A 72089-nucleotide genomic window follows, 5' to 3' on the forward strand; every position below is an offset into this window, starting at 1 on the left:
ATCAAAGTTCAATTTGTGGCATAGGCTTTACCAGCAGATCTATAGTATCAGGAGCAAAAAAGTGAAGCAGAAAGATTTTGAAACACTTGCAGTGTGGCCAGAGAGTGCTGTTTCAAGTTACAATCAAGGAGGTTACACCTGCAGCAAGCAGAACCAGTTTACAGGTGGCCACGTTGGCTCAGCAAGGCTGTAGGCATGGGGCCTAATGCTGGACATGAGCTGAAGGAATTCATGGTTTGCCTGCTGGGTTTTGGTCTTGCATTGGTCTGATTCCTCATGATTGCCCTATTTCTCCCCTTTGGAATGGGAGTTCACCTAATGCCATTGTGCATAACTTGTTCTTTTGATTTCTACAAGAGCTTACAGCTGAGTTTGCTTTGAGTTTCAGAGAATTTGGGCTTGGACAATGCCAGAATTCTTTGACTATGGTTACTGTTAAGAGATGGACTGAATGTATTTTGCATTGTGATATGGACATGAGCCTTTAGAGTCCAGGTCCTTGTTATGGTTTGAGTTTCAAATGTCTTCCTAAAGCTCAGGTCTCCGAGTCTTGGTCCACAGCTAGGGTGCTGTTGGGTGGTGGAACCTTTAGGAGGTGGGACCTAATAGAAGGAAGTAAGGTCCCTAGGGACATGCCCTAGAAGGGGCTATTGGGGCCCTGCCCTTCCTCTTTTTGCTTCCTGATTGCCAAGAGGTAAGCAGCGGGGCTCCCCACCACAATGTTCTGCTTTGCCATAGGCCCCCAGACAATGAAGCCAAACAACCATGGACTGAAATAGTGAGCCAAAATAAACCTTTTCCTTCTTTTAAGTTGTTTTTGCCCTATTTGTCACAGGAATGGAAAGCAAGCACATCTCTGAAGGGAGAAATAGGAGTTTTCACTTGGAATTTGATTTATAAGATAATAGGAGGAATGAGACCCAAGGCCACTCCAGGCTTGAGTACTTTAAAGGGAGTTGGGAGTCAACTCAACAGCAAGTTGCTCCAGCTGCTCCACAGGCCCCTCCAGGTGGAAACCACACGCCGGTGATGTTCTCCCCAGGAGCGGGCAAGACTGGGATGGGAGATGGCTGGCTTTCAAGACAGACCTCGAAATGGGGTTGCTCTGGAAACGACTGGAGCTGGTCCCTGGTCACAATTAACCTGCGATAATAACATTTAAGTGCTGAATGCCAAGTAGCCAGAGATGATTTTATTGTTAAACAGAGAAGACAAAACATTTATTCTCTTGCACATGCATCCTTTAATTTCATGCACTGGGCTTCACAGTTTACAAAGCATTGTTTGTGCCATCCCAGTCTTATAGCAACTTCTGAAGCACCCCATGAGGTACTTTCCTTTCTGTTCTCATAAGCAAGGCAGTGGCCTTCTGACTTGCCAAGGTTATAGTCAGGGTATTGCTGTAATGGGATCCCATCTTATAGTTCCCTGTTTCAGGCTCCCTGAGTTACAGCTCCAGCTGCACAGCTGTCCACCTGACCTCTCAAACAATGGGCAGGACTAGGAAGAGACAGATTCCATGAGGGGAATTTGATTACCATAAGGTATTCCAGAGGGAATCTGAAAACTGTCTAGGGAAAGGTTTGGGACCAGGTCGCCAATTTCTCTTAAGCCCATGGGGACCTGGATGACTTCACTTTCACCTGTTGAACTTTTTTGGTCCCATCAATCCCTAGTCATTCCTGTTCTGGGCACACTGCTGGAATACCTTGATGTTGAGTTTGGAATTGCTACGCCCAGAGAAACCACTCTCAGAGCAATTCTGTCCAGGACATGCAGAGGGTCTGGTCAGGCTTAGCAGCATTTGTAGTTGTAAGTCCTTCAACAGGGGCCCGTCCTAACTAGCTAATGAGCTTCTTCCGTGTGTAAGTTCTGCTGAAGGGGCGCCTCCTGGAGAAGGCTTGTCTGAATGGAGATTCTTCGGAAGTAGAGGGAAACACATCCACATCCTCATCTAGAAAAAGGTAGAGAAGTGACTGTGGACTGAACAAAAGAAAATGGGCTTGAACAGCAAAGGGTCACACACACAAATAAATTTAAGAAAATCAGTACTGTGTTACCCTCACTTGTGATAATGCTCTTCACCTTTCATGCTTGGGCACCAGGTTGACAACAATAACCCACTGTGGAAATGCAAAGTACTTGCACTTGCGTTTCCTCAATTTTCTGTATTGTACATTCTTTTAGGTTTTGGATCTGTGGGGGTTATACTACTTTGCATGACTTATAGAGACCCCCACATCGTGTGTTCCTCCTCCCATGTTACAGAAGAAAACAATTCTAGCCAGTGCAATGAACAACAAATCCTGTGCTTTTACAGAGGGCTTGAGAAAGGGCACAAGGAAGGGGCATCCTAGAGTTTGATGAATGATTATGACAATACTTTATCATACTGAATGTTCAGAAAACATGGCATAACCTACTGGCAGGAATGGCTGTCTCTGAACATACCACTTCTGTGGCCCAAGTGCTTTTCTGTTCAGATTCTAAGAATACAGACAAGCAGTGTCATGGTGTCCCAATGCTGTCACCATCTTCAAAACTACGTAGGATCTTGAGAAGGTTTTTGTTTAGATGCACCGAAGCTTTACTGAAGCTTTTCTGGGGAGGGTACACAACATCTGAGGCACAAAGCCATCTATCCCTTACTTGGCATCCCCAAGATTCCTCCAAAATTGATTTGCTTGGCAACCCTGAGTAAATTCTCCAAGTCACCCACAGGGGAGCACCGTGGCCCTGATAAAAGTTACCAGGACCTTTAACAAGGAGATTACCTCTGATGTCCTTGCTCTGAGAGGAAGGCATCTTCCCCTGAAACAGCAGCGGAGATTGGGTCAGAGCCTGCAGACCACTGGCCGAGATGCAGCTTCGCACAGCACAGCCAGGAGGTGGGGTGGAGCCTGAGGAGATGCCACATGTTAAGTGCAGCCCCACAGGGTCCCAAACAGAGACGCTTGGCCCTTCCCAAGTTCCAAATGCCTCCTCCCAAATACTCTGCCCAACAGAAACCACATGGCAGATGGGTTTCAAAAATAAACTCACCAGAAACAAACACTTCGTCGTCCCCTGTGGAGGGACACAGTGGCATGGTCCAACTTGGAGACCCCTCTTCGTGCTTGCTGGCTTCTGAATCTTCACTCAGGGCACTGCACACTCTTTTGGGTCCACACTCAGCTTCTTCCTTGGCAGACAAGAGTCTCTTCCTGGAGCCCAGCCCAAACTGTCCCCATGAGAAGACCTCCTCAACCTTAGGCATACTGTCCCTAGGAGGTGACTGGTCTGGCAACTGACACACCCCCTCGAGCTCAAAATCCTCCAACATGGGAGCCTTGTGATGGCTAAGCTCAAGACCTTGCTCCCTTCCCTCGGGCTCAAGCAATGACAAGCCTCCAGGAAGGTCTGTGCTGGCCTCACCCCGCCCAGCAAAGGTTCCAGTGCTGTGGTCTACGGCCCTCTTCCTCCGAGGCCAGTCTTTAATTGTGTCAGGTGTGGTCTTCCCACTGTGCTTGGGGGATGGTGTCCAAGGAACCCCAACATCTGTTTGAAATGGAGAGGGAGTACTGGAGGGGCAGCGGGTGGGGGTATAGGACTGGCAGATGTAGGTTTGTCCCTTGCTTTTGCCAGGTGTGCTGTGTGAGGGGCGGAGACAGGGGGGTGACATGTAGGTGGGTTCAGGTTTGTTGGAGGACCTGCTGCCTCTGGAAACACTGAGATCAGGGAAGGAGCTCTCCTCCCCCAAGGGGCTCTCTTCCTTTCCTATGGCATCAATTTCAAACACAGAGCTGGGATCTACCTTTTTGATCCTAAGTTTGGGAAGGCCAGAGGCTTGCATCTCCAGCTCGACCTCATAGGTCTGAGGGCTGGCAGGGTCCTTGGAATGCCACACAGAAGATTCCAGGTTCTCCAGTTGTGCTGTGGCCTGGCACCATCTTCTGTCTGAGGTGCAGCACAGAGAGGAGGACAGTACCACAGGAGAGCTGGGCTCAGACGAAGGGAGAGGCAGAAGCACCCCAGGATCAGACACAGAGGGCTTCTCACTGGTAACCTCTGTCCTGAGCCCCTCACCATCTTCCCCTGGTGAGACACTATTTTTCACATGGTGGTTCTCCTGGCCACGGTGTTTGGCGTTATCAAGCAGAGTGAGGTATTCTGTGTCACTTACAACAAGCAAAGGAGAAGATCCATGCCAGTCAGTTCCAAGACCAGGACCCAGGTAACTCTGTCCTTCAGGAGAAGACTGAGGAGAGAGGCTCCCTTCCTTCTGGCACTTTCTAGATCCTGTGATGGCAGCTGGGCTGTGGGTTGTGTTGACCACAGGAACCCCAGAGGGGCCAGGCTGGCATTTTGGGGAGCCTCGTTCAGGATGAGAGGTCTTTCTACACCGTCTCTCAAGTTTAGAAGGCGGTGGAGGTGGGATGGTGCCAGATGTAGCTCTCTGTGGGATTTTGTGGGGAGTTGAAGGAATAGGACAGGAGAGAGAAGTGGCTGTGCTGGGTGACATCTGGGGCTCTTTCCAATCCAGTTCTCCAAGGGGAGGCGATGCTGTCAAAGATTTTCTAAGTGGACTCCTAGAAACATCATCTGTCGGAGAGGGAAACTGTTTCTTTGGGGAAACGGGTGGGGAAGAAGTATCCCCTGGTCTCTTTGGGGTTTTGACAGCTATGTCCTTTAGTGTCTGTGCTGGCTCGTCTGCTTGAGAAACTCTGAGGAGATAGGGCTGTTGGTGTTTTTGATTCTGGGGTGTGCCCGTGAGGGGTGCTGCCCTTGAGGGTGTTCTGAGGGAATATCTGACAGGAGTCAGATACCCATTCCTGAGCTGGGCACTTGAGGGAGCTGGGGATGCTGGATAGCAGGGGCTTTCTGGACTGGAATTCACTGAATGTGACCATATACAATTTGGCAAAAATCCAGGTGGCTGAGCACCTGGCCTGCTGGGAGTTTTTGGTATGTTTGTTTCAACAGGAGAGCCCCCTTCTCCTGCCAAGGAGGATCCTTTCTGAGGAGTGACTTTTGATTTCAATCGTGTCCCATAGCCATGGGAGGAAGGGTCTTTTAAGGACTCCTGCTTTGCAGGTGTTGTTTCTGCAGGGGAGTCTGCAGAGCATAAATCCTTAAGCATTCTTTTTGGAGTATCCTCTGGAGTCCGTGGTGTATGAGGGAGCCTTCTCGGTGTAGTATTAGAAACATTTGGAGATTTCCGGTAACTCTTCTTGGGAGTCTGAAAAGAAAAATGCTTATTTTAGCACCTGATTATTATTGTAACTTGTATTCTCTAAATAGTGTCTTTGTAATCTTTCAGACAATGAGAAAAGCAAACTGGAGATTTAAAGTCGACCAAATAGTAATCCATTTCCTTCTCTAAAACGTGATTCTGATTTTACTTTTCCACTATTTCCAGGACCAAGCACTATATCCAATCTTTGTTCCCTTAGAACATGCAATTTTAATATCAGCATACTACGATAAACCATGCTTTGCTTCTGTCTAATTTCACCACTCAGAACTATCATTAGACTCCCCTTCTCTTCAAACAAAACAATAATTTCCTTTGCCTCCTGTATCTTCCAGGAGGCACTTCATCTGCCCTTAGCTCCACTCAACTGTGTGTGCTGAATACCTACTATGTGCAGACACTGTGGTGGGGAGGGCTTTGGAGTATACAGACACATGAGGTATTGCAACAATGATCAGGGCTCAGAAAGGACATTCCCAACCAAAAAAGTAATTAAAAACTCTAACAAATTAAAAAAAAAAAAGTTAAAAACTCCTTCTTGCAAAAAAAGTAGTTAAAAACTCTAACAGATGAGGAGGTCAAGCACTTTTTTCCTCTACATCCTTACTAGATCATCTCAAGTGAATCCTGGTCTAGAGGACATTTCGTGTTCAGTGCTGTGTGGACAGGTGATAATAGTGTGGCTAACACAACTGTCAGGGACATGCAAAGATAACAAAGGAGGCTCGGGGACAGGAAGGACTTGTGAATTGGATGTTCAAGAATGGGTATCAAGGGGCTGGGTTGTAGCTCAGTGCTAGAATGCTTGCCTTACATGTGTGAGGCCCTGAATTTGATCCTTAGCACCATATATAAATAAAAATAAAGATCTTATGTCCATCTATAACTAAAAAAATAGTAAAAAGAATGGGTATCAACAGGAGCAAGCAAAGGCTGGAAAAAATAAAAGCAAAGACACAAATAGAAAGAACAACAGCTATGTGTGAACAGAGTATACCCTGATACTGCTGAGAACGAGTGTCAAGCAGGGAGGGCCCAAAGTCTTAGGCCGGCTTGGTGGACAGTGACCAGACCACAGACCTGTCTCGGGGAGGGGAACTGATCTAGGTCATGTAGATGTGTGGTTTTCAAAACTTTCCTCAGAGTTTTGTCCTTCCCTAGACTCTAAGCAGTTTACCTGGGTTTTTCAAACAAAGACTATTTTAATACAAGGGTTCCATTTTAATGGAACTATTTTAATACAAGGGTTCCATTTTAGAAAAACTTAGCTTTATCGGATAAGGAGTCTACAAAGCATAAAGCAAAGCAAACATTTTGAGTGAAGTCAAATGAATGTTTTCCTTGGAAAGATCACTCTGACCTCTGTGTGGAAGACGGATTTGAAAGGGAAAAGGCTGTTGAAATGTTCCAGGTAGAACTGAACTAGAACAGGAATTGCAGGGATACAGAAGAAGGAAGGGGTAAATAAAACGGGCAGAATTCATCTGGTTGGTTATGCCCTGGGAGAGGAAGAAGTCAGGGGTCACTTCCAGGTTTCTGTACAGAGTGGACAATCAAACAGAAATGGATGAATGACTGCTATACATTTCAGAAAAACACATATGTGGTAAATAATACAAAGAGTAGATGAAACCCATCTCTACCTCTCTACCACCATGCCCTCAGCAAACCTGCTGCTTTAAGTTCCATGTGCTCAGTGATGACTCATATGGTACAACCCAACCACACCACATCTCTTACTATTTACAGGTACCTGCTTTATTTCTTCCTGGACTCTATGTTCTATGTATACCTGGTAAGCTGTGGGTATCTCAGAACCCAAACTACTTCTTGGAGACTTTTTATTTCGGGCCGAACCCTTCTCCGAGGGACTGATCATTTCAGACACTGCCCCAAAGAAAAGCCTCTTTGGAGACCGAATACTTTGGGCTGGAGAATTTTCTCTTTGGCCTGAAAATCAAAAACAATAACTTTTACTTTTTTTTCAATACCTGCCCTCCCAATACTATTGAAACAGCCAGTCCACACAAGAAAAGACAATAATGTTTCAGAGCAACTGGTGCAGAAAATCCCACCTAATTATGTCTAGAACTGCAACGATCATTGCCTTCCTGAAATTTAATAGATTAATCCCAAGTCCTATGTTAGAAAACGCAGGCAACTGAAATAACTTAATTTGTAATTATAAATATATTTTAATTTTTTAGTATAAATACAAAAAATACATCTATTATGTTAATTGTGGACAAAAGAATGAAAACAGACACCACCCATCTCTACCTATGATACTTGTGTGCAGCATCTGGCCATATGGCATAAATTATGGCTGACCAAGTTGTGGGAATCCAAGAGATGAATGGTTAGAGTCAAAGGACTGTTGGTCATCTAGTCATCACTCTGAACCTTGACTATATCTACCTCTTCTATTTCTCCAACATCAAGAAAGAAAATGTCAGATTGTATGCTTCTTTTCCCAAAAACACTTCCCACCAAGTCAGCATGGATTTGTGAAGCTAGGTGGGCCCATGTTACCTGACTTGTCTTGATGGAAGGAGTGAACTCTTTGCACACTTCGAGACTTTGGCTGAGATACAGAGTAGAAGGAACCAGAATTTGTTCTGCTAAATGACAACTGCTTGATTCGAGGACTTCGTCTCAAACTTATTTCTGCAGAACCAGAAACAGAATTAGTATCTAGGGAGAACTACAAGTTTAGAATTTTCCCATACTGTCAGAAATGGGCAAAATTTATGTAATACCACAAACAGGATGGAAATTCAACAGTGGCTATATGAGATTTTGAAGTCTCTCTTAAATAGCTAAAGAGGTTTGATATATGGTCCCAATAAGGTATTAAAAAAAAAACACTGGCCCACTTTCAGAAGTCTTATAAACTGCCACCTGATATAGGATGAAAAAAAAGGTATGTATAATGTGCCATTTGTTAAAAAACAAAAAACACAAACAGGCTTCATATGTGCATGCTACTTATATTTGTATCAAAATTATACTGGTAAGAGTATATGCTATGTATTAACAAAGTATATCTGAGTTGTGGGACTATCAAGTAATTTTTCAAAATTTTGTCTTCTTTATACATTCAATTTTTCTACAACATAAATTACTTGAGCAATTAAAAAAATAAGTTTGTGAAAATCCCTTCTTTCATATATTTTCTAAATGAGCCACAGCATTGTGTGCAACACAGTAGTTTGGCGCCCCCAGTCCCACTTCTATTACATAAAAATATTTCTTCTCCAGAAATTCAATTAATTCCATGTAAAAGAACATTCACTTATAAATAGTGAGCTACACTGTGTACCTGTGGCCATCAATTTCTGTAAATTGAGGATATGCTGAGTACAGAAATGTTTATGTAGAAGCTGGCAGAATGTAGAAGTATAGTGGTAGTACTCACCATCTTTCCCTTTTATAGGAGACTCTTCTACAACATCAATATTAGGACCAGGATCAGAAGACCTTAAAGAATAATCAGCATAAGGATTCAATATTATTATAATTAATGCACATTAAAACTAGAGACAGGTTTTCTTCTAACAAGATAACAAAGAACAATGTTTGACAATATTAGTGTTCGTAGTGATTATTATTATTTTTTGGTATTGGGGATTAAACCTAGGGTCTTGAGCATTTAGGCACAAACTCTACCATTGAGCCATATCCTCATTCCAACATATCAATATTATTGTGAGATGGTTGGCATGCTTTTAAAAAAAAGCAATTTTATAACATCAAAATTATTCTAAAATATATTAATACTTTTTTTTTTTTGTACTAGGGATTTACCTGGGGCCCTTAATCACTGAGCCATATCCTATCCCTTTTTATTTTGAGACAGGATCTCACTAAATTGCTTAGGGCCCCAAATCTCCAAGTTACAGGGATTCCGGGTATGTACAACCACATCTAGCAGCTCAAGTTTCCATTTAAGAGCTTTAATTTCTGCCATTTTGTCAAGGACTTCTTACCCACCAATTTTACTGTAAACTTTCACCAGTATGTAACACCTGTCAACAAATAATGACAAGATGGAGTTTGAACAAGATGAAAAAGATGTGCTTCTTATTCCCTTTAAAGTATGGCTAAAAACCTTGGACATTATATATAAAAGAGGAGACAACTCTGAAAGGTAGAGAGACGGCAACTTAGCTGAGGACTTTAGGACCTGAGAAAAGATGGTGCAGTGAGCTCCCCTTCTTTCTGCTGCACACATCCTAGCTGGGTTCCGGAGAAGCTGAAAATGTACATATGCCAATAGATAGACAGATAGACAGACAGGTGGATAGAAACAAACAAACAAAAAAAAAACAACAAACAACCCAATGCCACACAGAGAGACAGCTTTCTCAAGCCAAAGAACCAGGAAAGAGGCAGCCTAGCAAGACAGAATACTTCAGATAACTACCCTTCTCAACTGATCATTGCAGAAAAAACTGCAGCCTCACCCATACCTCTGTCAGCAGAGGCTGAGCTGGGATCCTAGACTTCTTGCTTTGCCTGGCAGGAATAGGGACATACCATTTTGCATATCAACAGGTGAACTGATTTAAAAACTGCAGACTATTCATTTGATGGATACTACTCAGCAATGAAAAGGGATGAACTACTTATATAAGCAACAACAAATCTCAATGATACCAAGTAAAAGAGGCCAGACAAGAGTATACTCTGTATCGCTCTCCTGCCCACACAATATTATAGAGTCCTTTGTAGTTAATAAGCAACATGGTTAAGATTGAAGTCTGGATTGAAGGTCAAGAGAAGGCAAACAGTGGCCCCCAAGATCACGGTGAAGGTAGTTTGAGTGTATGCAGAAGCCTGGACAAGGATGCCACTCACCTGCCCTTGATTTGTCTATGAAGTAGTCTCTTGGAGACTTGCTTATGTACTGGAGTCTCAGCCACACTCTTAGTCAGCAGTTTGTGATAACCTAAAATGTAAAAAAAGCAACTGAATTTATATATGGTCCATTAGCTAGCTAGAGTAGATCTTTTTAAGTTTTGTCTTTATAAAACTCAATGGGATAGAAAGTTTATCAACATTATTAGAGATTAAATAATGACAGACCAATGTAAAATACTTCAAAATTATTTATCACATAAGCAACCCTAAAAAATGAAAAGTGCTCACTTCTTAAGACTAACATACCTATCCACCTCATTAGTGGTTCTTATGAGGAGATAATATGTAAAAATAAGAACATGCCACGCAAGTATTAATTATTAAGATAAATCTAGTTGGCATAAGATATCTCAGAATAGGTAGCCAAGCTACACAAGGGGAGGTCTGGTTTAGAGTAAGTTAAAAATGATAAACTTGCTCAGTGGTGGAGTGCCTTCAAAGACCTAGATTTGATTCCTAGCACACACACACACACACAAAAGGGTGACATCAGCCGAAATGATGGAGAAGGACCTCTGGAAAAAAATCCTCCTCTTAAGGAGAAAGAACTCTGGAAAAAATAATTATTTTTAAGACTCTGGAGATTAGCTAAAGGTTTGCAGGAAAAATGGCCAACTCTCAGGAAGTACAGGGAGGATTATGGTACTTTAACCTGCCCTAGTCCCAATACCCATTCCCTAGCCCTGTGGTCACCTTGAAAACCAACAGCCCTATAGTTTCTGGATGGGGCAGAATGGGATTAGAGCTCCTCCAAAGCACTTCTCCCATATACCTGTCATCATTTGACCCTACAGTTCCCTGGAGAATCCTACTCACAAGACTGGTCTCTACTTATCAGACTTAGGACTCACCTGGTATAAACTACCTTTTCCCTGGAAGCAAGTGTTTATTGAAAGTGTTAAATATCACAGCTGCCTGAGGTGGTGATAATATGTGGAGAAGAATTCTACACCCAACAAAACCACAGTTCAAAACCAAAGGAGAGGCCTGGGGTTGTGGCTCAGTGGTATAAAGCTTGCTGAGCATGCGTGAGGCAGTGGGTTTGATCTTGGCACCACATAAAAATAAACAAAAATAAAGGTATTGTGTCCATCTACAACTAAAATATATATGTAGGAAAAAAACCAAAGGAGAAACCAGATTAAAACAAAACCAAAAGCTGTGGTTGTAGCTCAGTGGTAGAGTGCCTGCCTAGCATGTGTGAGGCATTGGGTTCAATTCTCAGTACCACATATTAATAAACAAACAAACAAATAAAATAAAGGTTCACTGACGACTAAAATAATATTTTGGATGTGATGGCGCATGCCTGTGATACCAGTGACTTGGAAGGCTGAGGCAGAAGGATCACAAGTTTAAGGCCAGCATGGGCAACTTAGCAAGATCCTGTCTCAAAATGAAAACATAAAAAAGAGCTGGGAGTGGGCTGGGGTTGTGGCTCAGCGGTAGAACACTTGCCTAGCATGTGCAAGGCCCTGGGTTTGATCCTCAGCACCACATAAAAATAAATAAACAAAGTAAAGGTATGTGTCCAACTACAAGTAAAAAATAAATGTTAAAAAAAAAAGAGCTGTTTTACAAAAACTGGAGTGGTAAGGTACTTCTGGGTTTGATCCCAATCCAAGAAGAAACAACAACAGGGCTGGGGTTGTGACTCAAGTGGTAGCACGCTCACCTAGCATGCGTTAGGCACTGGGTTTGATTCTTGACACCACATAAAAATAAAATAAAGATATTGTTTGTCCACCTAAAACTAAAAAATAAAAAAAATTAAAAATTAAAAAAAGAAACAACAACAACAAAACCCAAACAAAATTTATCACCAGATGGCCTGTCCCGCACATAGTACTAAAAGGGAATCCTTCAGGCTGACAGGAAAGGGCAAAAGAGTAATTAAAATGCAGAAGAAGCATTAAAATAAACTGGGTCTGATAAAAAAACTTATAAAAGACAGTATTAAAAATTTTTTTGTTTACAACTTTTTCTCACCCTGTGATTTAAAAAATGAAACCAATATAAATCTATATTGACATGGGCTGGGGCTGGGGCTCAGTGGTGAGTGCTCGCCTGGCATGCCTGAGGCACTGGGTTGGATCCTCAGCACCATATGAAAGTAAAATAATAAAATAAAGATATTGTGCCCACCTATAACTAAAAAATAAATATTAAAAAAATCTGTATTGACAGACATAAAATATAGAGATATCATTTGTATGACAGCACAAAGGACAAGAAATAGAATTACATAGGAGCAGTTTTTATAAAACTGAAATCAAGCTGGTATCAATTAGAACTTGGCTGTTTAAATTATTAATTGTAATCCCAAGGGCAGGAACTCATGCACAAAGATGGAGAGGAAAGCTCTAGGGATTGGTGACACCATAAGCGACAAAGAATCAAATACTTGGGAACTCTGAAACCTGCCTGGACACTTATTAGAACCAGGAGGTGCTTGATGAGGAGAGATTGCTGATATTTAGAAGGAATGAAGCCCACGAACCAGGGACTGCCCTTTCCTCAGCCCCACTGCAGCTGTGGGACAGCAATCCCCATTCTAGGAGCAGCTGGCTGGTGTTAGGGCAGACAGCAGTCCTCCTAAAGTCCGGAATTGTATCCTTTGGTCAGTCTGGGGATCCTGTGGGACTGATGCACATAGCATGGTTTCTGCCCTCTCAGGCTGCAATGGCTTTCTCTAAAGTACCTAATGTAAGATTTAAAAGGACAGAAATGCCTTCTCCTCACCCCATTTTGGGAGCCAGACATTTAAGGAAATCTTTATCAGGTCACTGGCTGGCCACAGAAGAAAACAGAAATTTCAGTAACCACACACAACAAGGAGTACACACTTCACAAAAAATAGTTTGGAAAAGCTACAAAAAGGAAAGCAGCAGCCCGCAAAAAGCAAAATCAGCCATCCCCGAGGGCTTGGAGAATCAGATTTCTATAATTAGCATATCATAATATCCTTCATTCCTACTTCTTGACAAAAAAATTACAAAGTATACAAAGAAATAGGAAAGTATGGCCCACTCATAGGAAAAAGAATTTGACAGAAATCAAAATTACCCAATCTGAGCAGAAAGAAAAAAGAATGAGGAAAATGAACAAAGCTTGAGGAACCTGTGGGATACCACCAAGCATACCACCTTCAACATGGGAAGCCTAGAAGAGAGAGGCAGGAAACTGTTTTGAAAAAGTAATACTTAAAAATTTCCTAAATCTGATGAAAAACATGAACCTACACGTCCAACAAGTTCAATGAACCCCAAGCAAGAGAAATCAAAGAAATTTATACTGAGATATTATTGTCAGAGCAGGGCCTGCCTGTAATCCCAGCAGCTTAGGAGGCTGAGGCAGGAGAACTGCAAGTTCAAAGACAGCCTCAGAAACTTACTGAGTCTCAAAATAAAAAAATAAAAAGGGCTGGGGATGTGGCTCAGAGGTTAAGCGCCCCTGGGTTAATCTGCAGTACCCCAAAAAAAAAAAAAAAAAAAAAAAAGATAGTATTATGGTACTTTTGGCTTATAACTGTTCTTTTTTCCCCTATGATTTGAAAGAAAAAATACAAAACGATAATTATCAATCTGTATTAATGGCCATACAATGCACAAAATGTACTTTATGACCATGACAATAAAGGGGAGGGACAAAAACATACATGAACAAAGTATATACTATTGAAACTAAGTTGATTTTATCCAAACTAGGCTGTCTTAAGTTAAAGACGTTAATTATGATTGCTAAAATAATCACTAAGGAAATAACTATAAAACACACAGAAAAATAATGGAGGAAACAAAACTATAAAAAAGTCAGGTTATAAAAAAACAAACAAAAAACAAAAAAAATGGAGGAACCGGGGAAGAAAAAGGAATAAAGAATACAGAAAATGAAAAAAATGGCAGCAGTTGTTTCTTATCAGTAATTACTTTACATGTAAATGGATTAAACACCGAGATTAGAAAGCAGAAATTAGCAGAAGAGGTTAAAAAAACCAACTCTATGCTACCTACTAGAGACCCAACAAAGATACAAAGGTTGAACATTAAAGGATAGCAAAAGATACCACATTCAAAGGAGCTGCTTGGTTATATTATTGTCAGACAAAATAGAATTTAGGCCAAAAATGTTGCAAAAGACAAAGATTTTACATATTAATAAGATCAATTCATCAAGAAGATATAACAATTATAAACAGATACATCTAACAACAGAATCCCAAAACATATGAAGCAAAAACTGACAGAATAATTATTGTTGAATTATCAATAATTATTACATTATACTTTCAAATAACGGTTGAACAATTCTCTTCAAAGAGAAGCTCAACAAGGAAAAAGGAAACTTGAATAACACCATAAACCAATTAGACCTGACATAAATCTATAGACCACTTTACTCATCCAGAGCAGAACATACATTCTTCTCAAGCACACATGGAACACTCTCCAGGACAGATCAAATATTAGGCCATGAAATAAGTATCAATACACTGCCCCCCCTGCAGTGCTGGGGGCTGGACCCCAGGCCTTGCGTATGCTAGGCAAGTAGCTCTACCACTGAGTCCTATTCCCAGTCTAAGTGTCAATAAATTTATAAAGACTGAAATCATACAAAGTATGTTCTCCAACCCAAATGGAATGAAATTAGAAATCAATAGAAGGGAATGTGGGTGACTCCCTAACAATGGGAATTAACTTTTCAAAATAACCAGTGGGTCAAAGAAATCATAAGGGATTAGAAAGTGTTTTGAGATGACAGTGAAAAAACATCACACCAAAACTTACAGGATACAGCTAAAGCAATATTTAGACAGGAAACTGTAGCTATAAATGTGTGTACTTGAAAAAAGCACTAAAATCAAACCAAGTAGAGAGAAGGAAATAAGTGAAATAAAGATTAGAAAAAGAGAAAAGTTGAACTTCCTTGAAGAGACCAACAAAATTGACAAACAAAATTCCTCTTGCTTACCCTGAAATGTGGTACTTTTGTTGGTCTTTTTGAAGTTGTCGAGTTTACGGTCCAGACCTTCCACAATTGATACGGAATGGCTTCTAGGCAATCCCCGTTTTAGTGATCTCTTTGAAGGAGAAAACATTGCCTCGTTGAAGAGATTTCTTCGAACTTTGGTCACTTCTGAAAGCGTGGAAGAAAGAAAGTCAAATATTCTCATCAATAAGACAGAAGAGCTTTTATCCAGAGAAACTGTTTAAGGAAACCACTGTACTGATTGCTATTTTCACATTTACTAAAAAGATTTCTTTAGGAAATCCAAGTGTGATTTAAAACATTTACTCTTACAGATTCAAAAAATTTTTATGTATGAGGTAGGGATAATATCATTTTTTTTTTTTTTTTTTTGCACGGGGATAACTAGGTGTTTCAGCATCATTTGGATCCAAGATTATTCATTCCCTAATGAATTGTCTTGGCATCCTGGTCAAATAATCAACTGATCATAATAATTGCTAAGGTGTTGTGTGTGTGTGTGTGTGTGTGTGTGTGTGTGTTACTGGAGATTGAACTCAAGGGTGCTCTTACTACTGAGCTATATCCCCAGGCCCCTTCTTTTTTTAGAGAAAGGGTCTTGCTAGGCTGGCTGTGAACTTGTGATCCTCTTGCTTCAGCTTCCTGAACAGCTGAGATTATAGGCATGTACCAACATTCCCAGTGATGTTTTAATTCTTTTTAAAATGTTAAACAGATTTCAGCAGTAAAAACATCTAGTCCTGAGCATTTCTTTGTGGGAAGTGTTTTCATAACTAATTCAATATTTTTTAACTTGTAGATCTATTTAGATTTTCTTTTTCTCCCACATCTCTTTTTCAGTAGTTTGTGTCCTTCCAGGAATCTGTCCATTTAATCTAGTTTACCTAATTTTTTGGTATACAGTTGTTCATAATTTCCTATCACAACTTTGGTTTAAATTAACTTTTCAGGAATACAAAGAAGGCCCATATCATTTATTAAATTAGAAGCTTTACACATTATAAAACAGAAATAATCCTTATAGAAAAGGATGGTTGATTTAGGTTATGGTTAATATTGTCTAGTGTTATTTCTCACTTTGGACCTTTTTGTTGTCTTGTATTTAGCTCTGCCTGAGTACAGAAACTCTCTATATTCCATAGATTTCTTCTTCTGATGACTTTACTAGTCTGCTGGGTTATTTTTATTTTTAGTTCATTTTTGGGGGGAGTGGGTAGGGTGAGGGGGAGATAGGGTCCCACTATTTTGCATGGGCTAGTTTTTAACTTGTAGGTTCAAGTGCTAGTCCTGCTTCAGCCTTCCAGGTAGCTAGGACTATCAGTGTATGTCACTGTGCCCAGCTTGCTGGGTTATTTTAAATTCAATTCTTGATTTCAGAGCATGGGTGAGTCTGAGTCTAAAAGAGTTAAAAGTTAAGAAAACAGCTAACAAGTTGATAAACACTTGACAAAACTAGCAAGATGGCACCTTAATCTTAAGCAAAATAACCTGGTAGAGGTAAATCTAAAATTCACTAAGGGTGAATTCAAAGAACAGCTCACTGAAATAAAACCAAATAATCCAGGATCCACCAACTGGGAGCAGTCTATGTTAACCCATAAATGACATAAACATTAATGTTAATGACACCAACAACACATTTCATGTTTCAAATTTTTTTTTTTTTTTATATTTTATTTCTTAGTTTTCGGCAGACACAACATCTTTGTTTGTATGTGGTGCTGAGGATCGAACCCAGGCCGCACGCATGCCAGACGGGCGCGCTATCACTTGAGCCACATCCCCAGCCCTCAAAAATTTTTCTCTATTAGGCTGTCTATGAAACTGATTTGTGACTTGAAAGCCAAATTTGATTTGTTATTTTCTACTTTCTCCTTTGTTTTAAAATATTTAATATCCAGAGAATTTTTCAAAAATAGCACAATAAACATAAATTTGCCAACTGTCAACTTTTGCTTTTTCCCTTCATCTCTCTTTATCTGATGTATATAATTTTTCTACCCAAACCCAGGAGAATAAGTTGTAGATTTCACAAGTCTTCCCTTCCCTATGTCAGCATATGTCTCTTAACAAGGACATTCTCCTACATAACCATGATGCCATTATTACATTCATCAGTATTATCTAGCATACTACCTTTCTTCAAATTTTTATAGTTGTCTCAATAATATACTTTATAGTTATTTTTTCCTTTCTAAATTTAAGATCAAGCAGGGATCATGGAGTGCATTTAGCTTTCATGCTTAAACTCTTTTCATCTAAAACACTTCTTCTCTTTGCTCTTTTGTTGTTGTTTTGGTATGGTTTTTTAGGCCTTCATGATAAGAACATTTTAAAAGATTTCAGGACAGTTATTTTATAGAATCCAGTATTATGGGATCATGTGAATATCTTATTTGCCTGAATAAGATATAGGGATGTATTTTGTTAACCAAGGATTTAAAGCCATAATTTACAGCTGAATGCAGCTGCTTAAATACCTGCAATCAAAATAAATTTGTCATTCCAGAGAATAGATGCATACCCTGGAAGAACAAAGCATACCTTGTACTGTGTCCTTCCCTGGGAGTCCAGGCTGCTGGGGGGCAGGGTGAAAGTTCTCCTGGAAAATGAGAAAATCCTATAAGGAAATTTACATAAGTATTCATTTAAACTGAAAGAATAAAAGTTCCACATAAAGCCCTTCAATCCTTGCAGTACAGGAACTCATAGGAGAAACAATAAAACACACTAAGGTAGATGTTCCAAAGATGTTCTCTACCACATTGTGATAATACAAAGTAAGAAACTGTATACGCTCATAAAGAATGAACCAGTAAATGATTTATATACCCATCCAATGCAGATATTAAGAGAATAAGAAAGGAAGACTTATAATGCAGAAAGTGAACTGTGATGGGGGAAGATTTTTTTTAAAGCAGAATAATAAGTATAGTAGATGAAACCATATTTAATATTTATGTATATATGGGAATATTACAGATAAGTATAGCCTTTGATGATTGCTTGTGGTATACACAGAAAAGGGTTGGGACTATATATAACAAACAATTGGTGATTGTATCTGAACAACTGATGGCGAAGGAATACATTATTAACTTTATATGATTTAAAGTTTTTTTTTTTTTAACCAATGATCATGTATACATTTTATATGTAAAAAAAAAAACAAAAACCAGGGATCCTGTAATCCCAGAGGCTCAGGAGGCTGACATAAGAGGATTGCAAGTTCAAAGCTAGCCTCAACAACTTAGCGAGACCTTGTCTCAAAATAAAAAATAAAAAGGGCCAGGGATGTGGCTCAGTGGTTAAGTGCCCCTGGGTTCAATCCCTGGTAGCAAACAAACAGCAAACACCCAGGGAAAAACCACACAAATTAAAGCATAGCTATGTGCTTAGGAATGTCTCTGTATCAAACTTTTATTTACTTACTATTCTAGTAAAGGATTTAGGAGTCTAAGCCCCAGATGTATCTAAACAAGGGAATGGTTTCTCATGATTTGTTTTGTCAGTTATGCTCTTATAATCACTGAAGATTGAGCAGAAACTTAACAAATGATGTCAGTGATACAACGAAGGTTTTGTTGCAAAAGACATGAAAAGTGGTAATTCTTAGTCATTTACACTGGTTGATAATAACTCTTTTTAAAGAGTTAAATTATAATTGTAAAAATATGTTCAATGTTCAGTTTCCTAATCCAGGGATCAGCAAACTACTGTATACAGACCAAATCTGGGCCATCTCTTATTTCGGAAATAAAGCTTATCGAAACATGGCCGTGCCTGTTTGTTTACATACTGTCTGTGGCCACTTTCCCACAACAATAGAACTGAGGCAATGTGCCAGAGACTGCATGACCTGCTGTCTTAAATATCTACCATCTTTATAGAAAAAGTTTGTTAACCCTTGTTAATCTATATATTGATATAACTGAAAGGAAAACTGACAGTTATGTCCATGAGGCACTGGGTAGAATCAAGCTTTTTAAAAAATCATTGTGCTCTTCTGGAACATACATTAATTAATATATACACTTATACATTAATTATACATTAATTAATACATATTAATTAATATATAAGTTCACTGCTTCTAAGTTCACTACATTGCTACTTCAGAAAATTCAGATTTACTATATAAAAATTAAACATCTGGTCCTTTCAGTTGAAGTGCTGTGATTAACTACAGCACTAACTTTGACATGAAAAAATTTATTAACCAAAATCAAATCCTGATCTCAGTAAATTTGGTCTTAAAGAAATAAACACTCTTGGCCACTATAAAAATAAAGGTTCAAATAATGTTAGGAAGTGCAAACATCATTGTAAATTCTAGTGAGAAAGAAGGTCTAACAATCTTTAGCTATCCAGTTTTGGATTTCTCACTCATCAATCAGGATTGCAAGATATGTAAGATTCACATCTTATTCTCAGGAGACGTATGGTAGGAAAGTAAACAGTACCAACTCCTGCTCGGGCTGGGATTGTGGCTCAGCAGTAGAGCTCTCGCCTAGCATGTGCAAGGCCCTGAATTCAATCCTCAGCACCACATAAAAATAAACAAACAAAAATAAAGGTATTGTGTACAACTAAAAAATAAATATTAAAAAAAAAGAAGAGGAACTCCTGCTTCCAATGCCAACTATCTAGATACAGAATAAACCACTATCTTAATGATTAAGGTTTCTGAAGCTATTGCTCATAGAATTTTTTTTTAATATTTTATTTTTTAGTTATCTTCGGACACAGCATCTTTGTTTGTATGTGGTGCTGAGGATCGAACCCGCATGCCAGGCGAGCGAGCTACCGCTGAGCCACATCTCCAGCCCATTGCTCATAGAATTTTAACTCTCCTCAGTTTGTGCAGTTCAAAAGTTTCACTGTACTTTTAGTCTCCCTTCTTCCTTAGTAAGCAGATTCCAGCTAGGTTTCTTTTTATTGCAACCAATAGAAACTTCAAGTACTTATGCCTACTGCCACAGAAAAACCAATTGCATTCTGACTTCATGTCAGTCATTATCTTTTTATTTTTACTTTCAAACTTGTCACTAAAGTAAAATAAACTTGTTAGTAAAGTCAATTTGTTATTGAATTAAAATTTATATCCTGAAAAAGTATATATATATATATGTGTGTGTGTGTGTTTGTGTATGTATATATATTAAAAAAGTACTTTTCTGGGAGACAAAGTCCTATTATTATATACTATATTTTGATATTATTTGAGTTTTGTTATCTATATTAAAGACTTTGAATTAATTTATCCATTTTTTTTAAAAATAGTGCCAGGGATTGAACCAAGGGGCACTTAAACCACTGAGCTGTATCCCCAGCCCTTTTTGTATTTTTATTTATTTATTTATTTATTAAAGAGAGAATTTTAATATTTATTTTTTAGTTATTGGCGGACACATCTTTGTTTGTATGTGGTGCTGAGGATCGAACCTGGGCCGCACGCATGCCAGGCGAGCGCGCTACCGCTTGAGCCACATCCCCAGCCCTGGATTAATTAATTCTTAACTTTTACTTGCTATTTTTCTCCAAATTACCTCTATCATACTCTTGGGTAAAATGGTTAATATCATAATGAATTTTTATTTCTTTTCCTCTTGGGTTATAGTCTTATGTACATTCATAAGAATATTTAACATCAGTTGAGCATCTGTAATCCCACAGAAATCTGAAGTGCTCTAAAATCCAAAATTGTTTGAGCATCAATATGTTCTGTGTAAATACTCCAAAATCCAAAAACTCTGAAAACTGAAATACTTCTGGTTTCAAGCATTTTGGATAAGAGATATTATTTTTGTATCCTCCACAGTCAATTTCCTAAAAAGCAGAGACACTGTCTTTCATCTTTATTTACTGTGTAAACTCAAGACGACAGGAACAACTCAATTAATGCTGTTTCATATTTATTGGAGATTACTTACTTTTTTTGTAGTTCTCTTGGACACTCTGGGAACTTCTATTTGTCGAAGATTCTGTGAAACCTCTGCAATACTTTTATGTCTTATTAGTGCATTTTTCCTTTTAAAAATAGAAAGAAAGTCAAGATACAGTAGATAAAAGTACATATGGTTAAATTGGAATGGAATCAGAGTCTAAAATAAAACTTTACACGAATACAAGCCAGATATCTTGGGGTTGAACTAGAGTTTATTAAAAAAAAAAAAAGTCAAACCCAGAATTTCCAAAAATAACCACTATATGTTCAACTAGTTAATAATAATAAAAAGCATCCAAGGAAACTTAAAAAGTAAGCTGAAACTCTAAGCTTATTTCATAAAACGTTCCTAGTTCTGGAGACCTGATGTGAACAGTAAAAAAAAGGGCTTTAGGAACTACAAAATCAACACTATTTATTTCCTAGGGGATAAAAATAGGCTCAGTTGACTGGTAGGAGCTCGGATAGTTGGCTTTTGTGATTCAGATATAAGAATGACTATAATTCAATATATTATAGGAACAAAAACTAGACTATGGTTTAAATATACCCTTTGACCTATAACAGTATAAGTAGTTTCTTTGGAGTTCCTACCTTCTCTTCTTTGCTGATCTGGTACGGAGCTCCTCCAGTTGGTCAGATTCAGTGCCACCAGACACTGATTGGTGAGCACTGGATGAGAGAGGCATGGGAAGAAGTGGTGATTTGCTCTCTTGTGTCATGGAGTCATCACTGAAAAAATCTGTAGGAAGGACACTAGCCAACTTCTGAGGAATCAGAAACCCGAGGCTGTTGTAAAGATTTCCAAGTATCTTTGGGATGGAGTCGACATACCTGTGGAGGAGACTGGTTAAATACAGAACAGAGAACTACCATCTCACTCCCTCTATTCACTCCTTTATCCGACATGAGAAATAGGCCTTATAATCCCATAACAGATAATACTGTGTGTAGTTCTTGGTCAAACAATTTTGAAGTTAAGTTGGTAGCCATCAAACTTACAATCTCAAAATCTCCTCCAGAAACTTGGCTAGGTAAGCTGGATCTTCAGTCACACACACCATGCGCAGCAAATTTGTCACCTGATGAAGAATTTAGAAAATGACCATATGCCCTCTGTGGGGCAGCTGAAAATACTAGGACATAACTATACACTTGCCTCCTCCACTACTTGGTCCGTCTCATCTGCACTTTCCAGTATCAAAGGGCACTGCAGACACATCTCCAGATGAAGAAATACCTGAAGCTGACACCTTGGGAGAAAAAACACTCAGTCATATCTACTTTTCATGCCACTTAACTGAAAAACTCCCTTCTTTAAGTACAGATCTATTTATATAAGAAATGACTAGTAAGAAGCTGGGTATGGAGCGTACGCCTGTAATCCCAACAACTTCAGAGGCTGAGGCAGGAGGATTGCTAGTTCAAGGCCAGCCTCAGCAACTTAGTGAGAGCCTGTCTAGAAAATAAAAAGGGCTGGGGATGTTACTCAGTGGTAGAGCACCCCTGGGTTCAATACCTAGTACCAAAAATAAATAAATAGCCTCTGCTTTCTGCAAATACTGATTTGCTAATTAGGTAAATAGGTGATTCACACTACACATCAAAATATCACAAAGAATCAGCTACAAAAGTACCTTCAATCCCAACACCACATATACACACAAAAAGCACTTTCAAGCAACTGGCAGTTTTAAAGCGATTGAAGCAAATCTTGAGAATTCTGTTTTGGAGCAATGGCAAAATAAATAAATAGATAGATAGATAAATAAATAAATAAGGTAGTTACTTACTCTCTGACTTTGTCCTCTTTATCCAGTTTTTTCCCTGCATTTTGTCGAAGACTTTTACTTGTTTTTAAGAGGTTACTTTTTACATAATTCAGACAGCTCACCTAAAAATACAAAATCATTACATAGAAGAATACTAAGTTTCTGTGGTATATATACATAATGGAATACTACTTAGCTTTAAAGAAGAATGAAATATGGCATTTGCCAGTAAATGGAAGGAACTGGAGAATATTGTGCTAAGCAAAATAAGCCAATCCCAAAGAACCAAAGGCTGAATGTTTTCTTTTACATGCGGACACTAATTCACAATTGAGGAAAGGGAAAATAGAGTTATTTTGGACTAGACAGAGGGGAGTCCAGGGAGGGGAGGGGGCTTGGGTTGGGGGTAGGAATGACAGTAGAATTAACCAGACATTATTACCCTACGTGCTTATTTGATTACATGACCTGTGTAACTCTACATCATATACAACCAGATGAATGAGAAGTTATACTCCATTTACGTATGATGTATCAAAATGCATTCTGTTGTCATGTGCAACTAATTAGAACAAATAAAAATATATTTTAAAAAAGAATACTAAGTTTCTTATCATTATTTCTAATTTCTTATAAAATGTCCAAATGAGGGAAATATATTCCCATTACAAATTTTCTTCCTTTCGTTTGCATGAAAAGTAGTGAATGAACATCTTCTTTTACTTGGTCAAAAAGTATTTGCAAGCAATTGAGCATGGATACATCAAGCCCACAGACTTGAAAGTAGTGATGGAGAAGCCTAAGTGTCATAAATAATTCCTGTTCACTTTAGAGAAGGAGTCCTGCTTTTGCCACAAAGCACAAATAAAAATAATAATATGCCCTAAAATGGTGATTTTTAACACTTCTAGTCATAAGCATTAAGGAAGCTTTTTAAACTATAGATGGCCAAGTCCCACTTCTAGAGATCTGGAGTTAATCTATTAGTCTGGAGGGAGCACACGCACGCGCACACCCACACACACATACACAAAACCCAAACAAATAAAAAAAACCCCAAACCCAAAATGTTCTTGGTGCAGCAGAGGTTAAAACCACTGACTTAATTCATATAGTCAAGATGCAGCTCAAATGAGTAAAGAGCTTTTTCATTAGGAGGAAATGGACATGCCCCATTTCTTTCATTTCTACCTTATCAGTTCTTCATGTCCATCTTCCAAACTCTAGAAATGTACTCACTTCTCTTTTTTGAATCATGTACAGTAAAATGGAAATCTCCAGAGATACATGAATCAAACCCATCAACAATCAACCAAAGGCATTATCCAAAATTTCTTACTTCTAATTCCTTAGTTCCTTTGGATTTTAGAAACATTTTAATGGTTGAGATCATGTTCCGAGCACATGAATATAACATGCTTTCTTCTGTGGCCACAGTCTTTTGGTAATTCTCACGTATGTAAGATAGCAGCTCTTCCTCAGTTTTAAAATCTGTGAAAAAAAGTAAAATTGACCATCACATTTGGCTAATGTCATTGTATAATTTAAGTCAGTGGTCATCAACTCAGAGGGATTTTTGTCTTCCCACAGGACTTCAGACTATGTCTGGATTGTCTCCACTGGGGGAGGTAGTGGGTTACTGGTGTCTGGTATATAGAGGCCAGAGATGTTATTAAATTTCCTACTGTGCACAGGATAGGCCTCACAACAAAGGACTATCCAGCTCAAAGTATCAATGGTATCAAGATTGAGAAATTAGAGATTAATAAATAAAAATAAATAAATAAACTTTGAGCAATAATTATTGCATGATATCACCTTTGAGTTACTAATGCCTTATTCTTTCTCTTTAAATTTAAATCACTTTTTTTTTTTTGCAGGGGGCGGGGTGGGGGAGGGTCCTGGGGATTGAACTCAGGGATACTTTACCACTGAGCTATACTTCCATTCTTTTTTATTTTTTATTTTGAGACAGGGTCTCATTAAGTTGTTAAGATGGGCTTCTATTCCTTGAAAAGCTGGGAATGGAACCACCATTTGACCCAGCTATTCCCCTTCTCGGACTATACCCAAAAGACCTAAGAAGAGCATACTACAGGGACACAGGCACATCAATGTTTATAGCAGCACAATTCACAATAGCTAGAATGTGGAACCAACCTAGATGCCCTTCAATAGATGAATGGATTAAAAAATGTGACATTTATACACAATGGAATATTACTCAGCACTAAAAAATAATGAAATCATGGCATCTGCAGGCAAATGGATGGCATTAGAGCAGATTATGCTAAGTGAAGTTAGCCAATCCCTAAAAAACAAATGCCGAATGTCTTCTCTGATATAAGGGGGGGTGACTCAAAATGGGATAGGAAGGAAGAGCATGAGAAGAAGACTACCACTAAATAGGGAAGAGAAGTAGGAGGGAAAAAGAGGGAGAAGGGGAGTTGCACAGAAGATGGGAGGAGAACCTCATTGTTATACAGAATACATATATGATGCTGTAATGAAAAAAAGAAAAAAAAAGTGTGTCACATTAGATTGGATAGAGAGAAAGGATGGGAGAGGAGGGGAGAAGTAGGAAGGATAGGAAGGGCAGCAGAACAGAATAGACAATATGATTGATGTATGTACATTCCATGTATGTATTATATATCAAAATGCATTCTACTGTCATATATGACTAAAAAATAAATAAATAAATAATTTTAAAAAATAAGATTAAAAAAAAAACGGGCTTCTAAACTTTCAGATCCTCCTGTCTTAGCTTCCCAAGTCACTAGAATTACAGCCTTGGACCCTTGGACCCAGCTAAATCATTCTTATCTTGTTATTGTTTTGTCTAGAATTTTATTTGACTTTTCTTTCTTTTTATATATACATACAGAAAGTAATTAATCTCAAATCAAACACACATGTTAAAAAATGTAAGGCCAGGAAAAAACCAAAACTCTTTGTTCATAAATGACATGATTATCTATGTAGGAAATCTGAAACAATCAAGAAAATTCCTTGAATTAACAAGGGATTACAACAAAGCTGCACAATGTAAGGTTAATATGTAAAAGTTCATCACTTTCCTGTGTATCAATAATGTACAAGACATACAATTAAAAATGCATGTTTAATTAACAATCACATTTATATTAGCACCCTCAAAAAATGAAGTACTCAGGAAATAAGCTGAATAAAATACAGATAAGATCTATTTGAGAAAAGCTACAAAGCTCTCTGAAAAAAAATCAAAGAACTAAATAAATGGAGTAGTATTCCATGTTCATTAATATAGAAAGACTCCATATTGTCAAGATGCCAATTCTTGCTGGGCATTATGGAGTACACCTATAATCCTAGCATCTTGGGACACTGAGGCAGGAGGATCACAAAAATCGAGACCAGCCCCAGCAACTTAGTGAGATCCTGTCTCAAAATAAAAATTAAAAATGGCTGGGGATGTAGCTCATGACAAAATATCCCTGGGTTCAATCCCTAGTATTAAAAAAAAAAAAATCAATTTGTCCCAACCTGACCTATATATTTAATGCAAACTCAATCAAGATCCCAGTAAGTTGTTCTGTGAATATTGACAAACTGATTTTAAAACTTATACAGAGAAGCAGAAACAAAATTACCAAAGAATGGCAAATAGTCAAACATTGGTAAACTTGATTATAATGGATATATGTAAAACCAGGTACTTAACATTAGATAATACACATTATTTTTAAGTACACATGGAATATTAACAAAACCTGACCATATATTAGACCAGAGTTTTAGCAAATATTAATCAATAACTTACAGACAACATTGTAACATTGTATAAGCACAATCTAAAAATATTAAGAATAAAATAAGATACTCCCTTACTTTAGGAGTTTTAGAAGAATCAGTAAAAGTCAAAAACAGCATTCTCATGTATAATGCAGCTAAATTTATACTTTTAGGAAAATTTATAAGCTTATATCATTATTTTTATTAAAAAAAGTTCAAAAACCATTAATTAGCTAAATATTCAACACAAGAAGTAATACAAGACAATAAGCCCCCAAAATAAGAGAGCAGGTAGTAATAAACATAAGAATAGAAATGAATTAAATAGAAAACAAGTCAGGTGATGGTGGGTGCCAGTAGTCCCAGCTACTCAGGGAGGCTGAGACAGGAGGATCTTTTGAACCAAGGAGTTTGCAGACAACCTCTGTTGTTTGTAAGACACTGGCTCAAAACCAACAAACAAAGATACCCCTACAACAGGGGCTGGGGTTATAGCTCAGTGGCAGAGAGCTTGCCTCCCACACGTGAGGCACTGGATTCGATCTCAGCACCACATAAACATAAATAAAGGTATTGTGTCCATATTTTTTAAAAAATTAAAAAAAAATACCCACAACAATAAAACACAATGAAACAATAGCATCCAACAGAGACAAAAGATATATTTTATATATAAAAAGAAAGAAAAGCCAAATAAAATTCTAGAGAAATCAATACCAAGATAAGAATAATTTAGCTGGGTCCAAGGCTATAATCCCAGTGAGTTGGAAAGCTAAGATAGGAGGATCTGAAAGTTAGAAGCCCATCTTAACAACTTAATGAAACCCTGTCTCAAAAAATAAAAAGGGATGGGAGGGAGTATAGCTTAGTGGTAAAGTATCCCTGAGTTCAATCCCCAGGACCAAAAACAAAAGTGATTTAAAATTTTTTTTTTTTTTTATAGAGAGAGAGAGAGTGAGTTTTCAATATTTATTTTTTAGTTTTCAGCGGACACAACATCTTTGTTTGAATGTGGTGCTGAGGATCCAACCCGGGCCGAACGCATGCCAGGCGAGCGCGCTACCGCTTGAGCCACAACCCCAGCCCCATGATTTAAATTTAAAGAGAGAGAAAGAATAAGGGATTAGTAACTCAAAGGTGATGTCATGCAATAATCATTTTATAAGCTATAGTCATAATCAACACCTCTAGGACTGGCATCATCGCTGTGAGTTAAGAATGTACCCTGGGAATAGGAAACAGAGTGATTTCATCTATTTAATAAAAAAGAAGGAAAAAATAGGAAAATAAAAGCTACTGGATTAAATTCTTTTGCTCACTTTCAAAGACCGCAATACCTAGGCTTGGGTTACTCATGGACCCCTTCCATTTTCCTTTATCCACAAATGTAAAACTTCTTTAACTACGTGTCATATGGCCAAGACAAGGACCTTCTTTGAGACTTTGCTGGTGCTAATACCCCATCCCATAATGCTCTTCTTTTACTTTCTGCCTTCTAATCTCTGCTCACTCTTGAAGTCTAGTCTGGTTCCAGGGGTGCCTTAGAAGCCTCTTTATCCTGTTCCAGCCCTGACCTCCCTTTCTCAACTACTAGTGTAGTCTTTACTTTTCAAATAGGCAAGTGTCTTCTGTTTTAGATGCTTTGCTCTTAAATATTAACTTCATTAGTTTATTCTATATATATTATACATGTTAATAAATATTAGCTTATTAATGCATTAATTCTATCTCTATAGTTAAATCATAAATCTAAGAATATGACATGATCTTATTAATTATATATTCATCAAAATATAATTTTTTGTATGCAGCACATATTCAAGAAATGAAGGGCTGGGGCTATAGCTTAGTGGCAGAGCACTTGCCTACAATGTGTGGAGGCACTGGTTTGATCCTATGCACCACATAAAAAATAAACTAATAAAGATATTGTGTGTCCTTCTACAACTAAACAACAAACAACAACAACAAAAATGAAGAGATAGGATTAAAGCATATTTGAAAAATATGAGGGGTGTAACAGAGCAAACATAGATACAAAAATGCTGTAGAACGGAGGAATACCTTTAGGTTTAGAACTTCTTAATGTTCTTCCTTTGTCTTCCAGTTTATCTGCTGTTCTTCCACTGGCTATCTTTTGGACCCCCTTCTCTCCAGCCACATCTGGACTGCCATCTGGATGTAACTTCTGAGCCTTTACATTCAGCCTTGCAACGTTCAACATCTTCAGGGAACGGCACATGGTATTCATCTTCTGTCTCACTGGAGTGCGAGGAATACCACCTATCACAAGGGCAGCACAGCAGGAAAAGTCAGCTCACTTTCACTTCTGTGCAGTCAGACTGCTGTGAAAGAACACTGAAGTGCAGCATCTCCCTTCAGAATGATCTAAATTCGCTAGTTCCTGTATGTCTTTCTACCCATAACACAAGGTAGAAAGAGAATCCTTTTTTAGTTCAAATTCAGGAGCTAAACATTTTGATGATTTTGACATAAAGCAAACACACTCATTTTGATGTTACTCAATGGCCATAGGGTGGTGATAAAACTTCTTTTTTCTACCAAACTCATCTGAAAGGCAATTTAGCAATGCACATGGAGAGACAGTTTTCTTACTCTTTAACATAGTAACTTTTTTTTGCAACCTTCTGCAAAGGTAATTACTCAAAGACAAATTACCCACATGATGTATACTGTAGTATTACTTACAATAATAAAAGCAACAATCTAAACATTAATTTTGTAAATTTTATTAAGCAATGAGATAGAATAATAAAAGGCAAAGTAGGCTGTACAAGCAGAATAAAAAATTATATTTAAATCTGTTATAAATTTGAAGATAGTTTATTATTCATTAGGAAACTAAGATTGTAATTTTTATCACTATTGGATTAATATAAATATTTGCAAATTTGAAATATATGAATTTGTCCTTTATTTAGTTACCATTTGAACCTTAATTCAAGGAATGTTAATCATTTAAATGTACATCTTAAGAAAAAGACTGGCCATTAAAAAGAAAAAAGACTTCCTTAAGAAATATCCTTTCTATGTGCTTACGTTTCTTTTTGCTGTCTTCTTGATTAGCTACAGTAGATTCTTCACGAGATTTTCTCTGGTAGTGCTCAGAGAGGCAACGTGTTAATTCACTCTCAGTTTTAGAAAACTCTTCCTTATTAGCTGAAGTAGCTTGTAGTAACCTGCAAAGTCAAGATGTCTAGTATAAAACCAAAGTTCCAATTTATCCAGATTGAACTGCAGATTGAACCCAGGGCTTTACATACAGTAGAAAAATACTCTAATACTGAGCTACATCAACCCAGCTCTCTTAGGGCCTCAACGTTGCCCAGGCTGGCCTTGAACTTGAGATCTTCCTGCCTCAGCCTCCTGAGCAGCAGGGATTAGAGACATATGTCAATGTCTAACAGGATTCTTGATGAATTAGGATACATGTCTAATTACAACTATTTCCCTTTGGGCTTCCATAGTTACTTTTTACTCAGTTTCCATATATTAATAAAGTACAAGATGATGTTAAGACAGAATAATTAGCACTGCAACCACTTCTGAATAATTCTTTCATATTGTGAAAAAATAATGTGAGGTGGGGGACTGTGGATCAGGAGTAGGGCACTTGTTTGGCATGCAAGAAGCCCTGAGTTTATTCCCCAGTACAGCAAAAAAAAAAAACCAAACAAACAACAAAAAAACAACCAACATGGAGTTGATGAGAAGGGGAGATAGTGGAGCTGGAAGGATGGTTAGTTACTAAGTGCGTTTCTACATAAAGATCAATCACTAATGAAATTATGAAAACAGTACAACATTTAAATACGTATTATTTGAATTTTATCATCATCCATTACTTGATATCATGTGACTAAAGAGTGAAAGGAAGTTATGGCAACATTTGTTGAACAGATGTTGCAGATTAGATATGTGCAAGGCTACCAGCTTCACACATGAAACTGATCTACAAGCAGATGAATTGTTATTTTCTGTGCTGGTGTGTTCTCTCGATAGGGAAGGTTTGTCTTTCTGTTTGTTGTTAATTTTTAAAAACATACAAACCTTTCAATTAGAAAAGTTTAGCATGCAATATAAACAGAATATGTACCTCCCACTAAAATTAAATACTTGTTCATAATTTGTTTATTTATTTGTTTATTTATTTTTTGTGATGCTAGTACCTTTTGTATGCTAAGCAAGTGCTCTATCACTGAGCCACACTCCCAGCCCTATGTGTATCTTATTTAGAGATACACATATATAACAAAACTAACACAATTGGTACTTAATACGTTATCAATTTTACACTATCACATAATATCACTCTTTTGTAATTGTTTATGCTCAACATATTTTTCAGTTTTCTGTGTACATAAAAATAGCTCCAGTTTATTTTTACTAATCTCTAATATTCTACCATATGACTATAATGTTTTTTACTTAATCATTTCCCTTCTGAGGGTCAACTTGTTTCCACTTTTTCACTATTTCTGATTAACAATTAATATTTGAGCATAGTCCTTGTGTCTGTATAAGAATTTATTAGATGGCTTTAATTGGAATTTCTGTATAGCAAGAGCACGTAAACTTTGGCTTACAAAGAATTTCCAAATTATTCTTTTAAAATGGCTCTAACCATTTATATTTCCATCATCTACAGTTCACATTTTCCTTGCTATTTTCAGATTTATTAATTTCTAACAATCTAATTAGTACAAAATAGAATCTTTTTTTTTGGTTGTTTTTTTCCTGCATCCATAATATATGGGAGTATTTTTTAATATTTAATTTGACAATTTATTTTTTTTCTTTTTATGGGATTGGGGTCAATCCTAAGGCCTCATATGTAGGCAATTGCTCTACCACTGAGCTTCATCCCCAGATCTCTTTAAAAATTTACATTTAAAAAAAAAAGTGTTTTGTTGATGTAGATAGACAGCATGCCTTTGTTATATATATAAAATATATATATTATATTATATATATATATACATATATATATTTTTTTTTTTTTTTTTTTTTTTAATGCTGTGCTAAGGATTGAACCCAGTGCCTCACACATGCTAGGCAAACAGTGTGCCACTGAACCATAACCCTAGCTCAAATTTTTACATTTTTGGGACAGGATCTTGCTAGGTTGCCCAGGCTGATCTTAAACTTGCAATCCTTCTGCCCCAGAGACTTGAGCAGATGGAATTAAAGTGCGTGCCACCATGCCCACTGACAAATTTCTGTAATTGGAAATTTTAAAATCCGGTATGCAGATAACTGAGAGTTAATTTTAATAATCAATGCCCAGAAAAATAAGAAAGTTTTACCAAAATGACTCCATCAAGTTTGAACTGGCACCACTGATGTTAGAGAAAGGAAACCACTTTTCTACAACAGCTGGACTCCAGGGAATGGTTCGGCCAAGCTCCTGCTGGGCCCACTCAGGAACAGGGGGAGCTGTAGGAACAAAGGCACAGGCGAGAGAGGAACGCAGGAGTTAAAACCAAAGCAGAGAAGCCAAAACCAAAACAGAGAAGCCAATCATTTGCTCTTCCCCTGGAATGATCGTCTCCCTCCAAAGGACAAAAAGCAGAATCATTAACATTCTTCATCTGCACCACTAACTCCTACAATACTATGTTGTCTATGAACAATGCACAAACACAATTTAGTTTTTTGTTCTTATTACTGGCACCAAAACCCTCCATTTTATTTCTGAACTATTCCTCTAAATAGGGAAATATGCTATATATATATATATATTTTAATTCTTAAAAATGTACACCTTGGGGACTGGGGTTGTAGCTCAGCGACAGAGTGCTCGTCTAGCACGGGCTAGGCACTGGGTTCAATCCTCAGCACCACATAAAAATAATTAAACACAATAAAGATATTGTGTCCAAGTACAACTAAAAAAATTTTTTTAAAAATGTATACCTTAAAAGTGGCTTTAGTCCCCAAGAAAGAATAACAGATTGAGTTGGTGTAGTATATTCTTGGTTATCAAAAAATACTCATGTAGCTTTGGGATTTTGAATTGGTGAATATTCATGATGTGTGGAAAAGCATGATACACACCACAATCTCAATCACACAAAATGGGATATTGTGTATATATGCACACAACCTAGAGGGACACGTCCAACTAAGCTTCTTGTGACTGGATGACTTTGTTCTTTGCTTGTGTTTTTATTTTTCCTGTAATGTACAATTTACTTTTAAAAAATAAAAAATTATTTTAAAAACATGAAAAAAAAGTGGCTTTAGTAAAAAATAGCAGTAATATAAAAGCAGAATAAAACTGCAGAATGTAACAAATATGCTGCATCTAGTAGGTAAATTTGAAATAGTAAGCTGTGAGTTGTGGCACTATCTTGTGGGAATGTAAGGATAGGGTCTCTTAGGGTAAGCCTGATGGGCAAGTGGTGACTGGGTGAAACTAACAGAAACTTCAGTAAACTCAGTAATTCTGGGAGGCCTTTCTAAGACCCCAAAATTAATGCTGTATGTTCTGGAAATCTCTTGTGGTGGTTTTTTTTTTTTTTTTTGGTGTGTGTGTGTATACTAGGATTGAACCCAGGGGCACTCTATCAATTATATCCTCAGCCCTTTTAATTTTTTGTTTTGAGTCAGGGCAACTTGTTAAGTTGCCCAGGCTAGCCTTAAACTTATGATCCTCCTGCCATAGCCCCCTGAGTCACTGGGATTACAGGGATGCACCACCAGGCCCTGCTTACATTCAGGAAATGTATTTAAAATGTATTCAGACTCATACTGAGACTGCTTCAGTGAGAGTATGAAGAGATAAATAAAAGACAATGCTAACTTTGAAAGGAGTTCCTAGTGTCAAAAGGGTAGATTCACCCTTGAGTCATGTCATAAAGATGGGTAAGAAAAGGAAGGTCTTCAGGAGAATATGATGCTTGGGCTAGATCCTGAGGCATGGGGAGGACCTCTCTAGGACTGAGTGTGGTGGGGAGACTAGACACTAAGTCAGCATGCTGATTTACACCCTCAAAGAAACTGGGTCAGGCTAGAACACGGAGTACCGGTAAATAATCCAATTCTTTTTACTGCATTCCAAAAGAGAATTTTATGACCGGCTTCTAAGACTTTATAAATAATTAAAGTGCAGTGTGTTCTACAACAATACAAATTTTCTAAAAATACAAATAGCCTATACATGAAGAGCAAATAAGGAAATGACATCAGTAGAAAATATTACACAATCTTGGTTGATATTTGATATCCTGATACAAGGTGCAACAGCTGAATTTGAAGTGGTCCAACATAACTAAATACAACCAGCCAGGGCAACACAGCACCACACACCAAGTTCTTTGAACCTATACCCTTCTCCTTGCCTGTCTGGCCACCAGCTCTTTCTTAAACTGCTCATTCAGCAGTTCTCTATTTTTATCATTCATCCTCATCTCCACAGTTCCACAGACTCCACTGGCCTTCCCTCCCTTCCATCATATCATCTTCATCTTTCTTTTAAAAGGATAAAGTACATATATTATGGAGTTTATGTAGCTTTCTTAAAACTATTAGTTTTAGAATATGATTTGTAAAAAAAATTTTAAACAACAAACTTCACACCACATCATGGCCATTAATGCCTGAATTGCATTTGCTGTGTCACATATTCAGACAAGAATAGTAAAGGTCTATGAGAAAAGGACCGAGAGCTGGGAGTGGTGGTGAATGTCTGTAATCCCAGTGACTTGGGAGGCTGAGGCAAGAGAATCACAAGTTCAAATCTAGCCTAAGCAATTTAGCAAGGCCTTAAGCAACTAAGCGAGATCGTCTCTCAAAATTAAAAAATAAAAAGGGCTGGGGATGTAGTTCAGTGCTTAACCCAAGGTTAAGCACCTTTGGGTTCAATCCCCAGTACCAAAAAAAGAAAGAAAGGAAATGACTGAGGCTGTAGCCCAGGGATAGAGTGCTTGTCTAGCATGCATGAGGCCCTAGATTCCAATCTCAAGTTTTCCCTGGCAAAAAAAAAAAAAAAAAAAAAAAAAAAAGGTGTTAAGGTCTGTAAAAATGAATAGACACAAATATCTCCAATCAGTACATTTGCTCGAAGAATCCTTAGATTTCTACAGACCGTGGATCCTTTAGCCTTTTTTCCTGTGCCTCTGTTATGGTCTCCTTCCTCCTTAAACTGCCTGATTCCACAGACAATCACCATAATCCCTTCTGTTCACACTTCAGAATCCATTGCCCCTCTCCAGTTTCACTATTCTCATTTGGCAAAAACCCTGACTCTGGTGAACATGGTTCTCCATCTACTCTGTAACTGTCCCCAGTAGGTGAGTGTGGCTGAAGACGAACAAGCATGCAGAGGGATCTCATACTCATGAGATCTAAGGCGACCTTACTCATTTCCTACCCTCACCCTCCCACCTGTGACTTCCTACTCCTCCCCTCTCCTCAACGGCCAACACTTTCTTAAACCTTGATTTACACAGTTGATGACTCTGCTTCCTAGTTCACTGAAAGAACTAGGAAGCACTCAGAAGAGAACACCACACACTTCCCACCACATCCACTTACCTCCCAGCATACCAGAAGCAGGATCTTCAAATGAATTATGAATCTGATTCAATACATCATCCATAATCTCTGAGAAAAGGGAAGCTGTATCCTGGTGGCCTCCAGCCACAGCTGTTTGGAGAAAATGTCTTTGAAATTCAGCCTCCTTGATGCTGAACACAGTGAGAATTGTAGCATTGGCAGACAGAGGTGAAATAATTCCAGTGATAGGGGGCCAACCTTCACCAGGGTCCACATTGGCAACCTACAAAATAGTTCTGATTAGTTGGGAATATTATTATCAATATGCCTAAGGAATTTAGTTTAGTAAAAGTCAGCATAATGGTCGGCTATTAGAGGCAGAGAAATTATTAATCATGTAGTCCTAAAGTTTCAATTTACAAGTAAATTTAACCTTGCCAGGAACATTTATCATGTACTCACTGAATCCTCAAAACTGCTCTGAGGGAAAAAGTATTATTATCCCCATTTTTTTTTTTTTGAGAGAGAGAGAATTTTAATATATATATATATATATATATATATATATATATATATATTTTTTTTTTTTACAAACATCTTTGTTTGTATGTGGTGCTGAGGATCGAACCAGGGCCGAACGCATGCCAGGCAAGCACATTACTGCTTGAGCCACATCCCCAGCCCTATTATCCCCATTTTATTTTATTTTTTGGTACTGAGGATTGAACCCAGGGACGCTTAACCACTGAGCCACATCCCCAGCCCTTTTTTATATTTTATTTAGAGACAGGGTCTCCTCAAGTTGCTTAGGGCCTCATTAAGTTGCTGAGGCTGGCCTTTGAACTCGCAATCCTCCTGCCTCAGCCTCCTAAACTGTTGGGATTTCAGGAATGTGCCACTACACCTGGCTCCCATTTTATTTCATTATCCTCATTTTACAGAGGAGATATTATGGCTGAGGAAGAAGAAACCTCAAGGTCCCCTCTTAGTATGGGAAGAAGCCAGACACATCAGACTTCAAAGTCCACGCACCTAATCTGAGGTGGTACTACCACATAAACGATTTATCCAGAATATGCAGTGGACAGGAGAGCAAAAACTGAACCCAGAGCTCACACAACTTAGAATAGCACCCATTCAGTGACTGGGTTCTGCTCTAGGATGTTTCCCAACTGACCAAGTACCTGCCCCAACACTAGTTTACTCAAAGCTATCATTTTTAGAATAAGATTTTGTAAAAATTTTTTTTAAGCAAAAGAAACTTCACATCAGACTATAGCATCAATGTGCCTCCAGGGATTATGGGGCAAAGAGAAATATAGGGGATTTGTTGGTAGTTTAAAAAAATCCATGACATTTAAATCAAATCTGGGTATATTTATATTCATTTTTAGAAGACATTTCTAAGTTTGTGAAACTGTTGTGATACCATTATATCTAATTTTAGTGTAGCAGCTTTTTCTTAAACATTCATATATAAAAGTAATAAATACGTAGCAGAACTAACAAGAAAAACTAACAAGAAATCACCCATCACTTCATATTCTAATTCAACCATTCAATTTGGCCAACTTTGTTTTTTTCCTATGCGAATTTGAGATACTTTACTTAATTGGATTCAAGGTACATGGAATTTTATAAACGGTTCACTAATGAACATTATTGTCATAATGCTACTACAGTGCAGAAAATATTATTTGCAAAAACATAACCAGTTTTACTGAGACTGTGTTATGGAGAGAGATCACTGACATTTTAAAACATACTTATGGAACATTACTGTGTTATTAGACAAGATTCACTTAGCAAATGGAGGACACCTACCAGATGTAACTCCTCAGCAGTCAGCCTGCTTACCAGCTGCTGAAATAACTGCCTTTGAGTTGACATGTTCTCTTCTGGACCTTGTAGCATCCAGCTTTCGGTGTCTAAAGTGCCACTCACTGGGACAGACCAATGAGCTACCGATCCTTTTAAAAAAATTCTGACTGGTTTCTGAAAACGTCTCTGATTCATGGCCAAGGGCTCTAGTGTGACTGTCCATGTTTCTTGAATCTCTTTACCTATTAGAAATAAAGACTATTAAAATCTAATGTAAGAAGTAGTTATTAAAAAGAAACTTAATACTACGAAAAAACAATTCAGATTTCCAATTAAGAGACTAGTATTGTCACTTAGTTCACATGTCAACAGACTATCATAGGCAAGTTCATTTAGCTCTCTGTAAGAAATCTATATAAAAATGGAACTGTAAAGGTGAGACATGATGTCAGAACTTCTCACTAATTAAGGCTTAGAAATATACATTCAAGTAATACTACTTAGAAGAAAGACACTTTCTTAAACCCATAAAATATAGTGCAGCATATTTTATGATATTAAATTCTAAAGACCAAACGATAAAATTACTTAAACAAAAATACTCTTAGAAATTCCTTAAATTGCACATAAAGTACAACATAGTTTAATGTATACATCTTCACGTAGTACTATTTCTATAGAGATAATATAATATATTCAGAATTGAGACTCACCATATAGCAAATCATATGGTGAAACAAATGTATGAAGATTCCAACATACTGGCCTTTCCTGGTAGCAAGCATAATTTTAGGGTTCTACAGGCTAATTTACTTCTTCTCTTGGCCAATCATTGTCTCTTTATTGTCTTCATCAATCTCTTCTATGAGGCAATGAAATCTTAACACCCATGTGCTTAGATACCTAAACAATACCCATCATTGGGAATAACTAGGAAACTTTAAAATCGTTCACTTGTTCTTTTTTATAAATGAGTCAACAGTTGTTATTATACTAGAATTTGATCCTTTCATGTGGTATTTTTTATTTTGCTTTTACATTTTTAATTCTTTCAATTATAAGCACTAAGTGCCCAGGCTAGGACACAATGAATGTAACTAAGTTTTAAAAACAAAACAAAACAAAAAACCACACACCAACCAAAAAAACAAAAAACTCCAAAATATTATTTGCTTACCTTTAACAGGAAGAAATAATGTTCCTTCTGTCCGTGGAAATGAGGCTTCATACTCAGAAGAATTATAAAGCAAACAATTTAAAGTGGCATCAGTTGGCAGAGTTGAAATCCATGGAGAAAGGTGAGGTTCAGTTGACATTTTTCTTTCAACACTGGTCATTGTTTCCCGGAATTTAGTAAAACCCCAGCTGAAAGTTTCAGATGGCAAGATGGTGCCTCCTGCACAGTAGAGCAGTTCACAAACTGTCCAGTACCCAACATGGTCTGGGGATTCCCACAACTAATATTAAAATGACAAAGAAGCTCAGGTTAGTGTAAATTAGGCACTCAGGAATAAAGTTAAAATCAAGAGTAAATAAAGTTGATACCAACATTAAAAGATCAAATTATACCATTAATATATTTAATAAAGCTAAAATCAGAATAAAATAATATTGATGCCAAAATTAAAGGAGCAAATTTTATCATTAATATATTTGTTGAACTAAACAAAAATATTGGCTAACATCCTTTGTAAGCCCAAAAACATAATTACTACATAATATGCTTTAAAAAAAGCATTCATTTAGTGAAAATAGACTTTATATTTTCTGTCAGTGATGCAAATCACTGGGTATAAATCACAAGATTTACAAAATATTAGAGTCAGAAGGAATACAAAACCATATACTAATAAAAATAATTCTGTCTTACACAACATAACACAGCAATGATCAGGTGCCATGGGAGGAGGCAGGAGCACCTCCCCTAGATGGCAACCATAACTCTGCCTTGCCCAACCACAGGTCTGAACAGGAACCAAATAGGTTCTCTTGGGTCCATTTCATTGCTTTAACTGAAGCTCTCAACATCTCTTGCTGAAATTTTACTACAGCCCATAAAAGCTGTGCCCTGTCTCTAACCTTCCCTCAGTTGCTCTAAATATTCTTCCAAATCACACGTCTCTAAAAACTTTCAAAGGCTTTCCAGTTTCCAGAAGAAAGTAACTCTTCAGAATAACCATAGAGTTCTTCACAACCAACCCTAACAACTTTTCCAGAACACATTATCTTCTGTTTCCCTCACCCATCCCTACCTTCTAGGAACATTAAACTATTTTCTATTGCCTACACATGCTATTTTATAATGCTTCCTTGTTTTTGCTTATTTCTTGTGCTTCCCCTTCCTTCTTCATCAACTGACTGATTATTATACTTTTGTATTTAAATCAAATCCTGCTTTCTTTAGGAAAGTTCCCTCACTCCTTCACATATAGCTGGCTCTTCAATCAACATTCTTTTAACAAACTTTTATTGTGCAACTTCTATGTAATAGGAAACAATAAGATACTTCCTGTCTTCTAGGATCTTAAGGTTAAGGGAATGGAGAGTAAAATAGGAATGATATGAAATATCTAATATCACAATATAACATGACAATACTATGAGAATATGATGGAAGAGGCATCCACCCATCCTAGAATATGATCATCATGCTGGTTAATGATTATAAACTATAAATTACTGTGCACATGTGAGGAATTTAAACTAAAAGGGTCTTCAAAGTCATCTAGGTGATTCCTCAACTTTTCATTATATTCAACTGTCAAAGAGGGGCTAGAAATTGCTTACAGATATACTAAGACAATGATAGACCACTCCAACAATCCAAGACTGTCTTGAAAGCATTTTTAAAACTGACCCTTTGATAGACTTTGACCCTTTAATAGTTCATGATCAGCATTCAAAAAAAAAAAAGAGGGGCTGGGGTTGTGGCTCAGTGGTAGAGCGCTTGCATAGCCAGTGTAAGGCACTAAAGTTTGCACATAAATAAATGAATAAAATAAAGGTCCATCAACATATAAAAATATTTTTTTAAAAAGAAAGTACAATAGGAAATACCACATATACAGAAGATAAACAATGTACTGATCTGGAAAATGTTATAACAAATTAGTCAAAAAAATACTTCTTACAGAATGAAAAGGAAAACTTTAACATAAGTTAAAAAGAACATTAATGTTTGATTAGAAATTAATTACGCACATGATTAAAAAAGGAGAGTATAGTATACTTTTCATTTTTATGGATATTATAGGGTGACAGATATGTCCTAGTCGTAGTGTCAAATTTGGGATTTGCAAATGTCCACTAAATATAAGTTCCAAGAAAGCAGGGACTACATTTGTTTAGTTCTCTAATGGTAAAAGAGCCCCCATATACCTAGCAGGTATGTAATAAATGTGTTGAGTAAATCACAGGCACAGTTGAAAATGTGTCCATATTTGCAAAGGTTTTGTGTACTTGAATTTTTCCATTCCCAGTATGAGTCCAACCTCTTTTTTTCTCACTTTTTCTTCCCAGATTGTGAGACTCTCTGCATCTCCCCTTTGCCTCCACAACGTAGCCAGGGAGAAATTTTTGAATAGAAAAAGACAGATCTTCAGCATGAAAAATAAAATTTAGAAAAGTTTATCTGTCGGGCATTCTTCTATAAAAGAGGAACAAATTAGCAAACGTGAGAAGGAAGGACCCATCCTGACTGACAGTGGTATGTCACACCTGGATGAAAATGTTTCAGAAAACTCAATCAACCTTATTTACTTTAATGCTATTCCAAAGAGAACACCATCTAGTAAGATATATTTCTACCAGTATTTGATATAATACAATTCCAGGGTAAACTGTTTGATATTTGGTATCAATTAGTCCAAATTAACACACTTATGTATCGTAACTGTGCCTAATGCCTGATTTACTGTCTTAACAATTTCTTTATTTTCTTTGTGTGTGTGCGTGTGTTGCGCTGGGGATCAAATTCAGGGCTTTGTGCATGTGAGGCAAGCACTCTACCAACTGAGCTATATTCCCAGCCCAACAATTTTAATTTCTAGGATTCCATTTCCCCCAACAAATATTTGCCATCCTCTTAAAACACTTTTTGCCCATTTCTTTTTGGAAAAACTGCTGCCTTATTTTACGTTTGCCACACCTTTGGGAGCTTCATATGTGAAAGCACATTGGAAATTTTAACACACTGTATCATTTGTTTTTAATCTCATCTTTTATACATTTATTTTATTTATCTATTTTTTAATTTTTTTTGTGGTGCTGAGGATTGAACCCAGTGCCTCACACATACTAGGCAAGCACCCTACCACTGAGACTCAGCCCCAGCCCCACTGTATCATTATTTTAAAGTACCTGTTGATTTTCCATGTGTAAACTTGCAATTTAACCCACTCCTAGTTTTGTGGCATTGGAATCACATCTTTCACCTGGTTAAATTACCCTCCAAAGCCTTCTCACTGATTAGAACAAAATCCACACTAAAGACCTTGGTCCTACAGACTAGACTGTCTTCTTTGTAACTTTCTACTGCTCTATCCATTGCTTATTAGGGCTCTGCACTCCTAATCTTTTTGTTTCTGCAACAAAGTTCATTCCAAGCTCTTCTCTATGCCTGGAATGTTCTTTCCCAGCCCTTATATTCCTCTTCTTTCACCATTCAAGTCTTCTCAAAAAAGCCTTCCCTATTTACCCTATTATTCAAATCTCACCTACTTCTACCTACCTACCCTGCCCCCATCCCCTCACTTGGCTTTCTTTTCTTCAGAGCATGATTTTTGAAATCCTACACTTGTTTGCTCATCTGTTTAATACATCTTCTGCACTAGAAGGTAAATTCTACTTCAGGTGCCATATCCCCTAGCACCTAAAACAGGGTAGTATGAACTCAATGCAGTGACTTATCAAGGAGTATTTATTGACTAAATGACATGACACAGGAAAATGAAGAAAGCAAAAATATACACTTGTCATAATGCTTAACAGGAGCAAGGAGCTTCACCGCCTTAATAAAATCCAAATTAGCCATTTAGGATTTTAAGTTTGCAATATTTTATTCATTTAGTCAGTAAATCTTTACTGAACACCCACAATATTCAATACACATCTGCTGGACACAAAGATGTGAAAGACCTGGTGCCTACCTTTGAGATATTTTTAGACTAAATGGAACATAATGGAGGAAGGATTTCAGTCACACACACACACTCACAATAATAAAAAATAAGATAAAAATGCATAGAAATTCAGAGGCTGAATTGCCTCGTTGTCATTTGGACAAGGCCTTAAAGGCTGAGTGAGGTTTAGACTGCCTTAGAAGGGTGAGGACAGGAGGCCTAGACAGACTAAAAGTCACAAGACAAAACAGTCAAGACCTGCTGATTAGCTAGACCAGGCTTCCATGTGCTGGAATATATGTCATGTGTAGTAGCATAAAGTTGGAAAAGGTAGACAGGGCCCAAACTGCAGAGGAGCTTGTACACTTTTTCCTCATTTTGTTGTAAAAACTGTCCCTATTTGTGACAACAGGACTTTTCTTCTGACGGAATATAGGGTTGTGTTCCTTTCATTCTGGGTTTACGGTGGCTCTGAAGACGCTGCCAAATTCTAGTTAGCAGGGAGAATAGCATGCACTAAATCGGAGACTACTATCACCTTACCTTAGACCATTCGGTAGTATCCACCCAGTACAAAGTGATTTTTCGGGTGATCATGACCTCCTGGACTCTCTTGGGCAACAACTTCTCCATCACCTGCTTGGGAGTGGGCGGCAAGCGCTGGGCCTGGGCCTCGCACCCAGACACGAACTGAAGGAGCTCTCTCTGCGAGTGCGGACAGGGGGCCAGTAGGAAAACAGCATTCACAAAGCCCCCGAGCGCGGCCTCGGCCTCCTTGGCCTCGCTCTCTGCGTCCAGCAATCTCCTCCCGCTGCTCCGCAGAATAGGTTTCGTGGGCGACGTGATCTCGGGCCGGTCCCACTGGTAGTCTAGCAGGGTCTCCATCAGGGCACTGTGAGTGTGAGTTGCCCTGGAAGCCGGGCCGGGCAGGTGGGCACCGTGAACACGATCCCCAAGCCGGGCCTCGAGCTCCTCCTCAAAGTCCTCCCAGGAGCGGGTTCCTAACTCGCGGAAGTCGGACCCGCGTGAGGGCCGGCTCCGCGCCCCCTGCGAGTCAAAGAACTTGAAGGCCCAGTGGACCCCGGCCAGGCCAAATCGGCAACTCAGGTAAGTGAGTAGGCGCAGGGCGACCCGCCGCACCGGGCTGTGGCGATCGGCGCAGCCCGCGGTGTCCAGCAGCAGCATCACTTTGTGACAGCAGGTCATGTCGGCCGCGCAGCAGTCCCGGGACTCCGGCCCGGCCCGCGCAGCTCTTCCCTAGGCCCTAGCTTCAGAGAACCAGCGCCATTCAGTGCTTCCCTTAGGGTCCTGGTCTAAAGACTCCCGCGCTCTCCGAGAGCTGCTGCTATTGGCGGAGCTAATACCCAAAGTCAGCTCCTATTCGCTGATTGACTTACGCAAGTTACGTGAGGACTCCCATTTTTGACGCTGATTGGAAGAGTGGTGGAGAAAGCCTTGGCTTGATTGGTGGAGTGCGTGACTATGGGCGGGCCCTGGCTTCCGGGAGAAACTGCACTTTCATTGGTTTGAACCTTCGTTTTAAAATTTAAAGAGGTGGTGCCTCGCTGGCGTGTCTAGGAGTTTGGAGCTGGAAGTCTTGTTCGAGAGATTATTGCGCCCGATGCGGGAGCGAACTGTCTGGGGAACCCGGGACAGGGGATATTTACCAAGACCTTGATAATTTGGTGCTTGGAGGGAATTTGGGGTTTTAAAACCTAAAGTGGTTTTAAAACACGTCTTAAACCCGAATGTTTAAAAGATGACGAAGTCTTTACTTTTCTTTAAATTTTAAAGTATTATTTAAAATTAGCCTAGCGCTGTGGCGCATGCCTGTAACCCCAGGCGTTTGGGAAGCTGAGATAGAAGGATCTCGAGTTCAAAGCAAGCCTCAGCAATTTAGCAAGCTCCTGCCTCTAAATAAAATATTTTTAAAAGGGCAGGGGATGGGGCTCAATGGTTAAGCGGCTTTGGGGTCAATCCCTAGTACCAAATGTGTGTGTGTGTGTGTGTTTACTTATTTATTTATAATTAAATATATAATTAAAGCTGGCGCGATGGAGCACAATTGTAATCCCAGAGACTCAGGAGGCTCACAAATTTGGGCCATCCTCTGAAATTTGGTGAGACCTTATCTTAAAAAAAAAAAAAAAAATGGATAGGGGATGTGCAATGTCAAGGTAATTCAATCCTCAGTAGGGGAGCGGTAATTTTCATTTCCTTCTAGGAGTTATCTGAAGAAGGTAATCAGAGATTCAGATACAAGATATGTGTAGAGTTTAGCTTTAAAAAAAGTAAAATGGGCCTGGTGCAATGATGCAGGCCTGTAATCCCAGTGACTCCACAAGGCTGAGAGAGGAGGATGGCAAATTTGAGGCCAACCTCAGCAAATTAGCAAGGGCTTAGTGAGACCCTGTCTCAAAAAACAAAAAGGACTGGGGATGTACCTTAACAGTAAAGAAAGCATCCCTGGGTTGAATCCCCAGTACCATGTTGTCCACTTCACTTCCTCTCACTGCAGCAGACTCAGGCTGATTTCAGAGATGTGAACATGTGCCTCTCATCAATGGGATCTAGAATTAATGAAATATGGTATTTGTAAAGAAGAGGGGTAAAAAGGAAGGTTGGTTAGAATTTGTGTTTAAGGAGATTGACCCAGTCTTTCACCTGGTTGAATCTGCTTGTTTAATCTGGCTCCTGCCTGATCTCTGAAATTTCTTTTATAGTCTGCTTTTCCAAGCAACATTCTCAATAGTTACTGCCCCAACATTCAGCCATTTTCTCTTTTATGTAAGTTTTCCAGGGCTGCCTGCCATAACAAAGAACCAGAAGCAAATTATCCTCACAAGTCTGAAGGCTAGAAATCCAAAAGTAAAGTGTTGACATGCTGGTGCTCTGCCTCTCTCATTTCTCTTTGGTCTCCTCTCTCTTTCTCATATGTCTCTAGAGAATTCTTCCTTGCCTATTCTATCTATCAATCCGTGGTGTTCTTCCGGTGTTTTCACATTGTGTTCCTTCTGCATGTCTGTCTCTTGTCAAAATTTCCCCTTTTGATAAGGACATCAGTGTTATTGGACTAGGGTCCAACTTAATGACTCCACCCATTTTAACTTAGTTACCTCCATAAGACCCTATTTCCAAATAAAATCAAATCTTTTTGGACAGAGTTCAACTCATAGTACTTTACATCAGTCGTCTACTATCCTCATGGAATATAGAGCCTGATGGGGGACCAAACATTAGACAAATTCTAAAACAGATGAATATAATAATGATAATCTTTAAAAAATGAGGGGAAAGTGAAGCAGGCGATAAAAAATTACATTGGTGCTGTGCATGGTGGCACACGCCTGTAATCACAGCAGCTAGGGAGGCTGAGGCAGGAGGCTCAAGAGTTCAAAGGCCAGCCTCAGCAACTTAGCAAGACCCTGTCTCTAAATACAATATAAAAAGGGCTATTTGGGATGTGACTCTGGCTTCAATTCCTGGTATCAACAACAACAAAAAAATTACACTGGCTAAGCAGGTTAAGAGCTTTGTTTAAACTTTGAGGGATAAGGAACAACTTTTCTAAGGCAGGTTTAAGGATATTTAAATTGAACTTTTATGGGCAAGTAGGAGTTTAACAATGGGGAGTGAGGTAGAGGCAGGGAAGGACAGGTAAGGAAAAAACGTTTGGGGCACCTTTAAAAGACCCAGACTAAAAGCAACTAGAGAATTTGAGGCGAGGAAAGAAGGTATTGGGGCTGTGGAGCTCTGTGGTGGTGAACAGGGGTGGGGGTAAGAGAAGAGGCCAGAGAAGCAGTGGGTACATTGCCTGGAGACCTCCTGCGCCAGCATTTTGGATATTATATTGAGGATAGGAAGACAATGGAAGGTTTTAAGAAAAGAATGGTGATATGATTTGTTTTTTGAGAAGAGCACCCTGGCTACTAGGTGGAAAATTGAACATAGAGGCACAAAGAGATTCTGCAGATCATCTGGGAAGTTGTCTTCCAAAGTCATGCATCAGAGAGTGTCCAAGGCAATTCACTGTGTGCAGAAAGAAAATAGTAAGACTTTTATTTCTTTCCTTTTTTATTTTTTTGTTTGATGGCTCACTCATTCATTGGATATTTTTTGTGACAAATTGTATTTTTCTTGAACCCGATTAAGTGAATTTGGGGATTAATTGATTGGGTTTTAGCTAAAATAACTTCCAAAAAATGAACAAGTGGCCTTATAATATTTTTGGTATGTTATGTCCTTAAACATTAGTAACTTCATTTTGGTTCAGGGACTCAGAACTGAAACTTATAAACTGCCAAGAACAAGAAACTTAAGATACCCTATTCCCATTGCAAACCCCCAAAGTCCCTAAATACAAAAACCTGTTGTTACCCAGCCACCTACACCCAAGACCATTTCCAGCTTGCTCTTGTTCCTTGTTAAATGCATTCTGATGTCATATATACCTAATTAAAATAAACAAATAAAAATTTTTAAAAAGAGAGATAAAATCTCTATTCAAGTGACTCTGCCTGCTATGCCTGGCAAGAGGGCAGCCTAGCTGACGCTCCCTGTTAATAAACCTTTGCTTGAACTCAGAGATGTGTCTCACATGGATATTTACACCATCTACCCTAACATTAATAATAAAATCACAAGGAAACCATATGAAAATGATAGGTTTCCTTCCTAGTATGAGATCTTTGTCAGTCACATTTTTTTTTTCTTTTTTCAAGTTTTTGTTGTCAGCCACATTTTGAGATTTTAAAAGATAGACTGTTTGTTGGGCCTGGTGGTCCACACCTGTAATCCCAGGGACTCTGGAGGCTGAGGCAGGAGGATCACAAGCTCAGGGCCAGCCTCAGCAACTTAGTGATACAGCTGGGGATACAGCTCAGTGGTAGAGCACCCCTGGGTTCAATCCCCAGTATATGTATGTATATATGTATATACAAAAATTATATATATATTTTTTTCACAATTTCAGTTGTTTCAGTCTATGATCCACAGACTCCATTGCTCTGGGCCTGAGGTAAGGCAGAACATCATGGCAAAGGGAAGCTACTCAGTTCACCGCAGCCAGGAGGAAGAGAGAGAGATCTGACTTTAGGGGACATTGTAGATCCAAACCATAATGCCACTGGTCCATACTGTTTATGATGATGGCTTTGGACAGGGTGCAAAGGATGGAGCCATGATTGTATTTTGGGTATATTTTGAATGTAGAGCTGACAGAACTTGCAAACAGATTGCAGTGTATAATGGTAACTTGTTGGAAGCAGCGGATGAATTACAGATCTGTTTGAACCATCTCAAGGCCAAGGCAATGCCCTTCTCAGAATGCTCGGTGATATCTGGCTGATTTGAGACAGCTCAGTCACTGGTAACGCTCTCCTCAAGGAGAGTCCTGTGTCTCACAGAATTTATTGGTTCAAATAGCCTTAGATTCAAACGCCAGCTTCTCCAGGGTGGAAGAGATGTGGATATGGTCAATAGCCTTGAGATGCCAGCTGCCCAGAGGAGGAAGAAATACCCCACACAAGCTGATGAGCCCATTTGGACTGTTTTCCTTACAACCTCACTTTTGTTTATCTTGAAGAAGCTTTCTCACAATAAATCCTTTGGATGTCTAACCTATACAATAAATGTGTGGCACCCAGGTCTTTGTTCAATAAGATCCCATCAGGACTGGCCCCACCCAGTCCCACTTTCATCTATTTTCATTTCATGTCTTTTGTCTTTATTTCTTATCCTCTCTATATTTTCTATTCTGTTCATCGCCTGTGTTCGGAGAACTGTTTTGTGCTGAGCCGGTTGCACAAGTAACTTCTTCACTTAGGGCCTGAAAGGTGAAGAAAAGATAAAGAAGACTCATTGAAGAGGCCGTGGAAGGCAGAATAACAAAAGTTCTAGTTAACCAAGGTTAGATTTGAGATGTCTATTGGACTCCCAAGCCAAAATGTCAGGTGTGCAGTTATATATGTGATTCTGCAGCTCTGGGGAAAAATTGAGACAGAGAGGTAATTTGAAAATGATCAGTAACTAGCTGTCATTTAAAGCCATGGGACTGGATGAGCTTACCAAGGTGCTTTAGCATTGAGAGGTTAGAAAGAGGAGAGGACAGCTGAGTGTCCACTTCAATAGAAGGACACTGTGATCTGAATGTTCATGTCCCCCTGAAATTCATGTTGTAGCCTAATCACCAATATGATGGCATTAGGAGGTAGGGCCTTTTGAGAGATTATTAGATCATGAGGGCTCCAATTAGTACCTTTATAAAATAGGGCCAAGGGGGCTTATTTGCCCTATTCACCAGGTGAGGACATAGTGAGACGGGCCATCTGTGACCAGAAAGTGGGACCTCACTAGACACTAAGTCTTGTAGGGACTTGACCTTGGACTTCTAGCCTCTAGAAATGTGTGACATAAATTTCTATTGTTTATAAATTACCTGGTTCATGCTATTTTGTTATAGCAACACAAATGGACTAACTAAGAGAGGAAAACTAGGAGAGTTTCATTAATGGAAATCCAGTGGAAAATGGTTTCAAGAATGAGAGAGTTCGGGGCTGGGGATGTGGCTCAAGCGCTAGCACGCTCGCCTAGCGTGCGTGCGGCCCGGGTTCGATCCTCAGCACCACATACCAACAAAGATGTTGTGTCCGCCGAGAACTAAGAAAAAATAAATGTTAAAATTCTCTCTAAAAAAAAAAAAAGAATGAAAGAGTTGTCGGATTTTTTTTTTTTTCAAAAGAATGCACAGCATGGGGGCTAGGGTTGTGGCTCAGTGTTAGAGTGCTTGCCTCACATGTGCAAGACCCTGGGTTCAATCCTCAGCACCACATAAAAATAAATAAATGAAATAAAGGTATTGTGTCCAAGTACAATTAAAAAGATAAATATTTAAAAAAAAGATACACAGTAGGGGAGCTGGGGTTGTGGCTCAGTGGTAGAGTGCTCACCTAGCATGTGTGAGGCACCAGGTTTGATCCTCAGCACCACATATAAATAAATAAAATAAAGGTATTGTGTCTAGCTACAACTAGAAATAAATATTAAAAAAAAAAAAAGACGCCGGGCTGGGGATGTGGCTCAAGTGGTAGTTCGCTCGCCTGGCATGCGTGCGGCCCGGGTTCGATCCCCAGCACCACATACAAACAAAGATGTTGTGTCTGCCGAAAAACTAAAAAATAAATATTTTTTTTAAAAAAAGATGTCAAGGAGTATGAATAGGATATACTTGACCATGGATTGATGATGCTTTGACTGGGTGGTGCGTATGTGAAGATTCATTGTCTACTTCTGCATGTGTTCAGAATTCTCTATAATAAGAAGGAGATGGCAGAAGAGGGGACTACTTTATAGAATTTTAAAAGTGTTTTCTCTAGGTGTTACGTTATTATTATGTACACATCTTATAGAAAGATTTTTTTTCCTTTAAGTCCTTTTATTCTTCCCCACTTATAATATAAATATCCTCTATTTCCTTTACAAATATTGATAACCACATTAGATAATGTTATAATTTTTGCTTCAACCACCAAACATAATTTAGAAAATGCAAGAAGGAAAGCTTATTGAATTTACCCACAGTTTTACTCTTTCCATTGTTTTTTGTCTTTCCTGATGTTCAAAGATTCCAAGATTCCTTATTCTATCCTTTCCCATCCCCCACCCCCATACTAGGGATTTAACCCAGGGCACTTTACCACTGAGCCACATCCCCAGCCCTTTTCATTTTTAAATTTTGAGTCAGGGTCTCACTGAGTTGCTTAGGGCCTTTCTAAATTGCTGAGGCTGGCCTCAATCCTGTGATCCTCCTACCTCAATCTCCTAAATTTCTGGGACCACGGGCACGTGCCACTGCACCTGGCTTATCATTTCCTTTTTTTAAAAATCATTTTTTTCTGATTCTAAAACTTCTTTCAGCTATTTTTTTTAGAGTCCATCTGCTGGCAGTAATTTCTCTACCTAGTAATGTCTTAATTTTTTCTTTATTCTTGAAGGATATTTTCACTGGATATAGAATTCTGGGTTGATGGTCCTTTTCTTTTAGCGCTTAAACATTGTGCAACATCTACCTGGCCCCATGTGGCCTTCAATGACACCATGAGTGAAGGAGCCTCCTAACCATTGAGAGGTGGGGGAAATCCCAGCTTCCCCCTCTGCCTTCTGACACCATCCAGCAGGAGGAGGAAGGTGCCTCATTATCACTGGGTGGTGGTGGAAGTCCTTGCTCTCTATGTGACCTCCTCTGCTACTACCTGGGAAGCTAGGCTGAACTTGGGTGTTTATTGTCTAAAAGGTCTCTGTGTTGCTAAGCTGCCCTTTTCCTAGTTCCTTGTCTAGAGAGAGTAGATTTGTCTTGGGGCTTTTGTGGTCTGTGTCCACCCAATGTATTAGGTTGCCAGCTTCTCTAGAATCCAATCAGAATATATAAATGCAAAAACAGAATCCAGGAAATTTCTTGGGTCCCAAGATCCCTGGGCAATCTCTTCTCTCAACCCTTGAGAGTATTCTTATATTTGTGATATATGTATATGTGTGTGTGTGAATGATATATATCTTATATTTGATATATGATATGGCTTATATATTTGTGATATACATATACATATAATATGCAAGAGTTTTAGCTTTGCTTAGTGGGAGGAGTAGGCATAAATGTACCTACTTCATTTTGTCTGGAACTAGAAATTGGGTGCCCTTATTTTTTATTATAACCATTAAATCATGTTGTCTACTTTTTATTTGTCCTTGTGTATTTAGTGCCTGGCAAAATATGAACTTGATAAATTATTTTTAAATCGAATTAAAAGTGTCACCAAGCATTTCTTTTCCAGAAGTTAGCAATGCATGCAGATAATGCAAGTTACCACCAGAGGGCAGCAACCCTTCCATAGTAGCTCTGAAGCCTGCACCCCACTCCAGAATCCAACCTTGTACCAAAATTGCTTGTTCATAGTTTGTGTGAGAAAAGCAGGATCCTCCCAGGGAAAAGAGGGATCTTGAGTGAGTGACAGGCTGCACCTGGAATGTGTGGGTCCCATTCTTTTGGAGAAGAATGCTTCCTCCTCTCCCCAATAAAGGGAAGAGATCCCACATATTCCCAGCATCTAGTGGGGCAGTCACAATGTTGGGCACTCCTCACAGTAATTCCACAAGGTAGTCATTCCTTCCTTTTGCAGATGAGGAAGCTGAAGCTCAGAGAACCTCTCAAAGAGGAGGAGTGGATGGCTGGTGTTCCATGGGCAATGGAGGCCCAGGCATTGGACATGGCCAGGGAAGCTATGCCTCTCCCCTTGCTGTTCCACATCCGGAAAGCCTAGGAACCCTGAGAGTGTTCCCCACTTTTCTTTAACAGGGAGATAATCCACTCTGTTTTTCAGAGCTGTGGGATCTAGGGCCAAGACCAGCTATATAACTTGCAGGGTACAAAGTGAAAATTCAGGACCCCTTGCTTACAAACTAAGAATTTCACAATGGCAACATCAGAGCATTCAATCAAACACAAAGACCTAGGCATGAGATTTGTGTGTGTGTTGGGTGGGTGGGTGGAGGGTGTTTATTTTTTCTATTTTTGGTACTGGGGATTGAACCCAGAGGTATTTCATCACTGAGCTATATCCCTAACCCTATTTATTTTTTATTTTTGAGACAGTCTCACTGAATTGCTAAGAGCCTTGCTAAGTTTCTGAGTTTGGCCAGGAACATGAAATCCTCCTGCTTCAGCCTTCTGAGTCACTGGAATTACAGGTGTGCACCACCACGCCTGGTTGCATGTATGTTTTTATTTTTATAATAAGGAGGTTGGATAGACAGTAGTTCTTAACCCTGGTTACACATTAGAAACTCCTGGGACTTTAAAAATAAATGTCAGCTCCGCCCCTAAAGATTCTAATTGAACTGGGTTAGGACGAAATTTGGGCACATGAATACATTCACCCTCATTCTGAGACCCTGGTGTCTACATGTTACGAGGATGAAAATGTCCTTCTCCTCCTCTAAAAAAAGCAACAGAATTGTCTGAGTGATCTAGCTCCAGTTGGGCAGGGAGTCTTAAGGTCTCATATCTAAGAAGTTTAGCAGGCAAAGACACAAAGAATGTATGTTCTTGTGGGTCTAGATTGGGGATGGGTCTTCTGGGGGATACTGTGTCTCTGCAGCCATTTGCCCAACTGTCCATTCATTCCTCTGAGAGTCTCCACACTCCATTGCTGATGGTCTCTGGGGGATGCCATCCATTTGTGGTAGTATTTCTAGGCATGAAAGGAACAACAATGGCTTTCTCACTCCTTCTGGAAACTTCTAGTTTGCCTGAGCAATGTGTGTAGAACTGTTAAAGAAAAGAAAGTAAAAATGGAAATAATGTTTATTGAGCGCTCTCTGAGGGTCTGGCATTACACTTAGGAGCAGTATTGAATCCTCCAGAAATCCTTCTAGTTAAGTATTTTTCTTAAACCCCATTTTTACAGCTCAGAACAGTTGGGTAAGTTGCTGAATATCATACAGCTGATTGAGTGGTCCCTCCTACCCCAGTAATATTCCCTGGTAAAACCCTGTCTAAGGGACACTGTGATCCCAGACCTCTGTGGCACTGGCCCTCCCTTTTCTGGCCAGGAGAGCGTGGCTGAAGGTAGTGGGGCATGACCCAGGCCTGCCTTATCTTGGCTGCTCAAATCCCAGAAACCCCTCACATCAGGCCCTGTGGAAATGGTCTGGAACACTGCATCCTTTCATAGACGTAGGAACTCAAGGACAAAGGAAAGTGCCTGAGGAGGCAGCCTAGGTACCTCACAGGAGCCCATCAGGAGATGTGGCCAGAGCAGATGGGAGCTATGGGGCCTCTTCGAAGAGCTGAAAATCCTATGAATTCAGACTCATTCTCTGAAGCCAGTCATGCTGCAAAGAAGCTGGGTCTGCCAGCCACAACTGGAGCGGTCCTTACCCTCATGTCCATCAGCCTCTGGTCCTTTGAACAGGGGATAGCCTTGTTTTGGGGGAAGAGGCTCAAATTCCCCTCACTATATTTGGGGTGTGGGGGAGCTGATAGAAGCTCAAGGAAAGAGTGAGGTCCTGGGAGAAGGAGTGGGAAGGAAAGAAGACTCCAGGCAGCTTGGGGGTGAGGGGGTGCAGAATCATAGTTTTCCTAAAGGAGCCATAGCCAGAGTAGAGGCTGGAGTGAATGTGGAGGCCCAGGTGCTGGAGCTGAGGTCCCAGTCCCTAGGAATCTGCATCACCCCCTTCACCAGTGTGGGCCTGCAGCTTTGCAACCTAGAGCTGGCCAGAGCCAGTGAGGCCCACACCAGCTAATAGGAGCCATGAAGAACAACTTCTAGTATATTGTGAATCCCAGGGCTGCCAAGTGGTTTGGAAGCAAAGGGCTGGGGAATCCATTTTAAATTCATTCTTCAAAAGCACAGAGTCATAGTCAGGCATGGGAACTCAGTCTATAATCCCAGGACCCTGCCTTACCCACCTCAGCAACTTAGCAAGACCCTATGTCAAAAAATAAGAAGGGCTGGGGATGTAGCTCAATGGTGAACTGCCCCTTAGTTTGATCCCCAGTACCCTTAGTCCCCTTTCACCCTGCCTCACCCACCTAGTCAGCCTCTGTGCCCCTCTGTGATCACACTTTCATCAGTCAAGAATCTTACCCAGACTTTCTACAATTAGGAAAACACCCAACTTCAGGGAACTAAACATCTGCAGTGGCTTTACCAAATGGGACTTTGTGATTGTCACATACCAAGCAGTTCGAAGGAAATTGTTCTGTAAGAAGAGCAGCATTTCCATGATGTCCTGGATGTTTCAGGCTCTTGTCTTTCTACTCTGGGGTCTGAGGCATTTGACTTAACCCCCTGCATGGTCACAAAGTGACTGCCCCACCTCCAGCCTCATGTCTGTATCTGCCTTTTCCATAAGGCAGAAATAAGGAAGGAGGAAATTGTGGCCACTGTGTTAGGAAAGCAAAGCCTATCCCAGAAATTTCTAGTACATATTGGCTTAGCCCACGTATGGCAGAACTGTGTCACATGGCCACCCTAGCTGCACAGGAGTCTGAGAAAGTATTTCAACTGGGTACACTGTTACCATAAAAGACAACTGGGCAGAGCAGTGTGAAGAAGAAGAGATGAGAATGACCGCCTAGAGTGACCAAAACCATGTGGTGCTGCATCCCTGTGTCCAGGCCTGTGTTCTTCCACCATGGCCACCAAGTCCAAGGGAAAGCTGAAGGGGATGCTGAAGGAGATAGAGCCACGGTGATCCACAGAGAAGATCCATCAGGCTGTCTGCTAAACCTGCTCCTCCAAACCAGAGCCCACGCCTGAAAAGGACCCCTGCAAAGAAGGAGGAGAAGGGACCCAAAGGGGAAAGCTGAGCTGATAAGGATGGAACAGCTCTGCCGAAAGTGGAGAGGCCTGGACCGACCAGGCACAGAGTGGAAGGTGCTGGATATGCCAAGGGCGCTGTGAGTGTGTTTGATAGCTGTGTGTTTCCGGTGACTATACAGATTGAAATAGTATTTTTATCAAGCTTTATAAAAATGCAGAATTTTGTTTTACTTAAAAAAAAAAGACAATGTTATTAGCACACAGAACCCTTCAATGTTGTTTTGGGGAAAGTAGCATATATCACCAGCAGAATGTCTCCAAAGCTAGACTGCTGTGGGGAACCCTTCTGGTTTTGAGGGACTTCCTCTGGGCTCCCAGGAGGAGGGATTCCTTCAGGTTGGCACACACAGCCACCTTGGCACAAATACTTTGTGGTGTGGCAAAACTCAAACTCATCCTCTTCCTCTCTGCTGTCAGCTTAGACTTAACTCCCCTAAACCCAGAGACCTGTTGGGACCTGACTCCTGACAAATTGGTTTTACTAATGTGTTGGGCAATCTGGACTTTCCAGTGACATCATTGAGACAGTGTCCCTCAAAAGAGCAGCAGATCCTTTTCTAGATTGTGGATCTCCAGACTGATAATTCTGCCATTCTCATTTCCTGAAAATCAGGATCAGCTCATGAAAATTTATTAAACAACAAGCTAAACATGAAATGTCAACTGTCGGAAAGGCAGCAGAATACAACAGACACGAGTATGGCAATATGTAAATCAATGGAAGTGTAATTGATGTGATTCTGCAATCTGTATACGGGGTAAAAATGGGAGTTCATAACCCACTTGAATCAAAGTGTGAAATATGATATACCAAGAACTATGTAATGTTTTGAACAACCAACAATAAAAAAAAATGTGAACAACAACAAAAAAAGAAATGTCAACTGTCACTCTTAAATCCCTATTCAAAACATCAGATGAAGACTTCATTGGGTTTTATAGTGGCTTTCTGATTTTGGTAGCTCATCCAAGAAGGGAATTTGAAAGTTTCTGTATATTGTTGATGATTGTTTGTTCCGTGTCCTACCTGGAATACCATGAATTTTTATGAAAAGTATCTTAAATAAATATGGACACAGGGGCTGGGGTTGTGGCTCAGTGGCAGAGCACTTGCCTAGAGTGTGTGAGGCACTGTGTTCGACCTTCAGCACCACATATAAATAAATAAAGAATAAAGGTACATCAACAACTAAAAAAATATTAAAAAAAAAAGATGAACACAGTTTGGCTTTGGAAAAAGAAAAATCTGGGCTTCTATTAGTAAAGAAGAAGGGGGACTAGATATTGGGTAGGCAACTAGTCATGTTCCCCACTGTAAGTATAAAATTACATTATGATATTGCACTTTATCAAATCAAACCCTCCACTAGAGTTTTTGACGTATCATCTAAAGAGGCATGCCCTTCTCCAGCACCTGACACGTTCTTGAGAGTTAGCACATTCTCTTCTGTCTTTCTGTCTCACTGCATGATGCCATCTACCACAGGCCCTTGCCAGAGCTGGCACCATGCTGTTTGGACATTTAGTCTCCCAAACTCACAACTGTAAGCAAAATAGACCTCTTTAAACAACAACAACAACAACAACACAGAATTAGCACATCCTAGTTAATTCATAATTGCCACGCCAGGGGCCCTTGATCACCACCAGTTGCTTCCTAGATCATCTGGCCAGGAGTTCTCTGCCATTTCCAGCAGACTAACTCTCTTGCATTCAGAAAGTAAGCATTTCAGAATGTGTTCCAACTATTTAATTGCTTCATAACAAACTGCCCCAACATTCAGTGACCTCTAGCAAAACCAAGCATAACTTTGCTGACCAATCTTTCCTTTGGGCAGGGCTCAATGAGGACAGTTTGTCTTTTTCTTTGTGGCACCAGCTTGACTGAGGCCAAAGGATCCAATGGTCATCCACTGAATTTTTTATTTTTGTCATTTTTTTATGCATAAAAATTGATTTAATCCTTTTTTCAAATATACTTGGTCTCTCTTTATAGTGATCTTTAAAGTGATGGAAATATTAAATAACAGCTATTGTGCATCTTTTCCCAGCTCCATGTTCAGTCATATCACTTTGGGAGTTTGCAGTCAGCCATGGTGGGAGAATTTACAACATGGAAATCAGCAAATGTTGTGAATCAGGGTTTGGTTTATTGCTTTGTTGATTGTCTAGACTTAAAGAGAGCTATGAAAAAAAATATTTTTTTTTAAAGAGAGAGAGAGAGGGGCTGGAGATGTGGCTCAGCGGTAGCGCGCTCGCCTGGCATGCATGCGGCCCGGGTTCGATCCTCAGCACCACATACCAACAAAGATGTTGTGTCCGCCGAGAACTAAAAAATAAATATTAAAAATTCTCTCTCTCTCTCTCTCTCTCTCCTCTCTCACTCTCTCTTTAAAAAAAAAAAATAAATAAATAAATAAATAAATAAATAAAAAAGAGAGAAAGAGAGAGAGAGAGAGAGAGAGAGAGAGAGAGAATTTTTTCAATATTTAGTTTTTAGTTCTCGGCGGACACAACATCTTTGTTGGTATGTGGTGCTGAGGATCGAACCCGGGCCGCACGCATGCCAGGCAAGCGCGCTACCGCTTGAGCCACATCCCCAGCCCCTATGAAAAAATATTAATAATTTAAATTAAATTTTAAATTGTGATGTATCTTTAGCCATGATATTGTGACTAGTACAAAAAAAATCAAGAAAATATTCCTTCAGTGTCTGAAAATTATTATCTGACCCAGCAAGAAAGTAGCTTATGTTGTTGAGTAATGAATGAAGTTTCAACAAGTCTTCATTATTTCATTTCATCTTCCTCCTTCACATAAAAGTGTCAACCAACATTCATGTGAATCGCAGCCAGGGGCTGGCTACAGATATAAGAGTTTGGCAAAAATCAACAAAAGTATTTTGTGAGAATCCATTGTCTATGTGGAATTCATAATAAAGAGTGATGCGTATTTTATTATTACTTGTAAGTGATATGCTACATTTCCTTTGTATCAGTAAGATTTGTATATGTATAGGCACACATTTCCCCCCACATCACTGTATGAACCCTAAGACAGCCATCAAAGTACATCCTCAAGATCTGAAAACTTCAGGGTACCATAAGTTTTTCGTTATACGGGTTATTTACTTTTGTGTTTGCTCAGTGAGACATTTTAAAAGATATTTTGTTGAATATTTTATTCAGCACTTACTTTTTTTACTAGAAGGACCATTCAAACTCATGTTTTCCATTGACTCCCAGCTACAAGGAGTTTGACTAAACTCTAGTTCAAGGATTAGTTTATATCCTGTTCAACAAAAAGGATGCAAACTCAGCCATGTCAGTAGGAGCTGTGAACTAGTATTTGATTGTGATGCCACTTTCTGTCTTCTCATTAAACATGTTTGGATTGATGGTGAGGTTTGGGCGTCTCCATTATTTTGTTTTGTTTGCATTTTGTGAATGTTTCAAGTGGCTTTGGTTTGGGTGGTTGTCCCATAGTCCCGATTAGTTTGGGTAGAACAGCCAGCCACACAAAGGGAGCCATTCATTGTAATCATCCTGGGCTGCCAGGAAGCTGCTGGGTCCCTGTCTCAGCTCCCGCTGTTAAATATAAAAGTATGTTTTTGTAGTAAGAACCACAGACTGGGTTCCTTAAGCAACAGAAATCTTTTTCTCACAATTCTGGAGGCTGGAACCCAAGATCAAGATGGTGGCTAATTCAGTTTCTTGATGAAGACTCTTCTTAACTTGCAGATGGCCACCATTTCACTGTGGGCTCCTGTACTGGAGAGAACTGGCAAGTTCTTTAATGTCTTCTTTTATAAGTACACTGATTCTACAGGACCAGGGCTTCATTCTTATGACTTTATTTAACCTTAATAACTTCCTCATTCCAAATACAGCCATGGTGCAGACTACAGCCTCAACATATGAATTTAGGGGACATAATATTCAGTCCATAGCAGGTACTGTGGTTTAGCCCACAGACTCCCATTTCCCAGCCTTCTATTCTCACCATTAGCTCTCTTGCTCCATTTCTGGTTGGTTAGGAGAGTTGTGTGAGAAACTTTTACCTTGCTGTTCACATTCAGGGATTCATTCTGGGCTTGCTGACCTCCTCCTTGGCTCCTGGTTCCTAACCTCAAGCCAAGTAAGGCTGCATATCAAATCCAGTCCAAGGACTGGCCCCACCATCCATAATGCACTACAGGCAGTATCTTCATTAGAGACAGGAAGTCCTGTTTCAGATTTTCACTTAAGACCCCTTCCGTCTCTGGTAGTCTCAAAAAACTGGGTGGGACCCAGTGACATTCCAGGAAGTCTGGCTTGCACACACTGCAGGTAAAGAGATCTTGCCTAACATGTGTGAGGCACTGGGTTCAATCCTCAGCACTACATAAAAATAAATACACAAAAAAGGCATTGAGTCCATCTACAACTAAAAAAAAAAATTTCTTTTGTTAAAAATCTATGTGATTTACCACCCAGCTTAGGAAATCAAATGTTACTCAGATGTTTGAACCATCCTTTGCAACATCTTTGATTCCCTTTCCTTTGCAGAGTTAACTATCATCCTGAATTTGGAGGATATTTTTCCCATTCATTCTTTAACAAAAAGAAAAAAAATACATCCTTTAAATACGTCTAAAATTTTGCATCTTCAACTCTCTCACAATGACCTACCCAAAGTCATGTTTACAATTTTGTATTTGATGTTATTTGGTGACAAGTTACTTAAATTATAATTGTGATATTTAGTCATCATCATTCATTTACATTTTTGAAAAATGAAAAAAATCTAACATATAAATTGATTTTAAATGCTATTGAATGTTTCCAAATACAGCTAATATAGTTGAAATATCAGTTATGTTTTATAGACAAATTAACAAAACAGTAATTTTGACTTTGCTGTTTTCCTTTCATAGTTTGGAGCCTTAGGCTTTCTACATGTTCCTATGGGGATGGAAACCTCCTAAGGCCTAATTCTGTGTCCAGAATCCCTAAGGGGGATAACAGATCCTGATGATAGAACAAGAGCATTAAGAAAATCAGAAGCTATGGGGCTGGGGATGTGGCTCAAGTAGTAACGCGCTCGTCTGGCATGTGTGGGATGCTGGGTTCGATCCTCAGCACCACATAAAAATAAAATAAAGTTGTTGTATCCACCGAAAACTAAAAAATAAAAAAATTAAAAAAAAAAAAAAGAAAATTAGCAGCTACACTAAAGGTGACAGTTTGGAGCATTCATTGGACCAGGCCTCTGACATGAGCAGTTCACATCTGTTAACTCACCCCTACCAAGTAGTTGCTACTGCCATTCCAAGTTCCAGAGAAGAGAAGAGGGAAGGCCGGGTAGAAAGGGCAGACCTATGGTTGAACCCAGCCATTTTCTGAGCACCAAATGTACATATATGGTTCCAAGTATTTTCTCAGACTTCTCACAAAAACCAGATATTATTATTATCCCTCTTTTGTAGGAAGAGAAACTGGTCCAGAGAGGCTCAGCAACTTGCTCCAGATCTCATAGTGGAAAGGGACAGATTCTGTGTGAGTCCCAACATTGCCTGTGCTTCTCAGGGCTCCACACTTGCCACTTTGCAGTCAGGCTGAGTCCTCTCCTTCCTGCCCTTCTCTGTTCTCCTCTGTAACCTTGGTGGTTATATGTGGCAGGGGTGGGGGTGGGGGACTGACCGGGTGGGGGAGGAGAAAGAGGGGCACCAGTTACTTATTTCTGTTAGCCCAAAACACCTGCACTAGGGAAGGGGGTATCTGCAGGTCCCTGCCCAAGGCTGGCCATGTCCCCTCCCTATCCCCCTTCCTCTCACCCTTCCCCTGCTGCCCAGGGTAGGTGGGAGCCCGCAGGCACAGGCCACTTTTTAGATGCGATAGTCTCAGCTGGCTGCCTCTCCTCCCACAGGTCTTACCTTATCTTGGGCCATCAGAACCTCTCCTTCCATCAGGTCCCCAGCTCAAGGTCACCTCCAGCAGGTTCCAGTCTTGCTTACTGCACAGGGCCCTTCTGCCTACCTGGAAATTGGAAGGGAAAGGATTTGTTGTTGTTGTTGTTGTTGTTGCTCTCACTCGGAGTCCCCCACTTTCCACACAGAAAACAAATCCAGAGTGAAGGTGGGAGGTGAAAGGACAATAGGTTTTAGACAGAAGACCAGGGTTTTGTCCCCAAGCTCTGGGCTTCACTCCTATAACCTTGGATTAGTCACTTTCTCTTTCTGGGCCTCTGTTTCCTCACCTGGAAAGGGCGTGTAAGGCCCAGAGGCTTTCTAAGATCCTTCTAGTAAGTGTGTAACTAAATCTGTTCCCTGCACCAGAGTGTTAGGTTTGTGACAGGTGTATATGTACTTTTTATTTATTGTGATTTTTCTTTAACTAGAGCCATTTATATTCTAATAAAATTTGTATATATGTATATAGTTTTTGCTTTAATTAGAAATATTGGCAAGCCCATCCCTGCCATCTCAGGAAGAAGCCCACTAACTGCTCAGTCAAGAGGGAAAAAGAAGACCAAGAAGGACCCAGTTTCTAGGTGAGAGAAGATGGGAGAAGGGGGTGGCAATCCCAGGTTTTCCATTTGGGAAGAGCACATCAAAAATGGCCGTGTGAGTCCACTCCAGACCAATTAAGTCAGAAGTTCTGGGAGTGGAACTGTGAGTTTTAGAAACTTCTCAGATGAGTCCGATGTGCCCTGAGTGGAGAACCACCATTGGAGAGCGTCAGTTCTCATCCTTCCGTGGCCTCTATGTCCCTTAAAAGGCTGGGTATCTGGCCTTGCCTGTGGACCTTCCCACTCCGTAAGTCTGGGATGGAGCCTGTATCAGTTTCCTACGGATGCTTTAACAAACCACCATGAACTCTGTGGCTTAAAAGTGTGAATCTATTGTTTTACAGTTTGAGGGGAATGACTTTCAAAATGAGTCTCACCGGGTGAATGTTAAGGTTAGCGTAGGAAGAAGTTCCTTCTGGAGGCTCCACGAGAGAACCTATTTTCTTGCCCACCAATTTCAGTGCAAGTCCAATGTCAGTCTGACTGGATTAGCTTGGATCACATGCTCACCTCTACCCCTACACTGTGGATTGGAAGCACTGACCAGCCCAGGGTGGATGACATATCCTATCCCTGACCTGCTCTAGTGAATGAGCAACTCACGAGGAGGAAGAGCAGAAACTCATGGGCTTTAAAAATCAGACATATCCAGGTTATTGATTCATTCATGAATTCAAAACATTAAGTATAAGGCACCAAACAAAACCGACCTAGTCCCTGCCATGTGAGTCATTTAAACCAGTGTATCAGTTATTTATTGCTGTGTAACAAATCACTTAAAACTCAATGTCTTACAACAACGACATTTCGTATGCTCACCATGGGTTCACTAGACTTGATGGGCATTTCTTTTGGGCTCATTCATGTGCCTGCCCTCACCATGTGGTGCAACTAGAGCTGGATGAACTAAAGTGGCCTCACTCCCAGGTCTGGCAGTTGACAGGGGCTGTTAACTGGGCCAGGCACCTCCAGCAGGTTAGCTTGGGCTTCTTCATTTGGCTTCAGTGTTCCCAGAGGGCAAACCTAATGCACGTGTGATTTTCAACCTTATGATTGTGACATCTTGCTAATGTGCTATTGGCTCAAGTAAATCACTTGGCCAGGATCACAGTCATTATGGGAAAAGGCTTTACAGGTTGTAGTTATGGAAGACATGATCAATTAGGGACATACGGTAACAATTGTTGGGACTCTCCAGCATCTACCTGCCCTGGCCCACAGTAGCACTCTACCTCTTCCTTGAAGAATCTCCCTCAGTGCAGAGGACTCCTAACTTCCCTCTAGGAAAGCAAGAGGACCCCATGGCTCCTGGACTCAGAGGTGCTATTGGGGAGGAGAAAGGAAATGGCGCAGCTGGCCCAGGCCTCTGTGTGTGTTTCTCACATCCTGGATGTTTCTACTGTGTTCAGGCTTCTAAGCCAAGAGAGACCATCCCCCACTGCCCTGCGGCCCACAGGTGGGCTCCACACTCACAGCACTGTACTAAGGATGGTTCTGGTTCAGTGTGTGTCACCAGCAAGGAAGACCTAAAACTGGAGCTCTGCTGGGCTTGGCAATGCCCTTGCCCTTGGATAGGTGGACACAGTCTAAATGGGGCCTCTGTTTATGCATACACAGTTCTGGGTGGGGGCAGAGGCTAGTTATGGAACAGCTAGTTCTGGGGCACCCTGATGACCTGGGAAGGTCAGACCCTCAGGGCTACTCTTTCCCCTGGCCCTTTACCTGATGTGGAGTGTGATTACGAGTTCTCAGGTCTCTTTGACCATAAGGATACAAAGAGGCTTTTCTGGTGGGCAGGTGGGTGGCATCTAACTGTCATGCTAGGGTGACTATGTCCTATTTGCCCAGGATAGTCCTGTTTATACCTGCTGGCCTTGTGTAATTATTAATAATGCCCCTTTTCGTTCTGGTTTGGATGATACCTGTGAAAGGTCACCTTGGTGAAAGCCCATGTTCATCCCAGAGCCCAGGAAGGTGACTGACCAGGAGCCAGCAACAGGAGCTCTGGTCTTGCACTGTTGCCGATAGGTCACTGTTGCCGATGGGTTGGGGGACTTGGGCATGTCCCTTTTTCTCTCTGGTGGCAGTTGCCTTGTGACTGAATTGCGGGTTGTATCAGACAGCTCCTCCTAGCTGGGGAACAAATGAATGTGAGATGTTCCCTCCACCCCAGGGGGGTTCTGCTCCATTCACAGGTTGGTGAGGATACTGCTCCTTCTCTAACCTTTGGTCTCAGAGTCCTCCAGGGACCCAGCCATGTCCTGCTAGTTTTCCCCTCTTCCATTCTCTGCCTCAGCTAGCCTGTGTCTGAGTCTCTGAGTCTCTGCCACAGAGCTCTAGGCTAGCAGGGACTACCTGTTCACCACCCCCTCCCCCATGCTTTGCTCCAATCAGACCTTTCTTTAACCTGCACCTCCTAGTTGTGTGACCTTTGGGAGAAATACTTAATCACCTGTGATTGTTTCCCCATCTGTCATGAGGGATAATGGTGTCATTACACATGAGTGTCTGGCTCATACAGGGACTCACCAAGGTATTATTACATTGACTTCCCCATCTTAATATTAACCATCTGGAGGGCCCAGACCAGACCTCACAGGGTTGTTTGAGGAACAAAGAAAGTGATTTGCAAGCACAAAGGCACTAGAAGTTTCCTCTCCGCAGCACTTTGTCACTGAAAGCTTCTGTGAAAACACTCAATCCTCAATTTTACCTCACAGATTACACGTCCCACCTGTCATTTGACTAATTCATGGGATAAAACAATGGGGACACTTTAATCCCTTTAAAATGATCACATAGTTTCTTCAATCTTTACCCTAGCAAGACTGTGTTGTGAAGTTCACCTTCCCTGACTTGCAACCTGTTGGCTTTGTTTTGCGATGTTTTGCTCCACTAGAGAGAACATCAGCTCTGCAATCTGTCACACAACTAACTGAAGCCTTGTCCCCTTTGAACCCCAACATCTTCTTTTTGATAAGGAAATAATTGTCCCCAACTCTCAGAATCATGAGGGCTTATACAAGGTGGATATGAAAAGGATTTGTCCTGCGGTAGGACTCAGTAAATATAGGTTTCCTTGCATCTTTATCCTGTTATCTTTCTGATTGCTGAGAATATACAATTTTCTGGGGGGTAAGATAAGAAAGTTTCTATTTTCTAGTTTCTATTGCTGCATAACAAATGATCCCCAAACTTAGCAGCTTAAAGCAATCACACTTTTGCTCAGGATTTTGTGGTAGAAATATTGAAAGGCTCCCCTGAGCAGTTTTTGCTGGAGGTCTCGATGCAGCTACAGTCAGATGTTGGATGGGGTTGTCATCGTGTGAAGGCCCAAATGGGCTGTGTGCAAAATGACTCACACAGCTGGCTGTCAGCTGGAGATCCATCTGGGACTGTCAATCAGACTGCCTACACATGCCCTTCCAGCAGGACAGTCTCAAGGTAGCTGGATTTCTTACAGAGGCTGATTTTCCCCCCAAAGCAAGCATCTCAAGGGGACCAGGTAAAGCTTCCTCCTCCTCCTCCTCCTTCTCCTTCTTCTCCTCCTCCTTCTCCTCCCCCTCCCCCTTCTCCTCCCCCTCCCCCTTCCCTCCCCCTCCCCTCCCCCTCCCCCTCCCCCTCCCCCTCCTCCTCCTCCTCCCCCTCCTCCTCCTCCTCCTCTCAGAAATCACATACCAGCCTGGCACAGTGGCACATGCCTGAAATCCCAGGCCAAGGCTGGAGGATCACAAGTTCAAGGCCAGCCTAGGCAACTTAGTGAGACTCTGTCTCAAAAAAATAAAAGAGCTGGGTATGTGGTTCACATAGCACATACTATCACTTCTGCCCAGATTCAGTAGGAGAGGACAAGGATGGTGCCTTTTTTTCTTTTAGTTGTTGATGGACCTTTATTTTTATTTATTTATTTGTTTGTTTGTTTACATGTGGTGCTGAGGATTGAACTCCCTCACACGTGCTAGACAGGTGCTCCACCATGGAGCTACAATCCCAGCCCAAGGACCTTGCCTCTTTTTGGAAGGAATGCCCAGGTTATATTGTTGACTAGCACATGAGATGGAGACACTATTAAGGCCTTTTGGGGAATATAATCTGTCATATCTCCCAATTTCTTTTTGTAAATTGGAGCTTTAAGCAGTCAGGATTCTTACTCATGAGCAAAGCCATCTTTTGTGGAAGGCCTTTACAGTTCACAGAATGGATATTCGACTAAAAGCCAGGAATGGAAAATGGACCAGAACCAAGGAGCTCTGAGGATTGGTTGGCAACTACTCACACAAAGGACAAAGTTGTCTGGTCCAAATGCCACAGGGGCACCACTGCTCAGAAACATGTCACCTCCAAGAGCCCAGTTTCCTTGCAGTGTTCCTTAAAGAGCAGCATCTACCAAGAGGGAGATGATTGGTTGAATTCTATGCTGCCTCCCGATTGGACCAGTGTGGACAGGAGGAGGAGCCATCTGGACCTTCAGAGATTACCACATGGGAGGTTCTCCAAAAGAGGGTAGTGGTGGCCAGCAGGGAGAGGTGAATGCGGGATATTCCCAAACCACAAATGCCCACCAGGAAGTCCGCAGACTCAGACACCCCACCTGAAGCAATCAGTACCCCCAGTCAAGGGAGGTAGGGACTGAGAGCTGAGGAAGCTCAGAGGAAGCAGAATGTTGTCTAAAGTATTAAAGGACTAGCACTTAGATTTAACTTGCTCCAAATGGTGGTAGGTTAGGCTTTGGGCTCAATACGAGGAGGAACTAATCTTTTTTAAAAAAAATGATTTTAAAAATATTTTTTTTGTTGTCGATGGACCTTTATTTTTATTTATTTATCTGCAATGCTGAGAATGGAACCCAGTGCCTCACTCATGCTAGGCAAGGGCTCTACCACCGAGCTACAACACCAGCCCTTATTTTAAAAAAACAAAAACATTCATTATATTTTTAACATTCGAATAAGCCATAGTGTGTGTGTGTGTGTGTGTGTGTGTGTGTGTGTGTGTGAGAGAGAGAGAGAGAGAGAGAGAGAGAGAGAGAGAGAGAGAGAGATTTGTTTAAAGGAACGCAGTGAAAGTCCCCCCCTTCTGTTACCACCTACTCCTCACTTCATTCTCTACCTCTTCTGGTTTAATAGTGTGGGGTTGGGGCTGTAGCTCAGTGGTAGAGCGTTTGCCTAGCATGCATGAGGCACTGGGTTTGATCCTCAGCACCCCATAAGAAAATAAGGCAAAGGTATTCTGTCCATCTACAACTACAAAAAAAATATATTTTTTTAAAGATTTTAATAGTGCTTTGTGTGTGTGTTCCTATTGATTTTTTTTCCTTTTGCGTTTTCATTTTTAATTGTAATGAGGAAATTTTTTACTTTATTTTTAAAATTGTAAAATATACACAATAAAAATTTACCATTTTTAGGGCTGGGGATGTGGCTCAAGCGGTAGCGCGATCGCCTGGCATGCGTGCGGCCCAGGTTCGATCCTCAGCACCACATACCAACAAAGACGTTGTGTCCGCCGAGAACTAAAAAAATAAATATTAAAAGTTCTTTCTCTCTCTCTCTTTAAAAAAAAAATTTACCATTTTAACTATTTTTCAAGTGTAAAGTAGCATTAAGCATATATATGCACATTATTGTGCAAGCATCAACACCATCCATCTCTAGAACTTCTTTTTTTCCTTCTGTCTTACTGGGGTTGAACCCAGCGGCGCTCCACCACTGAGCCACATTCCCAGCTCCCCACTTTTTATTTTTACCAAGCATGTTTCAACTTTATTCAACACTTAATCAGAACAATACTTTTGGCATCTATATAGTGCATATATTTAAAAAGTGCAAAATATTGACCATAACCATATGTTTATGAAACGGATTGGACCTAACTAAATAAACACTTTTGCTCATGGGAAGAAGCCACAGCTTTTTTGGAAAGCTTTCTGGACCTTAACTGCTGGTCAGCATCTTCCAGGTACACTTTTCTGAGGATCGAAGGTCAGACCACCTGGAGGGAAGGCCTGGCGTCAGGTTAGAACAGGCAAGTGAACCAGACACCACGAGAGGAGCAAGGCCAGGAACAGCTGAAGCAGACTATCAGTCATTTTAAATTTATTTTGAGACAGGGTCTGGCTAAGTTTCCCAGGTGGCCTTAAATTTTCGATCCTCCTGCCTCAACCTCCCAAAGAACTGGAATTAACAGGGGTGGCTACAGGACAGACCTATTTTACCTTGTTAAACAGAGTCTCTGCACAAAGAACTGTAACAGCATTTCCTTCACCACCAGCCCCTGGGATCCACTGTTCTATCTTTTGTTTCCGTGAATTTGATTATTTCAGTACCTCATATAATGGAATCTTACATTATTTATCCTTTTGCGACAGGCTTACTTCACTGAGCATAATATCTTCAGGGTTTTACCATTATTCTATCGTACATCAGAATTTTCTTCATTTTTAAAGAATAATATTCCATTGTATGTATATACCACATTTTGTTTTTCCATTCACTTATTTATCCAAATGTCACTGGACATTTGGATTGCTTTCACTCTTTGGCTGTTGTGATTATACAATACAGTGTTGACCTCAAAAATCCTCCATTGATAAAGTCCATCACCTAACATGCTGTTTTTATTTCATTTATTCTAGTTGTTTCAATAGGTTGGTTTTCGGTTTTTATTTTGTTTTGGGTTTTTTTGGTAAGAGGAATCAAACACAGAAGCATTTTACCTCTGAGCAACATCCCCAGCCCTTTTTATTTTTATTTTGAGACAAGGCTTTGCTAAATTGCTGAGACTGGACTTGAACTTGTGATCCTCTTGCCTCATTCAAGCTGGAATTACTGGTTCACCATTGCCTGGCCTCAATAGTGCTTTTTTTTTTTTTTTTTTTTTTTTTTTTTTTTAGTAGCTTTTTGTTTTGACCCAGGAGCCTATCAAGGATCAAGCAAAGCATTTTATGGACTTGTCACATCTCTTTAACCTAGAATAGTTCTTTTTTTTTTTTTTTGGTTTTGTTTTCCATGACACCTACATTCATTTTTTAAGAATCTAGGCTAAGTGTTTTGTAGAATGTCCCTCAATTTGAGTTTGCCTCTGCTTGATTAAATTCAGGGAATGCAATTTTGGCAGGAAGAGCCCAGAGAAGATGCACTGTCTTTCCCAGAGTAGCCAGTAGGGAGCATGTCACGCACAGTTCCCCACTATTGGTGTTCTTATTCTTGATCCCACAGTTGTTGTGGAAGAGAGTCTCAGAGACACCTATATCCTCTCCCCTCTCTCCACAGGTCACCCACACTGGAGACTCCCCATTAGTGTGGGAGGCAGCACTGTGGCTTCTCATGGCTGAAGGAATGGGGGCATGACAGAGGTTCTTCCTAATCCCATCCCTTGCCCTATTCTGGGGAGGGTGTGGGTAGCTCTCCTGGGCCCACCTTTGCAGACTTTCAGAGAGCACTAGAGAGAAATATCATTATCTACCACATAGAAACAACCCCCAAGTACATCTGTGACACTTTTCAATTTGCAAAGTATTTTCCCATTCATTTCTAATCACACAAAACAAGAACTACTGCTTTATCCAGTACCTAAGCCAGGCTCTGTGTTAAAAAGACCACACGTACCAAAGTCCTCTGGATACTTTTGCCACCCTTATTGTATGAATGGGGAAAGAGAAACCCAAAGAGGCTCAGCAGCTTGTCTGGAAGTGACAGGGCTGAGACTCACACCCTGGTGTCTTTGAATCTCTGGCTCAAGGTGCTAAGCACCATGGCATGTAGTTTCCAGGAGGTATGCAGGGCAGACATGAGGTTCCCACTTGCAGACAGAGGAAATCCAGAGAAGCTATGTGTTCTGACCAATCTGTGGAACTGTGACCAGCCCCAAGAACTTCCAACTCCTGGCCTAGTGTTCTTGTCACAATCTCAGGTTGCTTGTGGGTCCAAGGGTAAAGATGCCAAAAGTGTTCCTGGTGACCTGCCAAGAGGGAAGGGAAGAAGGAATGGTGGCAGCAGTGACCACTCCTGCACTGCTCCCCAACACACTACTCCTCAGGCAGGGGGAACCCCACCTTGAAAAAAGACAATGGGAACATTCTTTGGACCCTAACTACTTCCTTCCTCTTGCCTGCCAATGTGGTTGCCACATCTGGCCTCTCCCTGGCTTTGGGAAGAATCACCCTGTCCTGGTGGCCAGTCATCCCTGATCATTAAGACACCCATATTTTAGGAGGAAGTTGCTAGTGCCTCAGGTGAACCCCTGCCCAGCCTGCTAGACTTAAGTAGTAGATTTCTTGAACCCTGGTCTCAAAGAATAATCCCAGAATTACAACATGTGGGCAGCCAATGGAAGTTCTAGGCCAAGTGTGGGGTTAGGGGATGTGGCCCTTCTAGGACTGCCTGGTGTATGAGACAAGAAAAGCCAGATGGGAGAGGGAGAAAGGTCTACCTATAACCCATCTGCAACTCCTAGATCAAACTTTACCTCTTCTGTGAAGCCCACCTGATCACCCAGGACCCACCAGGCTCCCCAGGTTATTCAGAAAAACACTGGATCTGTTTTAACCACCTTATATTCCTTCTCTTCTATAATATACACAGGTAGTGGGAAGCATCTTTGGGCAATTTAGGCCCAATATCCTGAGGCAGGGCAGCATGACATCCCTGCTTCCCTATCTATAAGGCAGCCAGCCTGGTGAGTAGACCTTCCACCTTCCCATCCCAGCCTAGGTCTCAGGGACCATGCCACCTACAGCCTCTCTTACACCATTACTGCCCTGTGCCACCGTGGAGCCTCGAGGCCCACAGACCTACAGGCAATAGCCTTCCCTGCTCTACCTTTTGTCTCCTTACCCTCCTCTTACTTCAATTGCTATGTTCTTAGATGTCTGTTCCCAGTAGTGACTGCACATGCCTAAAATCAAACCACCTTCTAGCTCTGGTCAGAAGGGACCACAGCATGGTAAGGTGGAAAGATGACAGCCTTTGAAATCAGATAGCCCAAGGTTTGAACCTCAAGTAAGTTCCTTAGCCAATATAAGAACTCAGTTTTTTTTTATATGTAGATTGTAGCTACAGTATGCATCTTGTAAATGTTGAGAATTTAAAATCATATTGAAAGAGTCTAAAAATATATTGAAAGAATCTGTCCACAGTAGGTGCTTAATAATGGTCTCTATTGCTGGTAATGCCCTTGTGATATCTGGCTGTCTAAAGCAGTATGTTTCTCTGCCAAGAGAGTGGGACAACCTGTTACCCCATGCTGACTCAGGGGAGCCACACTCAAGTTCCAAGCACCATGACTGGGTGCTCAGGTGTTAAATGTGGCATTAGAATCTTTTACAAATTTGGGATTCTAACTGTCAAGGATGTTTTTTTCCCTTAAGCCCAGCATTGGCCAAGATGCATGGGAAAGGCCACTTTCCCCTGACTTGTGGAGTACATGCTTTGTTTGGTAGAATCAATCTAGAGGGGAAATCTACCCATATGTACCAAAACAATCCTGTCTCTAGGAATTAATGAAAACACATGCTGATTTATGCACCTGGATGCTCATGACAGCATTATTTATAATATCAAATGAACAAAAACTAGGGAATCGGCTGAATAAAGCATGGTATTGTCCTGCAATTAAAAATGATGTTGTATGGGCTGAGGTTGTAGCTCAGTGGTAGAGTGCTTGCCTAGCATGTATGAGGCTCTGGGCTTGATTCTCAGCACCACATATATATAAATAAAATAAAGATCCATTGAGAAATATATATATATATATATATATATATATATATATATATATATATAATGATGTTGTAGAAAAACAGTATGGGAAGATATTTACAAAATATTAGGTGACTAAACCAGGGCATGACAGCGTAATCCCAGGCATACTGTTGGGAGGCTGAAGCAGGAGGATTTCAAATTGGAGGCCAGCCTGAGCAACTGGGCGAGTAATCCCAGGCATACTGTTGGGAGGCTGAAGCAGGAGGATTTCAAATTGGAGGCCAGCCTGAGCAACTGGGTGAGATCCTATCTCAAAATAAAAAGGGCTGGGATGTAACTCAGTTGTAGGGTACCCTTGTATTCAATCCCTAGTACCACAAAAAGAAAACACAATTAATGAATAACACAGGCTGTAAGTTGGTATTATAAAATGAAGCACTACTCCCCCACTTCTCCCCACCCCTTCTCTAACAAGTTCTAGAAAAACTTAATGAATACAGATCAAAATATCAGTGTTGCTTCTGGATAGTGGGATTACAGGTATTTTCTTTTTAACTTTCTTCTTTGTGTACTTTTTTCTGTATTTGCCAAAATCTCTACAAGAAAAGTTAGGAGATCAAAATTTATATTGACAAAATACAGGCTAGGCATAGATTCAACTTAAGTTTATGGTTAATTCATGTGAAGATCCTACATATTAGCCAATCATAATTCCTGATCATACATCAATGAACTTGTGAAAAACTCTTAAACCTTTTTATATATTTTTTATTAGCACCTTTAAAAAATTTTTAGAATCATTTAAGATTTACAGAAAAGTTGCATGGACGATACAGATTTCTAGTACATACTTTACCCACTGCCCTATCGTTAACATCTTACATAACCGTGGTACATTTGTCCCAACTAAGAAAGGAACGCAGGTGCATAATTGTGAAATGAACTCCCAACCTTATCTGGATTTTACATCTTTCCATTAACATCCCTTTTTCTATTCCACATGCCAATCCTGAGTGCCACATAACATGGAGTTGTCCTGTCTCCCAAGGTTTCTCTGGCCTGACACTTTTTCAGATTTTCCTCATATTTCATTCAAGTATCCTGTATGGATTTTGTAATTTTGGAAAGAAAGGAGCAAGAGGAGGGTTCAGGTGTGGGAATTCCTTCATTCTGATCTCCGTGGGAGACCAAAGACACCTCCTCCTTCTTTCTCTGTTCCTTGGGACAAAAAGGAAAAGAGCAGGTATCAGTGGGATCCACAGAAGTTGGGTCCCCTGATCCCTGCCCTCTGCCCCAGCCCACCGCAGGGAGCCTCGGGGCGCCTGGGCTGGGGCTGGGCCCCGTGGGTCGGCTCGCCGGT

At 40.1% G+C, this 72089-nt stretch overlaps 1 protein-coding gene across 1 annotated transcript; it reads right to left on the reverse strand.

Moving 5' to 3' along the window:
* Window positions 1-1841: 1841 nt before the first annotated feature.
* On the reverse strand, window positions 1842-43305 carry Ticrr (TOPBP1 interacting checkpoint and replication regulator). Its single transcript, XM_026388234.2, has 22 exons — window positions 42643-43305; window positions 38157-38436; window positions 36983-37221; window positions 35210-35441; window positions 31966-32095; window positions 29699-29838; window positions 28703-28921; window positions 24204-24355; window positions 22886-22986; window positions 22252-22345; window positions 22095-22174; window positions 21687-21926; window positions 21079-21175; window positions 17690-17747; window positions 15128-15292; window positions 10094-10184; window positions 8652-8713; window positions 7766-7900; window positions 7026-7183; window positions 3043-5218; window positions 2775-2900; window positions 1842-1954 (listed from the first exon to the last, which is right to left on the reverse strand). The coding sequence occupies exons 1-22, from the start codon at window positions 43303-43305 to the stop codon at window positions 1842-1844; spliced, it is 5751 nt and encodes a 1916-aa protein (XP_026244019.2).
* Between the last annotated feature and the right edge of the window lie 28784 nt (window positions 43306-72089).

Source organism: Urocitellus parryii, chromosome 6 (genome assembly GCF_045843805.1).
Source record: "Urocitellus parryii isolate mUroPar1 chromosome 6, mUroPar1.hap1, whole genome shotgun sequence".
NCBI classification, from domain to species: Eukaryota; Metazoa; Chordata; class Mammalia; order Rodentia; family Sciuridae; genus Urocitellus; species Urocitellus parryii.

Excerpts from the sequence above, each read along its gene's own strand:
- Ticrr (XM_026388234.2), bottom strand. The coding sequence starts at position 43,305 with ATGACCTGCTGTCACAAAGTGATGCTGCTGCTGGACACCGCGGGCTGC. Across the intron at positions 24,356-28,702 it reads AAGAAGTTCTAAACCTAAAG|ATTTTAAAACTGAGGAAGAG; the intron begins GTATTCCTCCGT and ends TTTTTTTCACAG. Across the intron at positions 21,927-22,094 it reads CTGGAGGAGATTTTGAGATT|GTATGTCGACTCCATCCCAA; the intron begins GTAAGTTTGATG and ends TCTCCTCCACAG.